Below are 59,787 nucleotides of genomic sequence, written 5' to 3' on the forward strand. Positions count from 1 at the left end.
ATGTTATGTCTCAACACATTTTTTGGTGAACAAAACCAGCAAAATATTCTTTTTTTCTTGTAGTTTTTCAATCGCAATATAAAACTAACTATACATATTAATATAGAAATGTTGTTCTTTTTTTGGTGCTCTTTCTATCGAAGATTGGAAATCATTAAGACTGACTTGACGTATAATCGTTAGTTTTTAAAGATATCATTAATTTGTGCTACAGTCAACTCTGTCAAATTTTGCATTCATGATGTTCTTTTATAGCTATGACTAGACTAGAGTATTACAGCTACGATTTATGTTTCCTTCGAGTTTGCTTTATATTTTCAAAGGTACGTATACGTCTAATATTTTTGTCCTCTCATAAAGTAGCCAAAAAAAATCCAGCTTTAATATTTAACATCCACTGCCATATTTAACACCTCATGTTATCTTTAGTATCCGACTATAGCATCACATCTCAAAATTAAATTTTTTGTTATTGTTCTGTTGCAAATGTTGAAAATGCAATATTTCCAATTTGAAAAGTAGCTCATAAATACTTTAAAGTACCAAAACGTATTAAAGTAAAGCAGTAAAATAAACTAAAGTAAAGCTGCAAAAGTACAAGGAATTATAGATAATTATTTACGCAATTCATTTCTTTGTGACAGAAGTAAAAGGAAATTATTGGAATAAATTAAATAAATAAAAATAAATTTTAAGAAGATAAACTAGGGATAAGAAAATTAAAAATCATCAATCGAAAGGATTTATTTTCTAAAGACAAGACAGTTTATGAATTAATGTGAAAAATGACAAGTAAACCAACACAAACTTCTCATCTATTTTTAATCTTATCTAAATAATAAGAAATATGTAATAATACTAAGACTTTAAAGCCGATAATAATATTGTGACCTTTTTAAAGCATATAATGACGAAGAGTGGTGGCTTGTAGTGGTCGAAAACGTAATATAAAGTTGTCAGCAGAGAGTGAGGCTTCTCTCAAAGGCACAAAAACATCAACCACATAATGCAGTAGGGAGAACTGATTGCTAATGTAAAAACATATTTTCAGAAGCAGGCTGAGACATCTACTATATATCGCGCAATTTGCGCAGCAGGTGACACAACTCCGCTTAAACTGCGAGAACAAGAAATACGCATAGACCACCTGTGTAAATAAGAAAAAATGCGTATTCGGGATCAGATTATTCCAAATAAAAATTACCTGAAAAGGTCCAAAACGACAAATGCCGATATAGATGTCAAGCCCAAAAAACTATCCAGCATCTTACCAGAGACTGCCAGGCATTTGCCACAGTTAATTATAAAGATCGTCATGACTAAGCTGAGAAGATTATCCAACAAGAACTAGCTAGCAAACTGGGACTTTTAAAAACGTCCAAACCTACCGTTTCTCTTATTACCAATACATCCCTGACAGAATGCTTGAAAACGACAACTATGCTGTGCTGTGACCGCACTGTGCCTATAGACCAACCAGTTGCAGCTTATACACCGGATCTGATACTAGTTAATAAACTTACTAGGCAAACAACACTAGTAGATGGGGGGATACCTAACAATACAAATAAGAAGACAATGGAGAATAAAAAGTACCCAGAGGATACCTATTATTATTTCTACTACTGGAGCAATTCCGAAGAGCCTTTTAGAGAAGATGAAACAGCTGGATCTTTATAAAAATCTCTATAAGACCACGCAGAAAGCGAGACTACTTTTAACATCCAGTTACGTAATAACATTTTTTGGAGATATCCTGACGTACCAAGTCACCTAGGGCTCGATAACATGAAAAGAGTTACATTATATCTTAATCCTTTTGATACTGTAGGTATCTGAAATTATCTTTGCAAAAATACGAACTTTAAGGAGAATATATAATACTAGTAAGAAATCTTGCTAAAACTCATAGCTAAGTTTATCAGCCTATATTGGAAATTATGCAAATGTAAAACTAAAGAGTATTCCAAGATCACTTTTTAAAAGGTATTTGGTAAACACTGGGGTAGTAATTTGCTAATACTGTTGCTCTGATTGATAAAATTTAGAAGGTTAGTAGGTGAGGTAGGTAGCCTACTAAACAAAAAAATAAGCTTATATATTCAACATCGAAAGCGAATTGATGACTTAATAAGGACAAGTCAAAACGATCAAAAATTCAAATAAGACTAGCCTAATGATAAATCAAAATTGTATTAATATATATCATTTGGTAATTTTATAGTATAAGGGTAAGCGAATATAAACCGAAACCTATAGGAGAATATTTCTATGTAGGACTGGAACAAGTGATTAAACAGGTTAGAGAAAATAGAAGAATATCAAAGTATTTTTCACTCGGAATTAAATACACAATACAAATAGACTAATGAGCAATACATTATGTGGAAGACGACAGATTAGACTTACAGATAGCTATAACAGACATAAAAATGTGCTCATCTAAAGTAATTAATTTAATAGGTCTTAAATTAGCGGATTTAGGAAGCTCGCAAGAATGAAAATTCTCAGAACAATTAACGAATAAAATATTCAGAAATTAAGCTATAAAAGCAGGCATAAGACAGATATGAAGTAGAAAACCATTATTGTTTAAAATAGAAAGAGTGTAGGGAAGCAACCATATAGATAGAATCACCGAGAACAGAGTAAAACCAGGAAAAGATCAGTCTCAGTGGAACAACGCTGGAAATAAAAAACTACCATGAAAAGATAATTCTGGTTCTTGGTGGTATTTAATGTTCTGAAATAGTTGTCAAAATATTCTTCAATCAGTTGAAATTTGATTTAGTGAACAAATTTTATAAAGTATCTATAATAATCATAGATAAGAATATAAGTACTGAAGTGCGAAATAATAAGAGATTTTATTACCAAGACAAACTTAACAAAGAAATTACAAAGATATAATAGAGGCAAAGTATATGTTACGGGTAGGTAGGCTTTTATAAACAATTCATTTGAAGAAGTATGGAGTTGAGAGTTGTGCAAAAGGTTTATGATAGATATATCTTTGTAAAACACCCATCATATATGGCTTTTTATTTTTATGATTGAGTCTAGAGTAGTCGAAACAAATATGCTTAAATGCCTTTTATGATAAAAAATGCAAATGAAAAAACAGAGAAATACCAAAAAAAATTTATATATTTAGATACTAACATTCTCGGTAAGATAGCCAATCGGGTCAGGGGGACGAATTGTATTCACTTTAATGGGAATGATTTAGTGTATCGATGGTTCAAACCCTCGCCAGAATACAAAAATGCTAATGTAGTAGTTTAGTCCAAATTTATCTGGTACTTACGCTAGAATACGCTATCTGGTGTATTTGATCGAAATATGGATTAGCAGGATTCAAGATAAAGGGGCTTAAAAGATATTAAATGTTTTATGTATATAATTACAGTCAAATACTAGAATTGCGTTTTAACAAAAAGAGAAACCAAAAGGTGAGAAAATACTTGAGTCAAATGAATTGTAGCTATTCAAAAAGGGAATAAGACAGTGGAAGAAAGAAAATTTAGGTAATTTTGTTAAAATACTATATTAAAGGTAAATTCATATTTTTCGCAGTGCTATAAGACCCTTAAATTAAATAAATTTATCACTACACTTATTTCACCTAGGTAATTTAGAATTTAAAGTTTAGAAAAAAATCGATGGATTTGATTTTTTGTTCTCCTTAGTTATATTTTTTGAAAAACAAAAACTCAAACAATTTGTTTTTTAGACGAGATATGGTATGACACACATGGTACCAGCATGGTACTAGCATGGTTGGACTGATGGTTCACTTATGTACCAGCTGAAAGGAGTACCTCTAAAGAAAGGTTCTTGAATGATTATTATGCACTATGGATTTGCAAAGGTTGAGTGCCAAATGGGTTAAAGCTTTGCGGAAAAAAAAAATTAAAAAATATAGTGTAGATTATCATCAGAATATGAATTTTAATATATTCGAAAAGTGGTTTAGGAATACATGACTTCCTAATATAACACCCAGTAGTTTGATCATTATGGACAGTGCCAGCTATCATTCAAGTCCTCTAAAAAATTCCGAAGTTCATCTTCAAAACAGGACCTACAAGATTTCCTTTCAGATAATAATTGTATTTTGAAGAGCACTATAATAAGAAACAATTACTTGAAGTGCTTCGTACTAAAACTTACTGGACACGATTGCAACTGCAACATGGCCGTACTGTTTTGAGGTTATCACCTTATTTTTTTATTTTTAATCACATAGAAGTTTCATAAAAAGCAGATTCGAAAGAAAAATATTTTTTCAAAATTTGACCCAAAAGTGATTGATTTAATTCGATATGAACTATCAAAGATCACAAGTGCTGACTGGAAAAAAGCAGTAAACTATATAGTTAATAAAGAAAATGAATACAGAATACTAGGAAAATTAACTTCAAATAATGGACAATGTATTATTAATCTGTTGGATAGTAATGATGCTGAGAACTCGTCTGCAGAAGATATATTTTAGAGAAGATTGAGTGACTATTTCAGTTAAAACATTTAGTTTTTTATTATAAATTATAGACTTTTGTTTAAAACAATATTATTTTCTTAAATGTAAAATACTTTTCCGCAGTTTAATTTATGTGACGTCATCGTTAAACGAAATGACGAAACAATATTTAGAAATAAAGCCAAAAATGCAGGCATAAGACAGATATAAAGTACAAGACCATTAATGTTTAAAAAGGAAGAGTGTAAGGGAGCAACGATATAGTCAGAATCACGGAAAACAGAGTAGTAAATACATCAAGATCGTGCCCAGTGAAACGACGCTTGAACTATTTTGGAAGTTTTGAAAGTATATGAAAAAAAAAAATATGGCTACGTGAACAAAGAAGACAAGGAAGATAAAAACACATGAAAAATATAAAAGACAGTTCTCGTTCTAAGTGGTATTGGATGCTCTCAAATATAATCTCAAAATAGTCTTAAAGCATTTGAAACTTAATGTAATGAACAAGTTTTAAGGAGTATGTATCATACTTATATGGTTAACAAAGAAATTATAAACATATGATAGAGGCAAACCATCACAGAGGGAAATTAACAATGTACAAAAATCAAGTTATAAATTAGGTAGGCTTTTACAAACAAATCATTAAGAGAAGTATTGAGTTCAGAATTGTACAATAGATTTATGATAATGTCTTTGTAAAACACCCGTCAGATATGGCTTTTTATTTTTAAGATTGAGTAGAAAGAATAGTCGAAAAAAATATTCTTAAAGGCATTTTATAAAAAGAATGCAAATGAAAAAAACTACCAAAAAAATTGAAAAATGTAGATACTCTACTGTAGAATACTGTAAGATTCTCAGTAAGATAGCCAAGCGGGCCAAGCGGACGAATTGCATTCACTTTTAATGGGAATGATTGAGTGTATTGATAAAATGACTAACGTACTAGTTTAAAATACATACACTAGAATAATATGCTGGTGTATCAGATCGACCTATGGATTAGCAGTACGTTAAGATACAGGGGCTTGAAAGATATTGACTGTTTTTTATCGATCTATGACTAGTGCGCCGCCATATGTATAAACTCACTAAAATACTTGCATTGCATTTAAACAAAAAGGGAATCCAAAGTGTGGACAATTACTTGAGTCAAATGAATTGTAACCATTGAAAAATAGAATAAGTTAGTAAAATAAAAAAAATTAGGTAAATTTGTTGAAAAACTATAACAAACGTAAATTGAACATCTTCTAGTCATATAAGATCAATCAAGGAATAAATAATTTATAACTAAGTATACTTATTTTACGTAATTTAAAATTAAGCATTTAGAAAAAATAGATGGATTTGATTTTTTGGCCTCCTGAGAACATATTTTTTGAAAAAACAGAAACTTGAAATTCTATATACAAAATTAAGTTACTCTACGATATTTGTTCAAGTCAATCACAATATATAAAATTGTTATCTTACTTTTTAATTCTTCTCCATCAGCGGTACATTTCTTAGTCCCTAAAAGGCAATCGATATAGTTCCTCAGCAGTCTATCACTTTTAATAACATCATCCAAATTCACGTTATCATATTTCGTAGTGTACTTGTCGTCGGGTCTTGCAGAAACGGCGACGAATACGAAGATTAGGCAAATTGCGATTGAGAGTTTCATTTTTATTTTAATACTTTACACTAGTTCTCAATTAACTGACTTCTACAAACACCTCGATGTATTTATATGCGAATCTACACTCTTTGACCCTATTTAAAATTTGTTATTATTATGGTAATTGCAGGTAGAGGGACATTTAGCAAAAATAATTGATCATGGTCCGAAAAGATCATACTTGGTAATTGTCATTAACTATTTCTTTATAAAATTTGTTTAGCCACGTCATAACCTAGACAAGAATAATTAATTATTGTCTCAATATACATGGGGAAACTATGTATCATCAAATATAAAATTTATGTAGTGTTTAAAAAATAACTTTTTCTATTTTTTGCATATAGTTTTGTGTTAGAGCTTCAACATACATGATATTTTCTGATGATTATTTTCAGTAAGAAGCCTTTGTTCAAGATAAGGATGCTTCGTTTAAAATTTTTTTCTATATATTTAAGTTTTGCTGCAATTGCTTTTCGTTCTCTATACTATATCGTCTGTAAAAACTCCTTCCACTCCCCTTCATACATTTCTGTATATATATATATATATATATATATATATATATATATATATATATATATATATTGATATGATTAGTGTTTAAAGAAAATAATTTATAAGTTATATACTAGATAATATTAGATATAACAAGTATTTGGTTATTTTAAGAAGTTATATACTAGAGAATTTAATAAAAATTATTTATGTGAGGGCATTTTTAAGAAATTAGCATATAATAATTGTAAAAAGTTGTATTTTAATGTTGTAAATATATTTAAGTGAGCCATGTGATTAGGCAACCAGATATACATACTCTCGAAGTGACAGACAGAAATTAAGAATTATTACGAATATAAAGTGGGGTTATAATAATAATGTTAGTTTAAAATGTTTAATTTATATATATTTACTGATTAGAGTGTTTATTCTGATCTGAAAAGCCTAAATGTCAACAAAATTGTTAATAGAAAAGTATGGAATTCTCTAGATCACCGGAGATGGCCTTGTTTGCGAAATGGTTTGTTCCAGAAAATTCAGACATGTATTTAATAGAACAAATGGAACATGATTTCTTACCAGATGGTTCTGGAACATCCAAAAAGATATAAATACCCGGTGATTTGGATTCAGAAAGTCAGTCAGTCAGAAAGTTTTAGTAAGAAAGTCCATTCAGTTCAATCAGTTAGAGGTCATTCAGTTAGTAAGAAGAATTCAAATCAGTTATAATTGTTCAATATAGTGAGTTAAATCAATATTAAGAAACAGTATAAAGAAAATAATATTGAAGATTAAAAATTATGTTATGTATAAATGATAATTGGATAATGGAAGAAGTATTAATTGAATATTAAAATTAAATAATATATTTGGTGATTGGATATTGGTATATAGAAAAGAAGAATAAATATAAATGCTGTTTGCTGGTTTGCTTGGTGGTTTATAAATGCTGTGAAGAAAAATATCTTAAATTGTTGGAAGCTGATAATTGGAAAAAGTAATTTCACAAAAACAAGGATAACCGAAGCTGAGAAGAAGACATTTGAGTGGTGATTATAATCTATATAGTGGAAAACAGTTCATTTAGGCATTCAGTGACAGAAAGGTACACAAATTTGTTAATATAATTTAGTTAGTGTCATAACAATTTCAATTTTGAAGATAGTTTGTTTAAATTTTACATTGTTTATAGAATTTAATTAGTTTCATAAGAATTTCAATTTAAAGATAGTTTATTTTAAATTTACATTGGCTAGGTTAGATATATATATGTGTGTTTCATAACAGATATAATAAAGATAATTTAAAAAAGTACTTACAAACTAATTCTTTGAGAACCGCGATAAAAACCCTATATATTATATTATTAAAAATACTCATTGCTCATCATTCAAACAAACAATACATCATAACAATATATATATATATATATATATATATATATATATTTATATATATATATATATATATATATATATATATAAATATATATTATAAACAATGTTAAAAAACTCATCTTTCTCTCAAATTTCTTTGGCTAAACATGTTTTGATCGTCTGTTCTGACTAATTACCTTCACCTCCTAAGTGTTCTCTGAGGTTGGCGATCAATATGGCAAATTTCTCTCTGTTCTGGGCTTAATGAATTAATTCATTTCCTTTTGTGTGGGTCCCATCTCTGATGTTTCGTAGCCAAGATTTTTTCTTTCGTTCTATACCCCTTTTACCTTCAATATTACCTGGAGCTGCTCAAATTTCCTATGGCGCATGATGTGTCCTAGATATGACGTCTTTCTAATTTTGATAGTATTGACCAGATGAGGGCGTGTGTTCATTGCACTCAGTACTTCTTCATTCGTAGTTCTGCTGGTCCATCTTATTCTTAGCATTCGACGGTACATCCACATTTCAAATGAATTTAATCTGTTGACGTCATACTGTTTTAATGTCCAGGTCTCACAGCCATATAGTAATAGAGACCACACATAACACTTTAGTGTTCTCAATCTTATTGACTCTGATAGCTTGGGGTTACAGATCATTTTACGCATATTCATTAAACCAGATCTTGCTATTTCAATGCATCTTCTAATTTCTTTTGAGTGGTCTAGTTGACTATTTAGTTCTCTGCCCAGGTATATGAAGCTTTGGGAACTCTGAAGGTTGATTTATTTATTTGTATATTTGGTGTAACTTGTTAATGGGGGTTTTTGTGGAATACCAGAATTTTGGTTTTGGAAAAGTTAATGTCTAAGCCCAGCCTGTGACTTTCTTCTGATAATATGTTCATCAATATTTTTAGTTGGTCTTCTGTTTCTGCTAATACTACGTGTCATCGGCATATCTTATATTGTTAATGATGATTCCATTGGCTCTGGCACTTTCAGGGCGATCTTCAAGAGAAGTTCTAATTATATGTTCGGCATATACATTAAATATTAGGGGGATAAAATACACCCTTGACACACTCCTCGTTCTGCAATGATGTACTCGGTGTTTCCGTTTTCTGTTCGAACGCATCCTGTGTGATTCCGGTATGTATTACTTATAATAGCTATGTCGTGTCCGTCCAACCCTACTTCTTTTAGCACCTCGATGAATTTTCCGTGTTTAATGCGATCAAAGGCCTTTCTATAATCAACAAAGCACACATACTGCCGTTTTTGAACCTCAAGATACCTTTCCGCCAACAGTGTCAATCCCATAATTGCTTCTTTATTGCCTGTAGCCTTTCTAAAGCCATATTGAGAACGACTCAGGTATTCTTCACACTTATTTTGAATTCGGTTATAAATTATTCGCATAAAAATCTTAGTGGTATGACTCATTAGGGATACAGTTCGATGATCTTCACATTTCCTTGCTTTTTGTTTTTTAAGAAGAGCTATATATGTGGATGTTAGTCAGTCATGCGGTATTATGCCATGTTCATATACAATGTTGTAGAGGAATGTTAATTTCCTGGCAGCATTATCACTTCGGTGTTTAAACTGTTCGGCTGTTATTAGGTCTTCACCGGGTGCCTTGTTGTTCTTTGCGTCTTTTATTGCCTGCAAAACTTCTTCGGTGAGAATGTTTAATTTTTCATCTGTATCTATTTGTGGGGGCTCTTCTGTTCTCTGATCACCAAACAAATCTTTAAGATATTGCTCCCATATTTCTTTCTGTTTTTCAGGGTCCAATTCCATTTGGTTTTTCTTGTTTGTTACAATCGTTAAGTGTTTGGCTTTCCATATTCCAGCTACTTCTTTAACCTTTCAGTGTAGTTCTCTATCTTTATGCTTCATATGCAGATCTTCTACCTCTTTACATTTTTCTTTCATCCACTCTTCCTTAGCTACATTTATTTTTTTCTCAATTTACCTGTTGAGTTCTTTGTATCTTGTTAGGTTTTTGTTTTTTACCATCCATCTCCTCTCTATAATTTGTAATATTTCGTTTGTCATCTATGGTTTTCTATGTTTATGACTATGACTGATTACACAAATGTGAATTTTGTTATATATATTTTCCATTATTCTTATCATTTTATTAATGATTTCTCTGTTCTTTAGTGTTATCCAGACCTTTTTTTTTAGACTTTATAAAAAGAAAAAGCTAGATCGATAAATGCTATGTATACAGGCTGCGGCAGATAAACGGCCAATTAGAAATATCTCGAGAACTAAAGGTAACTGAATCATGTAAATTGGATAGAAGGGGTTTTAAAGAGTGAACTCTTTAACGAAAATATTTTCATCTATTTGTTACTTCCGGTTATACCGGAATTAGCATGTTTTTAGTCTATTTTTTTTAATGGAACACTGTATGTGATTCATTATTTTACAAGAATACCTTTCTCACTATCTATCGAAAATTTATTAATCAAGTAGCCTATGGAATGTTCTGGTAAATGTCAGTTATTGTTAATGTTTAATAGTAACTTTTTTGTATGCCGTTGGGTGACAGTTATAATAACAATTTGTCTAATTTTCTTGACAAAACAATAATAGCTCATTTTAGATATACAAATGATCGTTTTTTAAATTTAATTATAATTATTACGGTGAGTGTAACAGAAAACGGCCAGCACTAGCAGTGTTTTTGCTGAGAGATCCTAAGAACTCTCGACCAAATCATAAAACTGTAAGACGTTTGTTGAACAACTGCTTCCAGTTTGGGCAGTTTATAAGTAAAAGGAGCAATTTTAAAACTCACGTTGATAACGAAGACTTACAAATAGATATTCTGGGATATTTGGCAGCTTATCCAAATTTCTTTTACCTTTTTAGTCAATACCCTAGGTATTGACTAGAACAGTTGACAGAATTAAAAAAAAACATCATTGGATCCCTTATTCGTATAAACCAGCTCAATATTTACATCCTGGAGATTATGTAAGACGTGTTGAATTTTGTGAATGGGTTTTAATGAAATGCCAAGGAGATTTTACAAAACAAAAAATTGGTGTGATGAATCGAAGTTTACAAAAAATGGTATATTTAACCGCCATGACAGTCACTTCTGGAGTAACGAAAATTCTCAGCTCCCTTGGGATGGTAAATTTCAAGAGTCCTTTTCGTTTAATCTTTTTTTGTGCTGTGAACAACTATAAGATATTTGCTATCATGATTTAAGACGAGAATTTAAACAGAAAACGTTACTACAACATTTTACGGCAAGTAATTATACCTGCACGCTTTACATAATAATGAGCCTAACGAGGCTTGATTTCAACAAGATGGGGCACCGGCTTACAATATTCGAGAAGTCGGCACATTGCTTGATGAAATATTTAGCGATAAATGGATAGCTAATAAAGGTCCGTTTCTCTAGCCACCAAGATCCCCACAATTGTCACCGTTAGATTACTAAGAGCTACTAATGAAAATCTGATTAAAAGAGTTCATAAATATTTGATAAAAGTTTATGGACAACATTTTGAACATTTATTACATTAATAAGCTAGTGCATATTTTCTTTGGTAGCATCTTTTTAATTGTTTAACTTACAATATAAAAGCTGTAATTTAACACAACATAGACTACGAAAAAAATAATTTTTTTGTTACAAAAGGGTATAAATTTAATATATTTGATAGATTTGAAGAGATAGGTATAGAGAATACCAATACAGATCGATAGTGAAAAAGGTATTTTTCCAAAAAAATAATGAATCACGTATAGGGTATCCCATTTGAAAAAAAAGGAATTAGGCAAAAATTTAGAATGCCGGTTTTATGCCAATTTTGACAGCACCCTGTATAATGAAAAAGGGATCTTTATACTGTAAGCGATAATGCTGTATGTGGTTAATAAGTTTCTAAGGAATTAAAACTTTTATTCAAATTAGATTAGAGGATATTGAACTTTATATACATGGTAGGAAAGTGTAATCCTACTAAAAAATGAACTTATCAGCAACTTCCAATAACCTTTAAAACTCTTTATAACTCTTTAAAACTCCTTCAATTTAATTTCATGATTTTATAATTCATTTACCTTTAGTTCTCGAGATATTTCTAATTGGCCGTTTATCTGCCGCACCCTGTATATTTTTTTCTTGTTTTTGGCCTTTCTCTCTTATTTCTTTAACTATAAATATTTGATTCAGTGTGCTTCATATTCAGTCACCTTCCTCTTTATTTGTTTTAAAAATTTCTTTTTCAGGTTTTCCCAGATCTGGAATTTCTTTTCTTGGTTGATTCTCCTTTTCCCGTCGGCTACTCCATGGGATATCCAGGTGCCTTTGTGTATATTTTTGTGAGAAAATAAGTTAAAGCTAATGACCATGTTTTAACTAGCTACAAAAGCAATAAGACATTGGCCGTTTTCATTCCTGATCAAAGATAACCACGTCTGTAAAAAATAAAAATAATGGTTCTAACCGATAAATGTTCACATGGCCTAAGAAAACAAATGACTTTAACGATAGCTTGAAGTACCAAAGTACTTACAAATAACTGCATATAGTATACGACGCAGCCAAGAAACTTAAAACGATTCATTCTATGAACAAATTAGGGAGAAATACATGAGCAAACACTTTAAATGTAATCGAATGAACTATCTTACAAGTAAAGTCGTCCCAAGAACGCAACTTAACAACATTGGCAATATCATTTTAAAGTCGTCTACTTTAAAATGTATAATGTATGTCTGAATTGTCAATATAAATGAGTCAGATAAAATTAAATTATTCGAAGAATTTTCCACCAAGTAACAAAAAAACAAAATTTGTTTAATTTACTAATGTTTGTATTTTGAGAACGATTTCCGAAGTGGAAATTGAAACGTCAATAAACATACTTTAACCTTTAATTGTGGCTTATTCCCATTTAAATAGTAATTACTATAACATGCCACAAGAAAATAGCTTCATAACAATAGTTTTTTGAAATAAGTGGAAGGAGAATTCCTGTATGCAAAGCATGTTTTGGTGCAACTCTAGATGAGAAACCAAGATTTATACGTACTGTTATAAGCAAAAAAAACTCAAGTGTATCAGGAATTCAAGCTCAGACGCAAGAGGACACAACCCACCACCACAAACAAAGACGCCAGAAGAGATGAAAGGTATTAAAAATCATAATACTTTCATTCCCATCGTATGAAAGTCATTACACTAGACGTACTAACGACAAGAATCTCATCTTGACCTACGAATTATGTACGACCTATACTGCTAAGACAAGGAAAATCCAGTTAGTCGAAAAATTTATGAGAAAACTTTCCGATCACTAAATTTATCATTTAAGAAACCTAAACAGGATACATGCTACACATGCGATTTATTGAACGTGAAAATAAAGACGGCAGTTAGTGATCATGACAAAGCTGCCCTTACAGTTCAACGAGAAGACCATCACTCCAGTGCAGATAAGGCATATAATATAAAAAAATTCGACAAAGAAGAATCAAAAACAAGTCACGAAAAAGCATATTATACGTTTGACCTACAGCAATGTTTACCAACACCTTTTCTTGGATTTTCCGTTGTGTTTTATAAAAGGCAGTTATGGACATACAATCTCACTATTCATGATGGAGCTTCAGGGAAATCCAAACATTACATGTGGCATGAATGCATAGCTCGTCGCGGAGGAAATAAAATAGCGTCATGCCTATATCACTTCTTAAAAAATTATCTATCACTCTCAGTAAAGTAGGGACAAATCAAGGGATAGATTTCCCGGTAAGTCTATCTAAGGATGTGACAGTTTTCCAGGCGGAAATAACTGCAATCCATCACTGCGTGGAAGAAATAGAAAGGCAGGAAAGAACGTTCTGTTCAGTTGCTATCTTCACAGATAGTCAGGCAGCTCTTAAGGCACTCAATTCTGTAGAGGTCAATTCTAAGCTAGTATGGGATTGCGTGTGTGCCCTAAATAAACTAGGAGACCGTAGCAAGGTTACGGTAGCCTGGGTACCGGGGCACGAGGGTCATAAGGGCAATGAAAAAGCAGATGAAATGGCCAAACAAGGCTCATCATTGCCATTCATTGGACCGGAACCCTTCTGCGGAGTTGCTAAATCAGTAACAAGAACGGCTACAAGGAGGTGGGTAGCTCGCAAATCTCTGGAATGGTGGAGGAATTCACCAGGACAAAGACAGGCGAAACAGTTCATTACAGAACATTCGCCAAAATTTACGGCAGACCTAATAAGCAAAGACAGGAAAACAGTCAAGGTCATAGTAGGTCTTCTAACAGGGCACTGTAAGCTGAATAGGCACTTGAAGCTGATGGGATTATCAGATGATGACCTGTGCAGATTCTGTCACCTCGAAGAAGAAACAGCAGAGTACATTTTATGTCAGTGTGACAGTCTGGCAAATGTGCGGTTCTTTGCATTAGGAGAAGAAAATCCACCGGCAAATAGCTACATGGAAGGTACAGTCTCGAAGCTACTAGACTTTATAAAAAGGGTCAGGCTAGAGAATGTTATCTAGGACTAGAGGACCACAATAGATCTGAAAAGGTCGCAGTGGAATAGGCCGAAAGGCCACCTCTCTTAATCTAATCTCAGTAAAGTTCGTAACGTTTTATTCCGATACCTGTGGTGGTCAGAACAAAAATTCTCATTTGTCAGCGATGTTTTTGAAATTTATAGAGGAATCCACCATTTTACAGATTATTAACCACAAGTTCTTAATTCCTGGGCACACACATATGGAGTGTGACATAGAACAAGCCCTAATAGAAAAACAAAAGAAAAAAAGTGAAATTCCAATATACCATCCACATGACTGGTTGCAGCTTGTTTGATTCACGGGGAGAAAGAAAAAATTTGAGGTGTGTGAAATGAAGCAAGAACTTTTATAACTTTTCCAAACTCTTCAATGACCAGCTAGTTATGAAGAAAAAGAATGAAAATGGTTTGGCATTCAAGTGGCATGATGTGAAGTGGTTGCAATATGATGTTAACGAGCCAAGGAAAATCAAATATAAAAAAAAAACCTAACTGATGATACCTTTGATGTGATTAACTATAGATGTCGTGGAAAATTTTCAACTCTCTCTGTATCTCACAGACATGATTCACAACTACTTATATCTAAAGAGAAAAAGGGAGATTTAATTTCAATTATTAATTTGATACCGCCTATTTTCCACGAATTTTATAATAATATATTGACATGTGACAATATTCCATATGAAGACCCTGATCTTCAAGATGAAACATATCCACTTTAGTGACATGTCCGTGTGTGTTTTAGTTTTTTAATGTAATTTAGTTTATCTACTTATTTCAACTATATGTAAGTACCTATAAATTTCAAATTTTTATAATGTTTTGCTTCTAAATGGTTTTTAATAAATATGTATTTCTTGACTGAGTGTTTTATTACCAAGCTATACAATACAACTTTGACCGGTAGAAAAGTCACAAGTCACAAAAATACCTACAATATTAAAATGTATCGAGATTACATACTAGAGTTTCGATTTAGGAAAAAATAAATAAACTGTAAAGGTCTCTCCTATAAAAGTTGCATTTTGGACTTGTGTCTATTGTACAGCCCTAAATAGATATATGAGTCAGATACACTTAAATTATTAGAAAAATTTTTCACCAGGTAACAAAAAACAAAATTTGTTTAATTTATTTTTGGTTGTATTTTGAGAAGGATTTTCGAAGTGGAAATTGAAACGTCAATAAATAAACTTTAATTGTAGCTTATCCCCATTAAAACAGTAATTAGTATATAGCCCAGTCTGGTTAAAAAAAAGGTGGAAAAATGTTTCGCAGATATTTGAAGCTTTTAAGACATAGGTGGGGGATACTAGATGATGAATAGATGAAAAGATACTCCTAGTTTTACCTTGTGTTTTTTTTAAGCAATAATTTATGGTTACAATTTTATTTTTTGTCTATAAATTTTTTCCCTTATATTTTAAATAAACAATATTTATGTCATTTTTTTATGTCAAGAATATCTTTATTTTCCCGTTGTTTTAATTAAAATTGATAAATAATTTACAGAGATATTTGCAAAAAAGCAGTTTTTTTGCACTAATTTATAAATTTTATTAATTTTTTTATTAACAAAATAAAATGGTATTAATACATTTAAACATCAAGGAAGTACCATCTTTTAGATTTGTGCGAAATTTCCCCCCGATCAGTCAAATATTTTATTAAGTTATTTAATTTGTTTATCCCTGAGGCTAATTATTTAAACTATTGAGCTTGCCCTATGCATGATGCTAGACACATTCAGCAAATTTCATAGGATTCTTTAAGACTTAGACTATCTCAGAAGTTAAATGTATATTGAGTTTTCATCGAAATTATTTACAAAATAAACTTTTGAAAAAGGGGTGTGTTTTTTACTTATAAACAATTGTAATAACTTCTACATTTTTCAAGCTACAGACTTGTGCGTACAACCATTGGATAGCTGGTAAAAAAGCTCCCACTAAAAAATAAAAAACCTTCTATGACCAATAGCAACGAAGTTAGTGACTATTTTTAAAAAAATCATATCTCCATTGTTTATAAACATTAAGAAGTAAAATTTGCACAAATTTTGAATGAAAATCTAAACTTTATATTGAAACTTATAGCTATAAAATTTATCTAATTTTTCTAAACGACGGTACTTTCGAAAGATCGACATAAGAAAGTGGAGAGGATATCTGTTTCAGCTCCGTTTTTTTTTTTTCGGCATCGGAACTTCAAATTGCAACACGCTTCCTTTACAGCTGCAAGCCTCTTTTTTCTGAATAACTACATAGTTTTCACTGGCCGGAAAATATGGGAAAACTCACCCTAAATACTTACTTTTTTTTAATTTGTTTGAATAGTCTGTCGCAGTATTAATAATGGTGACATAATTTTCACCCCCCATAAATCTCGGAAAATCCCGGAAAATCAACATATGTTTTTTCATTTTATATCAATGATGTAATAATACTTATATATTTTATAAATTAAATTTCAGGTAATTTTTTACACATTATATTATAATATTCCTTATATTAATTATAATTGTTTGTATTTTTATTATTAACAATATTGATTTTTATTCTATTTTTCTTACAAATATGATATACAATATTAATCTAATCTGCCTTACTGCTTTGATAAAATAAGTCGATTTTTTCATCACTTGCCTTATTAAATTTTGCAATGTTTATTGAACTTTACTTTTTTTATTTTCTTTACATACATTGGTTTAAAAGTTAAAATTTGGTTCATTTATTCGACTTCACTGTCAGGTCTGAACCTTTTTGTTGCAGGTTGTCTTCACTTATTAAGTCAGTCTTTTCATACATTAACATATTAATGGGCGATCTTAATGCCAAGGTGGGTCAAGGTAAGGTAGGAGAACAAGTAGGAAAATATGGGCTTGGAAACAGAAATGACAGAGGAGATCGATTGATTCAATTTTGCCAAAGTGAAGACTTCGTAATAACAAATACCTTTTTCAAATTACCTCCTCGACGGTTATATACATGGACATCTCCACAACATACCAAAGAAAAAATAGTGAGAAATCAAATAGACTACATTATGATAGCAAGGAGGTATCATAATGCTGTTAAATGTACTAAGACGTACCCAGGAGCTGATATAGGCTCAGATCATAACCCGGTAGTTACTGTAATAGAGGCGAGACCAAAAAAGATTGGAAGACCACACAGAAAGGCACTAGATTTAAATAAACTTGGAAACAAAAATATACGACAAGAAACAGGAGAATAAATAAATGAAAACCTTCGTTCAGTGCAGCAACAAATTAACGATACAAACAACGTTAACCAAAAATTAAAGTACATAAATACAGCTATACAAATAGCAGGAAAGAAACATCTTACAAAAACAACAACAAAGAATAAGGGGTGGATGACACAAGATATACTAGACTTGATGGAAATCTTATTGTAGATCTAGAGAATAAAATAAAAAGATGGACAGAATACCTGAATGAATTATTTGAAGACGATAGAAACAACTTAACTCAGATAATCAATGCAACTGGGCCAGACATATTGAAAGAAGAAGTAGAATACGCAATAAGAAACGCTAAAAATGGAAAAGCAAATGGACCTGATGAAATTCCTACAGAACTGTTGAAGCTTTTGAATGATAAATCCGTAACCATAATATTAAATTTTGCAGCGAGGAGCTAAAACTGTTTCCCCTCCACTTTCCTATGTCGATCTTTCGAAAGTAACTTCGTTTCGAAAGGTTTTAAGTTTCGAGAAATTGGATGAATTTTATAGCTATAAAATTCAATATAAAATTTAGATTTTCATTCAAAATTTGTGCAAATTTTACTTCTTAATGTTTATAAACAATGGAGATATAATTAACAAAAAAATTGTCGCTAACTTCGTTCCTATTGTTCATAGAAGGTTTATTTTTTTTGTTAAATGTGAGTTTTTTTACCAGCTATCTAATGGTTGTACGTACAAGTCAGTAGCTTGAAAAATATAGAAGTTATTACAATTGTTTATAAGTAAAAAACAAACCCCTTTTTCAAACGTTTATGTTGTAAATAATTTCGATGAAAACTCAATATTCATTTAACTTCTAAGATAGTATAAGTCTTAAAGAATCCTACGAAATTTGTTAAATTTGTCTAGCATAATTAATAGGGCAAGCTCAATGGTTTAAATAATTAGTCCCAGGGATAAACAAATTGAATAACTTTTAAACTATTTGACCGATCGGGGGTAAATTTCGCACAAATTTAAAGGACGGTAATTCCTCAATGTTGAAATGTATTAATACCATTTTATTTTGTTAATAAAAAAATTTATTAAATTTATAAATTAGTGCAAAAAAACTGCTTTTTTGCAAATATCTCCGTAAATTATTTATCAATTTTAACTGAAAAAACAGGAAAATAAAGATATTCTTGATATAAAAAAATGGTATAAATATTGTTTATTTAAATTATAAGGGAAAAAACTTATAGATAAAAAATCAAATTCTGACCATAAATTATTGTAAAAAAAAACGCAAGGTAAAAATCGGATCATCTTTTTATCTATTCGTCATCTAGTAACCCCACCTATGTCTTAAAAGCTTCAGATATCTGCGAAACATTTTGCCGTGAAATCGATGATTTTTGTATAACCAGACTGGGCTAATAAGATTCCACAAGAAAATAGCTTCAGAACAATATAAATTTAATTCATAATCTATTAACGGCAAAAAATTTTAATGTTGATAGATTATTAATAAATGTATAACAAATAACACAAAAAACCATTTTGAAAATGTCAAGACTGATCAACTTACTTTTTAGTTCCTTTCCATCTGCATTACACGGTCCTTCATCCATAAGACAATTAAAGTAATTTTTAAGTAAGCGTTCACTTTTTATAATTGCATCTATATCTACATTATCGTATTTGGTTGTATACTTTTGATTTGCAACACAAACTGCAATTATTATCGAAGCAAGACCCAATGCAAATAAAGACTTCATGGTGACGGTAGTGCTAATAATTTTTAACTAGAATTTCTCTTTTTTGCATTGTTGTATATATAGCCTGAGTTTAATTTTACATCATCAATAAATGCTAGGAAAAGCTATTACCGATGCATCAGTCACTGCAGTTCATTATTATTACATATTTTATGTCTTTATTTGCTTATTCAATTTACTAAAATATTAATTTTATTATAGCTATATCTATTTAACAACTCATTTAGTTGGTGGCATTTTAAAATCATAAGAACTTAGTGTTAAAAAGAAAACTGTAAACATTTAAATTATATATACAGAATAATATTAATAATATTTCATGTATGAGTTTTTGTCAGTTCTTCTTTCAGGCGAATCTCGCGGCTTTCTCGCGGCGAATGCAGGATACTTTATGGGCATTCGTAGCACCGATACCCAGAGGGTAGCAGAGATACTTGCTGTGGAACAAAAACTGACACCTGGCAGTAGGTATAAAATGCAAACCCATGAAAATAGTGAATTATAAATTATGTTTAGGGTCCCTGGGGATCGCCAGGGCACATCTGGAGTTGGCGCTGGACGTGACAGCATGCGGGACGTCGGTGACAGGGTGTTGAAGAGGCGGGCCCCTGTCATACAATTAGCTACAGCCTTACGACCAGAAGAACCACAAGTAAACCAAACAACAACAAGAGTTTCACTCGCTGAAGGTGCTGAGCTGGAACATCAGCCGGCGTTCACTCAAGCGGGACGACCGAGGAAGCCGATGAAATGGACTGTATCTATAAACGAAAACATTTTGCGCTTTTAATACAAGGTGATGAACCTTGGTCGAAAAACAATCGGCTGTCGTCAACATCTGTATGCCGAGTTTTGCAAGTAGTACCCAGAGATTCAGGTATCTGAACAGGGAATAGCAGATCAATACCGGGTAATTAAAAGAAATAATCTTATTCCAGATACTATACGCGATACCATCAGAAGCAAAATCGAACAGGAGATTTATAACACAGAGCTAGTTGCAGATCAAATACACAATGAAATTCCTAATGAGCAGACTCCTGAACCTTCATTACCTGAAACTCAACCTGGTAATACGCAGCAGGACAACAGCTAGTTGCACGATAGCCTGGTATGTAAAATGGCAAGTGTCGTACAAGAGTTTAATGGGACAAACTCACTTAGCAGACAACCGCTACCAAAAATAAACTCTTGTAAGAAATTAGGTGCGCTGTTACAAATTGTGAATACTGAATTTCTACCCAATTATATCGTAGAAGTCCATACATGAAAATATTTGCATATGCTGATTTACTGTCCAGCAACAGATATTGTTAATGTTATCATCACCATTAAGATTAGAGGACGATGAGGTAATAATATCGGAAGGACTAAAAACAGAATTGCACCCTGGGAAAAACGACTGCTGACAAAAATTGAAATATTGCCAAGGAATATTGGACAAATTAGTCCAATAGACCTGTAAGAAGTCAAAAAGTAATTAAAAGAGCTGAAGAAATAATTATGAATACTCCAAGATATTCACAACATGATCCAGAAACCAACAAAACTCAACACTGCCTGGATACATTAAAACAAAAACTCTCCATTTATTCACGTCGCCTAATTAGATACAAAGTTAGTAACAACCGGAAATGCGACAATATACTTTTTGAGCATGCAGAGAAGGATTTCTATAGGCAACTGAACTCCACTGTAGAAAATAAAAATAAATCCTACCCAAGCCAAGAAGAAATTCTTGACTTTGGAGAAACCAACTTTTGAAGCGAACCACTCCTAACAACAATGCTGGATGGATTAAAGACACGACGAACAACTATCAACACTACAATAATATTCCTTATAAACCATTCATCACTGAAGAAGTCTCGAACATTATCAGAGATTAATTTATAACTGGAAATATTTTAGACCAGACGGAGTTAAAAACTTTTGGCTTAAGTTCAGCTTTGGAGTATTCGTGAGCTTTTAAGAGTATTAATTATTCATGTTATTTTAAATCCGCAGGAAATACCACCATTTCTTACTCAGGGAACCATTTATCTAATACCGAAGGATCAAAATAACACATAAGAACTAGCCAAATACCGCCCAATTACTTGTCTTACAACTTTGTACAAATTGTTTACATCCTGTGTAGCCCAGCGTATCTACCAACACTGTTCTCTAAACAATATCATAGAACCTCAACAGAAAGGATGCGCTAAGGGTCCCATGGGCTGCAAAGAACAATTTAAAATCGACTGTCATTTCTAATCAGGCGTACATAAAAAAAATGAAACTTTTTACTGCCTTTATTGACTACAAGAAGGCCTTTGATTCAGTACCGCATGAATGGATATATTGAAAATATATAAAGTCAATGATAGTATGGCGACCTTTTTAAAGGTCTTCAACATCAACTTCAAATACACCAAGGGGACTCATTGAGTCCACTTTGGTTCTGGTTAGCGATAGCACTTTCAAGGTACGGAGAAATTTTGTATATTTTGTCTGAACTATCTATGTTTAGGTTATCGTTAAATTGAAGGAATCTTATAATGGTTTTAAATTGGTTACGACATTGGTTACGACGCATGTTACTTGAAATCAGTATGTTTTTAACGTCATCAGATTCTTCCCACTACATGCGTCTTCTTTGATTCGTGCTGTAGTAATTAACTAGTGAAATCTCTATAAAGGCTTTTAACTCGTTTACTTCAAATTCTAAAGTAGTACCGTTTTGAAGGACATAACGAACTGTCCCCTTAACAATATTTGTTAAAAGCTCTTCATTGAAAAAAAATCAAAGATCTGTAAATCAGTGAGTGGTCGTGAATCTCTTCTTCTTGAACTTGTGTCACACTTTGAAAAACTGCCTTTTTTTCATATAGATTTATATTTTCTTCGTCGATCCTTATTTCTTCTTCCTAATGAATTACAGCTTCTGATTAAGCATCCAGCATATTTTTGTTTAGGTTATTGAATGTTCCTCCACAGTCATCATCTCCACTTTATCAGTGGAGTCAGAAGGTGCTAGGAAAACATTTGCAATAGAAGCCGACTCCGGTTCGATTTTTCCAGCATGGACATAATAATTTTATGTGCCGAAACGACCGAAACTGGTTGAGCCAAGTTGATTTGACATCTTATTCCTACCTTCTAGAACAAAAATAATTTTATGTACTAATAATATGCCTTGTGTCTTCTGTTGCAAAACGCAAAACTGATAATTGGGCAGTTGTACCAACTACCACAGATAAAATGACCACAGAAATAAACCACTTACTTAATAGATATATCTTTTTTAATGATTTAACAATACGTTGATACCAAAAACCAAATTTTTATCCAGTTAATTTATACACAAACGCTTACTACTAACTAAAAACACGTGACACAGAAGTCAAAATTAATCTACAACTTTCAATATACCATCTGTTAATAGAAACCTTAAAATTACCAATAAAACATACAAAAAAATAAGGGACTGCATAAGTCATGTCATTTTCCAAAAGATGACACCATAGTGGGCTATGTCAACTGTTGCGAAAACGCAACGCTGGGCATTAAAGGGTTGAGGAGTCACACACCCTCATATATTTTTTATGATATCTAGATATAGTGTATTTTTCTTACTCTACCATTTAAGTCACGTATATATAAGACTGACAAAGCAACATCAACTATTGAACTTATGGAACACACGTAACCAATTAAAATAAACAAAACAGGAGATACGACACCACTTAAACTATTCACTCAACCGCTAAAAGATATATTCGATAAACTGCATTATGACAATTGGGGTATTAACATAGACGGGCAATATTTGAGTCACCTGCGATATGCTTATACTATTGTATTAATAACGAAGAACTAAATAGAGAATGGACAAAGGTAGAATCGAAAAAGTAGCAAAAACGAAAATATCCATAGGGAGACAAGTGCTAAACATCAAACTAATAGATGTGAAAAAGAAAATGAATAGATCCGGAACATGATTAAAGTAAGGGATATCTCAACGCAAGTAGCAAAACTTGTTGCGTAAGGTAAAAAGACGAGGGACGAAATAAGATACTGATACACAGGAGACCGTGGAAGCTCAAACGAAAAAAAAAAAAAAACAGTGAATGAACTGAAAAAAGACACTGCAGGAAAATTAATGCAAACTGTCTATGGCAGAGTGTCGCGGAAAAAAGAAAAGGAGCTTTATATCTAACAATGATTATATAGTACTGTTTAGATAGATATAAAAATATATAAGGTATATATTTTATCTATGGGTCAATTTGTTCAATTATTTTTCGTTCATGTTTTCCTTCTAATAAAACACGAGGAACCATATGTCCATGCTAAATAAATCTACTCTTTTTCCAGGACTACTCATAATTAGACTTAGGCAAATATTATGTAAATTGTATATTTTGCATATAATTCATAAAAAATGCAAAAATGTCAAATTTTGCATATTTTTATAAAAGTGGGCATAAAATTGGGTGTTAAGTATATATTTTTATATTCAAACTTACAGAGAGCATGAAAATGCCAATATTTAATTCTGTTTTATAATCACTTGGTATTCAAATTCTTGGTATAGTAACTAATAACAGACAGCGGCTTATATTTTTGTCACGTTTTGTCCAGGAATTAGGGGTTTGTGTTTGCCAGTTTATGTCTCTAGGTAAAAATTTTTATTTTGAAGGTCAGTTTTACTTTTTTTCACTTTTGTTGTAAAATTGGAGGCGTAAACAACGTGTATTTCTAATTGTGAATAATTATTGTGCTTTGAAAATGCCGAAAATAAGCAATGTTTCAACTTGGATAAAACCTTACAAAGAGCTATCTATGGATATGGATAAAGTTTATTGCTCATGTTGTGGCAAAACCGTAAGTACATACGTATTATTTTTTATTTTATTTTAAAAATTTACACGGTGGTACAAACAAAGATTTTAAAATTGGAGATTATGTCTAAGAAAAGTACCGACACAAGGCTAGTTCGCAATAAATCGATGTATTTTTTCTTTTTTCAAGCATATTTTAAACTCCTTGTGATAAAAAATAGGATACCTATTTAAAATTCAAATCATTTAATAGTCTACTGAAAGGTTGCTAACATTTTTTTCTATCAATAGCATAGTTTGCTTTAATTTTGCTAAAAACAAAAACATATTATATATTGGACTCAATTAATTATTGTAAGTGCTTTTAATTTATGCTCACAGTATTTTTTCTTCAAAAGCCCCCAAAATATTTACAAGAGCCTCTTGTAAATATTTGGGGGTTCTTCCTTCTTACAAAGTTATTTCTTGACATTTTCAAGATTACTACACCGATTTTTATTTGATTTAATTTAAATATTTTAGTTGCTATGCGAAAACGGTTCATTTTTAGTTTATTTCTACAATCTTAGATTTTAAAAATGGATATAACTATAGAATATATTCTTTTTTAGGTTTCATCTGAAAAAAATTTTCAAATAGATCAGCATGTCAGAGCCGCGAAACATTCAGGTAAAATAGTAAAAATCACATCCAGTGAAAAATATCAACCTTCAGTGTTTAAGCGCTTTCAGTCAAGTTCCAAAAAACAAACCGAACAAAAAACTTTTAACGAAGACTTGTGTCGTACATTAATATCTTCTAATATACCGCTTTCAAAATCATCTAAGTACTGAAAACTTTAGCTATTTTTAAAAAAAATATTTTAAACAAAACAATCCCAGTGAGCGAACTCTAAATAGAAATAATGTCAATTTGTTATACTCCTTAGTTATCCACAACATAAAAGCCGAAAAAGGTAATAATTACTTTTACATATGTGTGGACGAGACCGCTGACTCGTCAGGAAGATACATTGTGCACTTATTGATTGGTGTACTTAGCGATGAAACCTTTTCAAAATCGTATTTAATTTCCTGTAAGCGAGTGGAAAAAAACCAACGCTCTAAATATCACGGTTTCTACAAGAAGCATTAGGTAAACTTGTTCCTTCCTGCTGCTGTGCCTAATGATAAATTATTGCTTATTTTATCTGATGCCGCACCATATATGGTGAAAGCAGGACAAAATTTAAAAATATTTTATCCAAACTTAATACGTGTCACTTGTTTAGCGCATGGAATAAACAGAGTTGCGGAGGAAGTAAGAAAAAATTTTCCACTAGTTAGTGTTTAATATCGAGTGTAATAAAGGTATTCCTGAAATTACCTGTATGAATACAATGTTACACAGATATGCTTCCTGCTGTTCCAATATCACCGCAACCCAGTTTAACACGTTGGGGAACATGTTGAGAGCAGCTAATTTCTATGCTGATCATTTTGTTGATTTAAAAAAAAAATAATTAACCTTTTAACGGATGATAGTTGCCAATCTTTATTGGAAGCTAAGCAAACCTTCGAAAATAACATCCTCCAACAGCAGCTGTCATTCATAAAATCAAATTCTAGTTTTGTCCAGCAAACTATAACTCAATTAGAATCTTCCAAATTATCATTGTTAGAGAGTATAGTTTTAATAAAAGAATTTGAGACATTGTGTCAAAACGTTTAAGGTAAGTACTAGTAAAAAGGAAATTTTCCAAAAATTTAAAGTAACCATGGAAAAAAATAGTGGTCACCAGGTTCTTTCTGAAGTGGTTCAAGTACTAGCTGGGACATTTTCCGAACCACTTAATTTAGAACCATCTATTATAGTATATTTAAAAAATGCCCCAGTTACATCAGTTGATGTCGAAAGAAGTTTTTTTATTTACACATATAAATATATATTCAGATAGAAGCCATAAGTTTTTATTAGAAAATTTTGAACATCATTCGATAATTTATTGTTACATACCACAATTCAAAATAATATTTATATGGTAAAATAATTGTATATGTTATGTATTTGTAACATTGTAAGTATTTTTCTAAAAAAAAATTACTGTAAATATTTTTTATTACATGTATATTTTCTAGATATATGCATATTTTGCATAAAATACTGCATATTTTGCATAAAATACTGCATATTTTTGCATAAAATACTGCATATTTATGCGCATATTTCATACTTTTCTATTTGCATACTTGCCCAAGTCTACTCATAATATTGTTTAAGATTTTCTGATAAAATCTCAAGTTTAATCCTTACATTTATAATTTAAGCTTTGTTGACTCACCCTGTAAGTATTAAACCATTTTTGTAAAACTATGTACATCTTTATAAAAAGTATAAATTATACCCACTAAATATCTTACAAAAAAATGATCATTTTGTCGCTTCCTTGCGACAATCATACGTCAATACTTACAAAAAAAAATAATTATTGCCAAATTTTGTGTTAGCCTAAATACTTGATGACTTTAACATTGTCTAGATGTTTTTAAAATTGTTTATGTAATGGTAGGTTGACAAAAGTATCTTTTAATAGTTGTTATATTTAATCATTTGTAACCATTTTAGATTGCGTTAGAGAGTAAAATGTTTAAGCTCTTTAGTACCAAATGTGCTGTCAAGGTGTAGGTATGTCAACAGTGTGTTTAAATTGATGATAAATACGGTACATATTGTACTGAACCTATTTTCTTATGACATATTAATACAATTAACTATGTTTACTGGGAATAAGCCATAATTTTATTTTAAATTTCCGAAATAAAAATTGAAACGCCAAATAGATTTTAGTCAAATTGTAGCCTATTTCTAGTAAAAATAGAAAAATTTGCGGTACATTAAAATATCAAAGTATTTTCAATTGTCGAAGAGATATTTGAAAAACAGTTATATACTATTTCATATAAGACACATTTTATTTAACATAATCCTATTCTTTTACAATTTCTTTTTTAAATGCCGTTTCCCAATCGAAGGTAAGATATAATCATAATCATCTTTACTCTATATACTACTGTTCTGAAGAGTTCTATTCAACTACATCTAAACCAGTCCCTTAAATTTTTCAACCATGACACTCTCTTTCTTTTTATACTCCTTCTTCCTTGTATATTTCCCTTTATTATAAATTTTAGCATTTCATATCGCTGTCCCTTCATTACGTGTCTCAGATATTATAAATTTCTTATTTTTATTGTATTTTTTATTTCATATTCTTCACTCATTTCTCACAGAATTTCCGTGTTCGTTTTCTTTTGTGTCCATGCTATTTTAAGTATACTTCTGTAATACCACATTTCAAATGACTGTAACTTATTTATGTGCTCTTGCTTCAGTGTCCAGCTTTGTCCATATTGTGGTATCGAAAACACGTAACATCTCAGAGCTCTTACTCTCAATTCTAATGTAAGGTCTTTATTGTAGAGAACAATTTTTGTTTTTACATACGCATTTCTTGCTATATCTATTCTGGCCCTTATTTTGGTTGTTTGATCATTATTTTCTAAAATCCAGGTTCCCAGTTATTTGCATTTTTCTACCCTTTCTATCGATACCTCTTCCAAATGTATGTTTATTTGTATATCATCTAAAGACGATGTCATCTGCAAGTCGCAAATGACTGAGCTTCTCTCTATTTATCGTTGCTCGATGCAACGATAAATAGAGAGAAGCTCTATGCTCGTTCAGATGTCACTTCTTGCAAGTATGTTCTAAAATCGTCTTGAATAGCTTTGGAGAGACAGTGTCTCCTTGCCGTACTCCTCGCTGTATACAGAATTTATTTGTTTCTTGTTCAGGTTCAGATAGTATTACGCTAGCTGCTGCAGTTTGGTAGATATATTTAATTATGTTAGTGTAGCGATGGTCTAATCGTCATTCTGCCAATGCTTCTATCATTTTCTGATGGATTATGGTTTCGAATGCTTTCTCGTAGTAGACAAATATCAGAGCCAATGGTTTGTTGTATTCTCTATCAGGTTCTTTATCACTAATAAGTAGTTGTTAGTGCTGTATTCCGATCTAAATTCAGCTTTTTCTCTAGGCTCATAGAAGTCTAATGCGTCCAGCCTTTTTTTGATATATTTTGTGTAAAGTTTTTATATGCTGTTGTTCGTGTAATAAAATAATGACTGCATTGTTCCATTGAGAAGAAGTTTTTCCTTGATAGGTGCATTTGGTGAAAACTTTTTTTCAAAATCTGGATAATTCTATTTCCACCTAATTTGATCGCTTTGATCACTACTCCGTCATCGCCAGGGGATTTGTTATTTTTCATTTCTAAAAGTGGCGTTTTGATTTCGTATGAAGTTTTTTCTGCCATTAATTCTAATTCCTAGTTTGTGATTTTGGGCAGGGGCTCATCTTGCTTTTCGCCGGTGCTCTTATACATTTCGCGATAAAAGGTTTCGTCAACCTCGAGGATTTTGGTTCTATCAGTAGGAATGTTTTCGTCTGTGTTTTTTATTTAGTACATATTTTTGTTGCCTATGTTGTTCGTATTTAGCCTCAAAACTTTAAAACTTTTGTTTTCTTGAATTATTTTAGTTATTTCTCTTACCTCTTTTCGGATTAACCAGTGGTTATTTTTATTTCTTCATTGTTAAGTAGTTGGAGCCGTATTTTTGCATCAACTGTCTTACTTTACCTATTAGCTCGTTGGTATTTTGGCTTAGTTTTTCTGTGTGGATCAGAACGGTCGGGCAGCACTTTCTTTCCGTTTCTTTTAGAGCCTTTGTCAGGCTATCATTTGCTTGATCTACATCTTCTATTTTATTTCTTTTTTTTTTGTTTTTAGGATAATCTTTGTTCTTTTCAATTTGACATTTAAGCTTGACTCCTTCTTCTTCTTCTTCGGCTTTTCCCATTATGAGTTCGCCGTTTTCGTCCTCCATAGCACTCTATTCTCCCAGTCACCTTCTCTGAGATCTCTATCTATCATAGCATTTCCGACGTATGTTTTCCATCTTGTAGCAGGTCTTCCTCTCCGTCTTTTTCCCGGCGGGTCCCAGTTTAATATTCTTTTCGGCCACCTATGCTCTGACATTCTTTGTACATGCCCGTACCACTGCAGGGCTCTGTTTTCCAACTTTTTTGTAATTGAGCATTTTACTTCCATTCTGTTCCATATTTCCTCCGTTCTTATTCTATCCGCTCTTGTGATTTGTAGAAATCTTCTCATAAAGTCCAGTTTAACTGTTCTTATTTTATTTCGTATTGTTGTTGTCATTGGCCATACTTCCGCTCGATATAGGGTAATATACATCACTATGCTTTGAAAGATCCTCTTTTTGTTTTCTTTGGTTAGAGTGTTGTTCCATATCACTCCATGAAGTGCTCTTGTGGCTTGTTTTTCCCGTGCTATTTTCATTTCTATATCTTTCATACAAGTACCATCTCGGCTAATCATTGACCCTAAATACTTAAAAGCCTTATATCTCTTAATAGTGCCTGCTTCTAAACTTAAGTCCAAATCTGCAACCTCGGGTCCAATACATAAGTATTCGGTCTTGCACATATTTATCTTGAGTCCCCAAAGTTCATATTCTTCCTTTATTTTCCTTATTATATATTCCATATCCTCCCTGTCTTGTGCAAAAATGACTTGATCATCTGCGAAAAGTAGTGAATGTAATATATTCTCTTGTACTGGTATGCCCATTATTCCGCATTTTCTATACCATCTTTTCAAAGCCTGATCTATATATATATGTTAAAAAGTGTAGATGAGAGACCACATCCCTGTTTGAGGCCTTTTGTTGCGGTGATTGTTTTTGTTATTTCATTACCTAACTTTATTTGCACTTGTGTTTCTTTATACAGTCTTTGTGTTATATTCACCCATTTCTCTCTAACGCGCATTCTTCTCATTGCTTCCCATAGTTGTTTCCTGGGCACCTTTGACTTGACTTCAGCTCGGATTAATCTGTGGTCGCTTCCTATTAAAAATTTGTTGAATACTTCGATATTGACTACTTTGATTGAGTACTTTGATTATTTATTTTCTGTTTGTTATGATATTATCTATTTCTTTTTTGACACTGACCACATTTTTGATTCCAAATAAAGTAAAGGTTTGTTATTATTCTTTGTGCTATTACATTAAAAGCAAATAACGCTTCTCTGGTTTCTAGTCTGTTTCTGAATCCAAACAGACTATTATTTATTATTTCTTCTTTCAGTTGTTTATTTATATGACCATGACTGTATTATTTCCATATATAATTTCAGAGCATTCGAGACTTATTAATGATATTGTTCTGTATTCACTGCAGTCTTTAGCGTTTGTATTTTTTAGGTACAGCGTAAAAGGTGGACAGTACCCATTGTTTAGGTATATGTCCTGTTTTATATATTGTGTTAAAGAAGTCTACCATAATGTCTAAGGTTTTCTAAGTTTTGGGGTTTTATCTGTCATTCATCAGTATTGATCAGCATTTATCTTCTAATATTATTGACGCAGATTCTTGAGTCATAAGGATATTCTACCTCGTCCATGTTTGCTTCAGATTATTAACAGGAGCAGGTTATATGTAGTATTTTACGTAACGGTGCAAAATGTACTAGTTTTATTTTCTTCATGGTATTAACATTTCATTCGTTTATGTATATGGCCAATATATACATTCGTTTTTCTGGCAGTCCACTAAATGTTTAGCATACTTCTGTATTTCCCACGCTTTTAATCTTGTGCACATGTCATCTAATCAAATATACGCTTTAGTATCCTACAAAAAACCCCATATCACGTCTTCTTAATATTTTCTAGATTTCAGAAATGCCTGTCTCGCCTGCTTTATTCTAGATCTGACTTTTGGGTGTTGTCGCACTGTTCGTCGATTCTATCGTGATTGCTATTAGGCTCCCAATGCTTGCTCACTACCATATATTTTGTCTTTTTAACTAATTTATTTTAAATTAAATTTTAAGCCAAATTTGTTTACTTTTGATTGCCACCAAAGTTTGACATTATTGTATTATAGTTTCACCAACCAACAACAATTGTAATATCTTTTTTTCTCTTTCTATAGTAGTTAAGTAACTGGTTAACGTTTGGACCTAAGGATGCGCTGAAATCGGTTGTCTTAGTCATAGTAATAATCCAAATGTTGGTACGCTTTTTTATTTTTCTTTTCAACTTTTGAAAATGGACGTTTTTAATCAATTCATAATTTTAACTTTCTGTACTATCTCATACTCTATAGGTCTATATAGGTTTATTTATTTCAACAAGTTTGAGCATTATTACAGTTATTAAGGCCAAAATATTTCGAGGATTTCTTAATGAAATTGTTTGTTTATTGTTTGTAAATTGTAAATTTTAATATTTGTTACCTAGTCAGATTCTAAAAGGACTTGTTATATTTTCGGCCGTTTTCTCTACATTTTCACAGAATATGCATATTGCTTTGTTCACTTTGTCCATTTTGTTGATATGATATCTCAGTGAACAGTGTCCTGTGATTACACAGTTTTTTGAAACTCAAACAATATATAATAATTTTGAGACCTATTGTTCTGTAATTACTGCTTTTTTTGCCCATTGTTAACTTGGCAGTACTGACTTTTCTATTTTTATAATTTTGTAGTAGTCTTCTTATTTGTCTGGTGCTTCTTAGTTAAAAACCATAACTATTTTTAATAATTGTAATCCCAATAAGGTGTCAAGTATCACCAGAAGTCATTATCAACGAAAATTCCTCTGATTTCCGCTAATGTTTTTTTAAAGTGTCGCTGATGCTCCGCTGATATATTGCATTTAAATTATCAAAGTGTCTTTAGAAGGTAATTTTTAGACACCATTGTAAAATCTTATTTTTTTTTTGTTTTCTACATATTATGATTTTACTTTCATAATTTTTCTCAATATATGTTTGAGATCCGTCGTCCTTTGATTTTTTCAAAACCCATGTTTAGCTGCATTGGACACTGTTGATTTTAACAGTTTTATATGGACTTATTTTTGCTTATTATACATATTTTGATATTATCTAGCGCTGTTAGATTTCTTTCTTTTCTGTTTCCTTCGTCGACCTTGTGTCCTTTATTATTAGTTTGTGCAATCAAATATACAAAACATGTCACTTTTTTATATCCCCTCATTGTTTATGATATAAATTTACTACAGAAAAGTTAATGATTCAAAAACTATGAAATAAAAATAACCGGACATCATTAAGAAGAATGCAACCAGAATATAGCCGCAAATGTCAACCTGAACCTGGAATCAAATATTTAGGTTTGGCAGTGTTGCCGTGTTCTTATAACCAATCAGGAAAGAAGCATGCGATATATATTAATTAATTAAACATACAGACGAGAGTAGAACTAAACAAACTTATTAAACGAGAACGATACCCAACCACCGATGTCCTATTTCAAAAACAAACGGAATACCAAAAAGAGCTAAGCACAAGACTAAAATCAGTAGAGACACTGAGACAAATGGATATAAACGGACTAGCCAATAAAATAAAAGTAACTGTAACAACATCGGTTAAGAAAATATGCTCAAACACGAAAACAGCCAAAACATCTAAACTTCAACCTAATACAATTAAATTACTAAAAGAAAGACGAAACAGAACAGATCGAACTTCGGACAGCTTCAAAAGTTTAAACAAAAACGCGAAGAAAGAAATTAGGAACGATCATAGAAACTATACTAACAATCTAATAAAAAATATAATACAAGATAACTGCAATATGAAATTACTCAAAGCAAAAAACTCAAACGGCACAAGAAAAATCATAGAAATAAAAAATGAGAAAAACGTCACCGTCCGAGACAGAAAGGAAAAAAAAACCGCGAGGCCATTGAAAAATTCTACACTAAATTATACTCGGCAAATACACAACCACAACAACGACGTACTGAACGAACAATAATTAACACCGGCTCAGAAGAAATACCGGACATAACCGACTATGAAATAAAAATGGCCCTAAATCAACTAAAAACGAATAAATGTCCGGGAGAGGATAAAATTACAGTCGAAATGTTGAAAATCGGTGGAAGAAAAATAGAACAGGTATTAAATATTTTATTTAATAAAGTAATTGATGAAGGAAAGATTCCTCAAGAATGGTACAACTCCGAAGTCATTTTACTATTCAAGAAAGGAGACAAAGCAAACATCGAGAATTACCGACCAATATCCTTGCTCTCACATCTGTATAAATTACTAACTAAAATCATAACCAACCGCCTAACACATAAGCTCGATTTCTATCAACCTATCGAGCAGGCTGGATTCAGAAAACATTTTAGTACCATAGACCACTTGCACACCGTAAGAACACTGATAGAAAAATGCACCGAGTATAATGTTCCAATTCATATGGCGTTCGTCGATTTCCATAAAGCATTCGATTCCATCGAATTATGGGCAGTGCTTGAATCTCTAGAAAATGCACGTATATATTCAAGATACACTAACATAATTAAAAACATATATGAAAATGCCACCATGCAGATAAAGCTGGACGAAAGCACAAAAACTAATCCCATAAGACTACAACGGAGAGTAAGACAAGGAGACACCATCTCTCCCAAACTATTTACCCTTGCTCTAGAAGACATTTTTAAGAAACTAGAATGGAACAATAAGGGTATCAACGTCGACGGATCATACTTAAACCACTTGCGATTCGCAGATGACATAGTTTTAATAGCCGATAATATCCAAGAACTAAATGATATGTTACAACGATTAAATGCAGTTTCAGGAGCGGTAGGCTTAAAAATGAACTACAGCAAAACAAAAATACTGAGCCGAGACCAGACAAATATAACAATACAAAATCATACCATAGAAAATGTTGAACATTATGTATATCTAGGTCATGTTATCAAACTAGGAAAAGCAAATCAAGATGCTGAAATTAAAAGCAGAACACAACTGGCATGGGGCGCTTTCGGCAAATTAGCATATATCTTGAAAAACACCTCCATTCCTGTAAACTTAAAGAAAAAGGTGCATAACACATGCATACTACCAGTTTGTACTTACGGCTTGGAGACAGTAGCCCTTACCAAAAAATCTGCTAAAAAATTAGAAACAACGCAAAGAGCAATGGAACGAATCATGCTTGGAATATCACTAAGAGACAAGATTAGAAACACCGAGATAAGACGTAGAACGAAGATTAGGGATATTGTGGAAGAAATTGCAAAAATGAAATGGCGCTGGGCAGGTCACGTAGCCCGATATAATGACAACAGGTGGACACGGAGAATTCTAGAATGGAGACCAAGGACGACAACAAGAAGCACGGGAAGACCTCAAAAAAGATGGGTAGATGACATAAGAACAGTGGCAGGCAAACAGTGGATTAGATTGGCGCAAGATAGAAAAAGATGGCAGCAATTGGGAGAGACCTACATTCAGGAGTGGATGGAAAATGGTTGACAAAGAAGAGAAGAAGAAATAAACATAAAAAAGAAACATAAAGTGGTAAAATAATGAGAGTGGACAAACACATTGTACAATTCCAAGTAAGTAACAGTAAGAAAACAGTACAATTTAGGTAAATTCCAAAATGATAAAGGAATGGTCTTCATATTTACATACATTTAGTAAACATCTGTGGCAATCTGTCAACTGGTTGTTTGATAATTGCAAAATCTATCCGCTAATATATCGAAAAGCAATTGCTAAAAAATTTCTATTAATTAACTGTAATTAATCTCGAAAGAAACAAATATGTACTTACCTGTTCTTGTTTAATCTAAATTAAAAAATGAAATCATAAAATAATAATTTAATCAAATTGTACATTTTTGAAAGCTCTTATTTAAATCATACAACATATTATATATTGTAAAAACATGGCCACAATGTCAAACCCAAATGTTTTGTTCCATGGTCGATATTTGAGGCTATATTCTGGTTGCCTTCTTCCTCGAAAAAAAAAAAATGTATTATACTAAATAAAGTTTTTAAATTATTTTAATGGTAATCCAAACAAAACAAAATTATAACAAATAAAAGTTTATTAGATTCACATTTATATCACAAAATTTATTTACGTATGTGTAAAATGATTACAATTTTAGTGCCTACTCTAATCTGTTATTAGTCTGATTTAATTTCCTGTTCATACTTCTTTTTGTATGTTCCATCTTTGTCATATTTAGCTTCTAATTCGGTGTACCAGTCAGGTTTATTGTCAATAAGATGTCGGATTATTTTCTTGCTTCCTTTTTTCTGAGCGTCACTGCATTTTGAACAATCGGTCAACAGGGCATCCGGCAAAACCTCTAAAAATATTGTATTTATTAATATATTGCCTTTTATATTATATAAACTTTATATTCTGCTTAAAAGAATCAATAAAAGAGATTTAAAAATATGGAGAATATAAAAACGTAAACCATTGACAACCAGAACATTAAATAGAAATTTATTAAAAAGTAATATTACAAAAATAATATAACCAGAATTTTATAAAATTAAAAATGCTAAAATTGCATAGATTTTTAGTATACCACGGAAGAAAGAAAGTTGGCTCATGGACGGGTGCTTTGGATTAATATATACTGAAGATAAGTTCTTCATCTTCAAAAAAGATCTACTTCTACTTGAGTAGAAAGATATTAAGCTTGAAGAATTCTCCAAATTCAAATATGCGTGTATATTGGAGAGACTACAAATGGAGGTCTAAAGATGACATTAGGCCATCCAGATAAACGAATTTGAAAATAATTTGAGGTACAATTGAACAGGCTGCACAATCTGCTTCATTACTAAGTCCATTGTAAATTGGCTCGAAGAAATCTTGCACAGGCTGTGGATACTAATAAACCATAGCTTAGAACAACCTATCTATGGAATAGTCACAAGGGAATTCTTACAGAGAAAATAACGTCACAGATACAAAAAGTGGAATAACCAAAAGATTAGTGGACTAAATTTTAGAAGATAAGAGCTAATTATGAACATAACAGATACTAAAATTTATAACTTTTACCTTTTGTAGATCTTACTTGTGTAGCCAGAACAAATCTATCAACTTCACATACGAAAATGGCGGACTTTTGTCTAGTGCTCAGAACATCTTGCTAGATCTTAATCAAAAGATACAGTTTGGTACAAATTCTTACTACCAAGTTCCAGGGATAAATTTTGTCTTGCATGAATAAAAGAAAAGAAACATTTGAGTAAGAAACTTCGAAGAAATTAGTAATTTACTTTTATTTTTAAATACCACCTTTTGTCAAAATAAGTCTCTTAAGAAATTTCAGTAAAAGCATTTTCTTGATAAGTAAATGCTTTTATTTACTACGCCCATGGTTTATTAATAATAAAAATAGCAATTGAAGTGTCCTTTGTGACAAAAAAAGTGGTTTCTTGAAGAAAGTTAAGTAGAGAATGCCACGTACTTATTTTAAATAGGAAATAGTACATTAGTTTGCGATTGATTTGACCAATCTTTGTTGTTAAAATATCATTTATTGCTTTATACATAAATTAACCATGGTATATTCCACGGCAGAAAGGGTTGAAATTATTGAAATATTTTTCGGAAATAATCAGTGCGCTAATAGAACAGCACAAATTTTTAATGAGCGACATGAGAACAATAATGTGCACCGAAAATATGTTCTAGAACTTGTAGCTAAATTTCGGGAAACTGGATCAGTCGCCAATAAAAAACGTAATATTGAAAATCCTATAAGGAACGAAGCAACAGAAGTGGGGGTTTTAGGGCAAGTTATTGTAGATCCTACATTAAGTACCCGCAAATTGCAAACTTCGTGTGGTGTTAGTCGACGTACTATCCAACGGATTCTAAAGGCCCATAATTTTCATCCGTATAAAATTCACCTTGTACAAGAACTTAATGAAGACGATTTTGATAAGCGATTAGAATTTTGTGAAGTTATGAGTGAACGAATTACAAACGATGAACAATTTTTATTTAACATTTGCTTTTCCGACGAATGTTCCTTTTTTTTTTAAATGGCGAAGTAAATCGTCATAATTGTCGATATTGGTCGGACTCTAATCCCATGAGGTACACACACAGCAGCCACAAAAATTAAATGTTTGGGCTGACAATTTTGGCGATCATTTGGTTGGTCCTTTTTTCTTACCTGGAAATTTGACTGGTGAAATGTATTTGGAATTACTGCAAAATGCCATAGATCCTGCGCTAACAGATATAATTGACAATCAGAATGATGGTCGATACGTTGAGAATATGTTGATGTTCCAACAGGATGGTGCCCCACATTACGCATTAAGAGTTCGGCATTATTTAGATCAGACCTTTCCAGGTCAATGGATTGGTAGAAGAGGTGCCGTTGAATGGCCCCCAAGATCGCCAGATTTATCACCTTTGGATTTCTTTTTGTGGGGTTACTTAAAAAGCAAAATCTATGCTACTCAGCCAACATCCTTAGAAGATTTACGACAAAGAATTGTGAATGAGTGCCATCAAATTACTCCTCAAATATTGCAAAATGTCCGGCAACGTTTTCAGCAAAATCTTTAATATTGCATGGAAAGTAATGGTGGTCATTTTCAACATTTACTCGGCTGACAGGTCAGTTCATTCTTTATTTTTTAACAACTTTGCTGCTATGTATTGATCTCCTCTTACGATGATGTATTTAAACTTTAAATCAATAAATCTCCAAAACTACTGAATTGAAGTACATGAATTTTACATCATTGTAAAGGGAGTTGAAAGACCTTTTAAATGATGGATCATTCGACCCCCTTTCCATTTAAGATTTTAGGGATGGTGCCACCCCCGCTTAGGGGGCTGCAAATGTTAATGTGATTTTATGCCAATTTTGTTTCCCCCTCGATAACAAAATCGACGGGTCCAAGCGTTTTTTTTTTAAAGGAATCATCTGCCAGTAAATGCATCTGTTTCGTTTTCGGTGCGCCACCCTGTATAGACAAGGCGAAAAACTCGGGTTCGTTCAGAAAAATATTCTCATGAGATTTTTTGAATATTCACTTTCATGAAATACCCCAAAATAATGTTCAAGAGGCCGCCCAGGCGAAAAGTTGTTTAGATTTTTTTAAACAAATTGTAGTGATCAGTTATTTCTCGGATAAAGTTACTTTAATATTTTGGATCGTTCTGAACAAAAGAAGTAGTAGAGGTAGTTGTTCTTTGAACCTAATCGTTTTCGAGGTATAAATAATTTAAAACAGAAAAAAACGTAAAATTTCGATTTTCAAGACTTAAAAACACAAGTAAATAACATTATTTTTAAATTCACCAAGGACCTAAATTCAAGTTAAAAATTTTAAAACATTGTTTTTAATCGTTAATAAAGCGCTTATAACAGGACGGGCGCTCGGGCTGCGGCGTGTATAAGAGAGAGAAACAAGATCTAGGGCACAAATTTTTGCTGGTTTAAATTCTCATTGTACAAATAAGCGCCAGCCCTGCCGTACGCGCTTCATTATCAATTAAAAAAAATGGTTTAATAGTTATTTATGCACCAAGGGTGTTACTAAGATTATTACGTCCGGAGAGCAACATCATACAGTCGAATGATCTCTGGCTCGAGAAATAGATGTTGCTCGATGAGCATAATCACCATTGCAAAGGCTTCGCGATCTTCTGCCATTTGGAATAATTGTCCTGCATTTGATATCTGAGTCCATTTCCGAATGTTTTTAAGAAAGAAACCTGTTTCCTTTCTTCAACTCTACGGTTGTCTATTTCGCCTTTAAATATCAGTTAATTGCCCTATACTATATGTTCCAGATAAGACATTTTTCGGTGTTTAACCATGACTAACGCATATATAACAATATAACGCTTAAATTCTATTTATGCGTGTTACTTTTATTATCAACATATCTGCTTCTTACACAAGTACACTGTCCTTTTAAGCTGAAATGTCGTAACTGACAAAATCGCAGTTTTAGTCCTAACGGTACTGGGTGGTAGCGAAAACATTATTTTTCTTCATTTTAAATCTGAGCTGTCCTACCTATCATTTAAGGGCTGTTATTCTTATTATCCCGTAAGTTGTATATACAAAAATCAAGTTCATTCAAAATTACAGTTTGATGTTATTAATGTTACAGATGGCGCAGTAAACTAAAGTTATTGCATTTTTCTCAAAATAGCACAATTGGTAAATAGAACCTTGCAGCTTAGCAGGGCAGTAAAGAAGAAATATAGCACTTAAATATGGAATTTTGTGAACTTTTTCAACTTGGATTCCATCCAGTATCTGGATGTGTGCTAGGTCTAATGACTAAAAATTTGGTTTTGTTTGAATTTATTTTATTGCCAGCTTCTCTCCAACTTTGTGAATACGATTGAGCAGAATTTGGAGACCTTCAATATTTTTTGACAGTATTTCTGTATCATCAGCGAGTACTGTACATTAAGTAGTTCCCCGATGATTTTTATTTCATCTGGCTGTTTCTTAAGTGCCTTTTTAAATAATTGATCCGAGTAAACATCGAACAATGTTGGGGGCAAAATGCAACCTTCTCTTAGGTTGCATTTTGCCAAATATTGCAACCAAATATTTTGCGAAGTATCTTCTCGAATATATCCAGAAGTCTTTCATCCTTCTGCGTTAGAGTCCATGTTTCCACCCCGTATATAAGGACCCGTCTCAGCAGTATTTTGCATATAATAATTTTAGTTTTTCTTTGGATATATCTTGAGTGAAATTATTTTTGAAGTCCATAGTATGCACTATTTGTAAGGTTTATTCGACTTTTAATGTGCTTGTTTTATTGGTAGTAGTCACTTACAAGCCAAGGTATGTGAAGCTGTCAACACGTTCGAAGATATGACTTCCAAATGCTGTTTCCTGTTTCTCATTTGCTATAGGATCCTTATCTAGTCTTCGTTGATGACTACACCGATCTGTTTCACCACCGTTTTCAATTCTAGGAAATAAGATTTCTAGTTTCTATAATATTTTTAAAACAAAAAAATTGGGTAACTTCAAGACCTTCTTCGCATTTGTGTTTAATCTGTTGTAAAGTATTCTTATAAAAATCTTAAGAGTGGGTTCCATTAAACTTCTTCTTGTAATGCCTATCCGTTTTGAATGTTGGCGACCATCATGGCGACCATCTTTATTTTGCAAACTGATGCTCTGAAAAGATTTGTGGTTGTTGTGTTGAACCATGTACGTAAATTTTTCAGCCAGGAAATCCTTCACCTTCCTGGTCCTCGTTTTCCTTCTACTTTTGCTTGTACATATAATTAATTGCAGCAACCCATGTCTGTCGCTGTTCATCATGATGTTCCATTAGACTAATTAATTGATATTCTAAGTATTTTCTAGCACTGTATTTTTTAGGTATGGAAATTATATGAAATACATATATGGAAAGGAAATTAGAGGAAGACTGTCAGACATAATTATAGACTCAAGTTATATATGTGTAAAACCGAATACTTGTGTATCCGATTCTTGTATTGGAGACTATTAAGAGTTGTAAGACCTTTAAGAATGTAGGATCAATGATATGCTGGGATGATACTTGTAAGAAAGATATAGAAATAAAAATAGCACGGTGAAAACAGTCCACAAAAACACTCCATGGAGTGATATGGAACAAAACTCTAATCAAAGAAAACAAAAAAGGATCTGTCAGAGTATAGTGCTAAATATTATTCTATATGGAACTGAAGTATGCTGTATACTGAAGTAATTACCAGAGATGATATAATAGAGACTGAGAGAATAAAGTGCTGTAGAGGACAAAGACAGCGAAGTCATTTTTTTTAAAACGCCGAAGAAGAAGAATTGGATGAAGAAGAATTCATTAATTTCTTAAAAGAAATAAGCCAAATCCTACTATTTTAGTTTAAAATAGCAATACTATAACATGTATAAATTCTAAATTATATTATTTAATAATCTAATAAATTAATAAAGGTTGAACCACAATAAAGTGTTTTATTAATCCCAGATCAAAAAGAACATTACAACAGAAATTTTATGACTACGCGAGGCCGTTTTACCAAGGTCTCACTGTATTTTCTAACAATAGAAAAAGAAAAATAATGGTAGCCCTTAATAAGATGTAAAACTTGGACATATTTAGATATACACAAATAAAACTGGGATAATTTTAACACAAAATTACATTTTTTGTTAATACCTAAACCGAACAAATCTAAACAGAAATTATTAGATTATAATATAAAAAGAATTAAACTATATATTTAATTTACATACAAAAAGTTACTGCAAACGAAGCAAAATACATTTGACTTACTTTTAAGTTCCAATCCATCAGCAGTACATTTTCCTTTCTCCAAGAGACAATTAACATAATTTAAGAGCAACCGGTCACTTTTGATTATAGTGTCAAGATCAACATTATCATATTTAGTTGTGTATTTTTGTGCATTAACGAAGGCCAATGCAGCCACTGTGACAATAAGGACAATTGTTTTCATTTTGTGTCGACTCTGATATTATGATAAGGGGTAGGGTATTTATATCTGCAATTAACATTCGCATTGGGAAGGAGAAAATTGTTACAGTTTTTTCTAGTCCATCACGAGAAATAATTACACTTAATCTGCATAAAATTTATTCCCTTTGTAGTCAGATTTTTATTACATTTTAATTGATTTCTTTGAAATATAATTTAATTCCAAAAGAGATTATAATAGAAAACAGTGATTATGCCTATAAAAATAATACGATAATTTCATAATAGTATTTTGTATGAATTATCCATATTTTTATTAAATTAATAAAAGTTAATGATTTGCGGTTATTATAAGGAAAATGTATTGAAATAAAAAAATGGGAATTTTGAGCTAGGGAACGAATAAGCATAAAAACAAAAATAATTCTGTGATAACATATGAGGAATATAGAATCAAAAATCGCTTTCTCCAAAATTTTTGTTTGTCACAAATCGCTAAAAAATTATAAAAAACCAGCCATTACAGTTATCACACGGATTTAAGTTTCATATTATAGAATTTAACCATAGGAATAGATACTACATAATGAGTGAAATCTCACTTTCGTCAATCATTAAATAATTGGCATTTTTGTTTGGAGAAAGTGAGTTATGGAGCAAACTTTTGAAGAAAGCAAGTTTTGAAACAAACTCGTTAGGAAAAAGCAAGTTTTGAAACAATTCCCTTTTTGGAGATGAAATTTTACTTTTGTATTTTGGCGATTTCAATAGAATAAATTTAATTAATAGTAATATAATACATTTTATCGGTTCCAATGACGAGAACCCGCACAAGACGCAGTTGTTAAATGGGAAGAAATAAAAAGAGCTGTTAAAATGAGAAACAAGACACTTCTGTTACAGGAGCGCGTAAAGAAGAAAGAATGGATGACGGATGAAATCCTTGATATGATGGAAGAAAGAGGACAACACAAATGCAAAAATCAAGTGAAGTATCAAGAAACAAGTCACAATATAAAAACAAAGATAAAGGAAGCGAAGGAACGCTGGCTGAAGGAGAAATGCGATGAAATCGAAGAGTGCGACGGAAGATATGACTACCACAACATGCACAAAAAGATCAAAGAATTAACAACTAAAAAGATAACCAATAATCCCCACCCGACACTAATAGACGCAGACGGTAACCTTATATCAGACGACTTGAAGCTCATTGACACATGGAAAGATTACGTAGAACGACTTTTTAACGATAAACGCAGAGCGACAGTGGACCAAGATGACGACATGACTGGACCCGAAATATTAAGGTCTGAAGTCGAAAAAGCCATTTCATCGCTAAAAAACAACAAAACACCAGGTCCCGACAACATACAGGGCGAGATCATAAAACTCCTATGCGAAACGGATAACCACTTCCTCGATTTTCTGACAGGCCTTTTTACGAGATTCCGGAGGAATGACTTCGATCGACCTTTGTAGCCATACCTAAAACACCAAGTGCAAAACACTGTGATCAATACCGCTTAATAAGCTTGTTAAATCACATTACCAAAGTTTTCTCCAAAATCATACACAATAGAATATATAACAAATGCGAAGCAAATATATCGGACTCACAGTTCGGATTCCGAAGCGCATTGGGCACAAGAGAGGCGATCTTCAGTCTGCAAGTTTTAATTCAAAGATGCAGAGACATGCACAAGGACGTCCACTTGTGCTTCATCGACTTCTCCAAGGCGTTTGACAAGGTCAAACATGATAGACTCATGGAAATGCTCAGGAAGATGCATATTGATGGCAAGGATCTGCGCATAATAACCAGTCTCTATTGTAACCAAAGTGCTGAGATAGAGATGGGCAACTTACACAGTGGGAAGATAGATATTAAAAAGGGTGTACGACAGGGATGCGTCCTCTCGCCGCTCCTATTTAATATATAATCTGAACAAATCTTCAGAGAAGCACTGGGAGAAGTTTCGGAGGGTATCAAAGTAAACGGAGAGGTAATCAATAATATTAGATATGCTGACGGCACATTTATTATCGCAAATGACTGCAACGAGCTTCAAAGACTCATGCAAAGCATACACACAGCAAGTAAAGAATATGGTTTAGAACTCAATAGAACCAAAACTAAATGCATGCTCATCAGCAGAACATAACAAACCTCCGATGCAATTGACATTAAACAACCGAAAAATAGAACAAGTGGAGATATACACATACCTTGGAACCACAGTCAACACAAAATGGGATCAGTCAACAGAAATAAGATCACGAATTGAAAAAGCGCGAAACGCGTTCAACAATATGAAAAAGTGGTTCACAAGCAAAATCTCAATGGAACTAAAATTAAGACTGGTCAAGTGTTATGTCTTCCCGGTCTTGTTTTATGGAGCAGAGGCATGGACCACAACGGAAGCCACCCTGAAGAAACTAGAATTCTTTGAGCTGTGGATATATCGCCGTATTCTTCGGATATCCTGGACAGACCACATCACTAACGTCGAAGTAATGCAGAGAATAGGTAAAAGCAAAGAAATAATCTTCACCGTAAAGAAACGGAAGCTTGAGTACTTCGGACATGTCATGAGGCATAATAAGTACCGGCTGCTACAGTTAATAGTCCAAGGAAGAATCGACAGTAGGAGGAGACCGGGAAGAAGACGACACTCATGGATACATAACCTGCGACAATGGTTCGGACTAACATCGACCGAACTGTTCAGAGGTGCCGTAAACAAAGTCAAAATAGCCTTGTTAATAGCCAACGTCCGAAACGGACAGGGGAAAGGAAGAAGAAATGACGATATAGTTCTTGGAAGATCATGCCTTTAATTCGTTATTAGTTTGGTACAAAAAATGCATACATTTTTTTTTAAATATTTTTTATTTTAATAAAACAATAAGACGTATTAGTATAAAAAATATTGTTGAACAATTAAAAAACCTTAACTTTGTTAAAAAGTACATTTGTAATTAAATTCTAAATGGGTTTACTTCTTCTGAGAGTTTACAGACTTCAGTATCCTCGGCTCCTCGGCATGGAGCATACTTCAGTATGCTCCATGTCCATTGTCAATAATATGAAGATAAAACTGCAGTTCTTTAATACTTCTCCAGTTATTTCCATAATGTTTTTTTCGGTGAAGTGTGTCCACATTGTCTTTTTTTCATACTTTACTAAATTTGATGCAGGAATAATTACTAGTTCGGAATTGAAAGAATTTAGAGATTTTGTTCGTTTCATAATGGATTTCGGTACATACATTTTACTTCTGTAGGTGTTTTCACTTTTTACCAACACCGATATTTTATTTAAATTTTTTTTTGAGGTAGACTCGTTTACAAGATTTAATGCCAAAATGCCATGATGAAGATTTGATAATTTGGTCAGCTGCTGCTTTCCAGTCGAAGATTTCTAAGTTCTCGCCAATTCTTTATTGTGGCAAACTGTGCTATTAGGTCTATGTATTCATTGGGTGATATTAGAGTCTTTCGCTTTTTTATTAATTTTTCTATATTTCCAAACGCTATATCTCTTTCTATCAGCAGGTAAACAACTGTGCCCTGTCACTGGACTAGCTAAACTTCCTTGATGTTATTGCAGTCTAACTTACAGAACCATTATGCGACCATACTAATTAAAATAGAATTCTTGTTCTATCCACAACAATCATCACACATCAGCCTTATAGTGGTGTACTTGGAAGAGACCAAATCTAGTGAATTTAAATAATGGAAAACACAAGACGAAATTTCATTCGCACCTTTGCGATACTCATTTTCTGTCTAAGTATAAGCAGTTACATTATTTTTAGTTAAGGTGAATTTCGAGTGCCCTGCAACTATAGTGAAATTGTTTAGATATATCTGGCGACTGTAATATGTAGCCTGATCTGGTAACTTCGGCAAAGGCTGATTTTTCTGGCAATTAAATGATAATATAAGAATATCTTCGTTTTTCTCTTTCAGTAAGTCATAAAAAACGCAAGACCGCAACTTGTGAGCCCTTTTCTGAGTCATGAGTGTAGCTTTCTCTTGTTGGTCTTTGCACATCTTCATTTTTTCTTCAAATTCTAGGCACGTTGAATATACGTCAACTCTAGGTGTACCGAAACGAAAATTATAGTTATGATTGAACAAATTTCTGAAATTCCACTCTGTTACATGCAAGTCTTTATCTTCCGTTTTCGACAAGTACATTCTCCATAAGTATTTTATATTAAGTCCAGATGGAAAATATTTCCTACCACCTGGATTGGAGCAATAGTGTGATTCACTTGCGTTAAGTTTGTTTATGAATTGCATTACATTCTCTTTCTTTGATAGAAGTTTATCACGTTTTTTTAAATCCACCCCTTCTTTGGGGCATGGGGTAAAAGGGGCATAGGACGAAAGAAAAAAATCTTGGCTGCGAAACATCAGAGATTGGACCCACACAAAAGGAAATGAATTAATTCATCAAGCCCAGAATAGAGAGAAATTTGCCATATTGATCGCCATCCTCAACAGAGAAGGCACTTAGGAGGAGGAGGAGTATTTTACTTTATTAACAAAACAAGCTACAAATCAATATCTATATCACTAACTACGAGTGAAATTGAAACTTAATTTTCTCAACTTACAGGTTATTTTTCTTCTTTGTTCTTGCCCATTCATTTTGCATCGGTGTTCTTTTTCTTGCCTTTTTACCAGATCCTACAGGAGTCACTTGAACATTAATTACGAATAAAAGAAAAATATTAGTATAATACTACTTATTTTAAAAGAAAAAAACTATGCAGTTAGTATTAATAAACTATGCACTTTCCGTTAAATATCGCTGCTCGGTTGGACCTAACCGCTCCAAAGTTTTTTTTACTATGGTCTTTCTTCAGTCTCCTTGGACTGGAGCATATGTCTAACGAACGCATGAGTTCTTGTCCACGTGTCTTCATTCTCACACGTCGTCGCAATCATATCACTCACAGAATCGAAACGGAACATTATTCCTTCTCTTCCATTCTAGTCTCTCCATCTTGCAGATTCCAACAGTGTATGTGACACAGTGTCCACCAAACCACAGTAAGGGTATTTGTTTGTAGCCACTAAACCTGAAGAGGTATAAGCGGAAACACCCGTGGTCCAAGAGAACCTACGACAGGAAATAATCTAATCTAAACGCCTGTGTTCACATTCGAACCATGTCTTTACGTCCGGTATAAGTGACTTGGTCCACTGTGTAACATCCACAGTCGCCACGTATTCGGCTTGCCATATCCGTAAAGATGTATCTTGTTCTTCACTCTTCACGTTTTACACTCTTAGTCACACCGTTATTACGCGTACAATGAAATAAACGGGTTTTCTCGCATGCCCAGATGTGAGAGAGCATGCAGCCCAAAACGATAGATTGCACCACATCGTACAAAACCCTTCTTCTTTTAGGCTCGCCCTTGTTGAGCATTATCCCCCCCCCCCTCCAGCGCAGCCGCTCTCTGCCTGACTGTGCGCGTCATCACCCGCAGATGCTCGCTCCAACTCCCATGGGTCTGGAGAGTTACTCTCAAATCCTTAACGCACTTTTTTTGGAGTGATCTACCGCACCACCGCACTCGAATATCACATTCGGTTTTACGTGGTCCCTTAAGGACTACGGCCTCGGTCTTCTCCTCAACGAGTTTTAGACCATGCTCACCGATCCAATCTTTCGCAAGGTCACAGGCACTCCGTGCTTTGTACAGCATTTCTTCCGTGCCCCGTGCTACTACCAGCAACGCAAGGTCATCCGTGAATGCGAAGAGGAAGACCCCGTCACTGTATTCAAGGCCCATTATATGCCAGGTTCCATAGTGTTGGGCCAAAAACGGGCCCCTGTGAAAGTAAAATCCCCGTAACATTCACAATCGCACCCCTCTCAACCAAGATCCTTCTTCTTCTTCTTCTGGAATAGGTTTAAACTTAGTAAACAGTTGCCAAAGCTAGTAAACAGTTCAGTTGAAAAATTCATATTTAAAGTATAAAAAGTTGTTACAAATATGCTGTAATTATACAACAATATTACCAGCTTTTATGAGACAAGTGGATACTATTTATTTTAACAGATACATTTAACGTTTTTTTGTTTTAAGGTATACTTTATACGCTCGCAGAACGTCGGTATTGACATTAAAAAGTTATTTAACTGATTTTTCTCGAAAATACAATTTAACTTAGATAAATTTAGTAAAGCAAAGCGATTATAAATTCATTTATTTGCTCAAAAATGCTAAGGTATATTTTAAAATTGGTTATTGATTTATTTAATAATTAATGTATGGATGTTGATTACATTTATTAGTATGTAAATATAATTTTGTAACATGATGAGGCCTGTGAGTGATGAATTTCACTTATTTTTACTAGAATAAGTTTTTTTAATGTTTGATATTTTTATTTGTGTTTATAAAATTAGATTATATTTTTATAATTTTTGTTTGTTATATTTCAAGGAAGCAAGCAATGGTTTAACCCAGCCTAAAGGACTTGTAGACCCCTTAAGTATGACTTTATAATGACTAAAATGACTAGATTGATTAGAATGACATTAATAGGACTTCCTGATTTTTATGGAATTTAAAACTTTGCATTATTTTTCTAGTTGTTCGAGAACTTGTGCATTTGCTTTGCAATATATCCATGATATTTAAGAATACGTTGTACTGTCGTCTCGGGGGGTAACTTGACGGTAAAACCGTCTCCCACACCGTACGCTCTGCTCTAGGATATTCGTGAATTAGTGTACGAAATATGCTAGGCACTTATCCCTCTTCAGGTCGGCATGCTGAATTGTATCGAAGAATAAATGAGTGAATAAAACGACAATTGCAGAATACAAAAGCAAAGCCACAGAGTCTAAGGCAGGTAGGTGGAACATAGCCCCGCTGATCGGCTCCCTAGAGTTTGGGCTCTAAGAGAGACACAGGTTGACTGTCTTTTGCTTTTGGAAATCAACTAATATAATATTTATACATAATATTTTACAAGATTCCAAGCCAAAATACCAATGACAAAATTGGAAAAGGATGGAAGACGGGGCGATGCACGCCAAATGTGCTCATTGGTCACTATGACCGAGCACTTGGCGACATCCCCCTCCTTTGAAGACTCTGATGCTGTGAAGATTTATTAAAAAATTTAAAATACGAAAAATAAGTAGAATAATAAATACAGTAATTTAAACAAAGTCCAAGAATACATTCAAAAAGTTCGTAACTTACACACAACACTTATCTTAAACCTGGGGGCCGGATGTTACTGCATCTCCAGCTGCGGCAGGCTCCATCCACGATCGGTGTGCCATTCCTCCCAGCGGGTTTGTCTTCTCTGCTATCAGGATCCCATCCGCTTATCCAAAGCTCGATAGCGGAGTATTAGAGTATAGCTTTTTAACACTCCGCGGCTCTCCCCACTGTTCACTTAAATTCAACTCAGGTTGAAGTCAATGACGTGTTGCCTTCTGTGGATCAGGAACTGGGTCGCAGGTTTGGATTTAAATCCATTTGTTGGGCGACATATCGCCTCCCGAGGGGAGGGGAGGGGTAAGTCTAGGAGGCATTTATTCCTCTTCAGGGTCGGAATGCTGAATTGTATCGAAGAATGAAATAAAACGATAATTGTAGAATACAAAAGCAAAGCCGCAGAGTCTAAGTAAGGTAGGTAGAGCAGAGCCCCGCTGATCGGCTCGCTAGAGTTTAGGGCTCTAGGAGAGAGCGAAATAGACTGTCTTTTACTTGGAAATCAACTAATATTTATTCATAATATTTTACAAGATTTCAAGGGAAAAGACCAATGACAAAATTGGAAAAAAATAAAAAAATTTATTAAAATCCTTTGTAAAAGGTATTATTTTTTTTTTTTTTTTTTTTTTTTTTTTTATTAAAATTGGAAAAGGAGGGAAGGTGGGGCGATGCGCGCCAAGAGTGCTCATGGGTCACTCTGACCGAAGTCAGTACCACATTTATAATGGTACGACAGTACCACATTTATAATGCTTCCAGGTTTTTAATGTTAGATTGTTTTATTGTCCAGGCTTTAAGCCCATACAAAAGGGTAAAAAAAAAGTAAAATCGAAGCAATTTTATCCGCTGCGTTATATTGATATTTCGATTACAGAAAAGTTCTCATTCTGTTTTAAAAGTTGGCCGTACGATTTCAATGCTTCATCTTATTTTTTGAAGTTATACTTCTATACGCGCGTAATAAAATATTTATTAATATTATTATTTATGTGATATGTTTTGTATTATTTATTAAATGTTCATAATTATATTAGTCTTTTGTATTTCAAAATAATAATCTCAATAAATCACTGTATGATCCAGAACTGTCAATTTTGAAATACGTTTGTGTCATGCCCTCGGTAGTATAGTAGTCAGTATCTCCGCCTGTCACGCGGGAGACCGGGGTTCGATTCCCAGTCGGGGAGGAATTTTTTATTAATATTATTACATTATTGTTATTTTTAAATACTTATGGATATTGCATTTTAATTTGTATTGTATTATTATATGGACTTATGTTGCACTGTATTGTAGTGTATTTTTTTATGTATTTTATTGTTATTTTTAAATACTTAAGAATATTGCAGTTTAATTTGTATTATATTATTATATTAATAACAAAATAAACAATGAATTTTACTGCAGAGTATGTGTAAAAAAATTTTTGCATTCAACTCCTTTCATACATATAAGAAAATAAAAATATACATTTTCATCAAAATATTGATTCAATCCTTCATTGTTAGTAAGTTGTTCTCTTTCTGCTATGTCTTACCTATAGAATTACATATGTAATGATTGTGCAGATTGACTCCCAAATAAATTTGTAACGGCGAATGCGTGTATAGAAGTGTAACTTCCACCGGCAGTCCCACTGGACCGCCACACCCGTTTTTTTTGTGTGATCAGTATCTTTTTTATTCATGCTTTAAGGTATTTGTACGAAGATATTTGTTCAATTGATGTTTTTTGCTTTTATAAATACCATGAACTTGTTTTTCTTCAAATTTATTTTTAATCCATAATCGTTGCACTGTATATTTAGTTGTTGAGAAAGGTGTTGCAGTTCTTCTAGAAGGACGGTATCATTGACATATCTTATGTTTTTAGTCAGTTTTTATAAAGCTGTTAAATAAATAAACGTTGCGCGATTTTTGCAATTTTTTACGATTCTCATGAGATCAATAAAATTTATTATTTGCACTGACCGGTCACTACAGAATTTCCATTGCTAGAGCTTAATATTTTACCTACAGTATAAAATTCCGATTTTGAGTTTTTGCAACAGATATGAGGCATTTGAAACATGCCTAAAAAAGCTGAATTTAAATTTTCACATTACGATTAAAAATATGGAAAACTCCTTTTTAATTGCACAAGTAAGTTTTTCAAAATTACACAATCTCAGCAACAAATTTCACCCATTTCTGTCTTCGTGGTAATTTTTTTGTGACGTAAGATCGTTTGTTATGTAAAAGTTTAAAATCAACATTTTTTAGGCATATTTCAAACGCCACATATTTGTTACCAAAACTCAAAATCGAAATTTCATATCGTAAGTTTTTAAGATTGTGTTCTAATAATAGAAATTAGAGAGCAATCAATCAGTGGAAGTGATACATTTTATTGACCTCATGAGAATCATAAAACAAGGCAAAAATCGCGTAACTTTTATTTATTTAATAGCTTTATAGAAACTGCGTTTATTTGCGTAAAAATGGAAAAATTGTAAATTTAGTTTCTATAATTTCTAATAATAGAAATTAGAGAGCAATCGATCAATGGAAGTGATAAATTTTATTGATCTCATGAGAATCGTAAAACAAGGCAAAAATCGCGCAACTTTTATTTATTTTATAGCTTTATAGAAACTGCCTTGATTTGCGTAAAAATGGAAAAATTGTATACGTAAGCTGCACTATCCACCTTTGAATCCCATTTTAATTGTTATCGATGGGATAATCTGATCAAAAGATATCGAATTTTTACCGTCAAATTGATATAAATTTTATTTTAAAAATTTTCACGCGCATAACTGACATTTAAAATCGCCGATGGTTTCCAGCATTGTTTTCGAGAACACGATTCATTTTACAGAAAAAATGATAATAAACATTTTTGGTCAAAATTAACTGAGCGAAATTCTTGTTTAATATTTTATTTTCTGCAGCGTATAGATTCTTGTTACCTCGATGTTTTGGGGGTAGGTAGTTTTTCTTTTCTGTTTTTTTTTGTGGTTGCAAAATTGTCATTCTTAGATAAATCAGCTTATTATATTATATCAACAAATCCTGCAAATTTCTGCTAAAAATGCATATAGCGGACGAACAAACAAAGGTTTTAGAAAAGTACGACTTACATTAATTTGATTTCTTTGAAAATAAATGAAAAACAATGTGTAAGGAATCAATCACACTTGTATACCCTAACTACAAGGTTTAATAAATCTGTATGACAGACACATAATTTTGTTTTTTCTGGTATAATGTCTATAAATTCGGGCTAGATCGGAAATCTGAATAATATTAATTAATTTGAAACGATTTTCTTCTACTTCCAAATTTGTTACATGTTTATTACTTGTGACATGTTAAATTTTAAGTCATCCACTTTTTATGCACCCGAGTGTATATAAACTACATTTCAAGAAGTCATTCATATCTTGATTAAAATAAAGTTATTATACGTATTAATGATACATCCTTTTTAGTAAACAGCATTGAAGTCTGACATATCCTCTTAACAAGAAATTAAAGCAAGTGCATAATACATTTTACCTTCTAGAAGTTCAAGGAAATACATAAATATATACCGCAACCATTGTAAACTGCAATCTGATGTGTAAAGGTAAATATATTGACCCGCTAAGTCATTATTCTAGGCCACGTACCTAATTATTTCTTGATTGTAACTAAATAAAGAAATCATTGCATCTCACATTTTGCATATATTTAAATAATTGTAATTTTAATTATCAATTACACATTTTTATTGCGATATTTTGATGCACAAATAGTTTATTACGAAGAGGTTATTGTTTAGCTTATCTAGAAAAACGAGAAGAGAAAAGTTGTATTTTGTAAGCAATTGAAGATCACAGGAAAATAACTTGATAAGTCTCATATTTGTTTTTGTTCAGGAAAACATTTTTAAAGTTTAAAACTCTGTGATTAAGGGGTTGAAAATTGGGGACCGAAGTTACTGGAAGTGAAGATAGGGCAAGTAAAATAAACGGAACTTATGCGAACGGCACTCCGGGTTTATTTGGAGTAGCTGGGGTGGTGAATAAGTAAATGACAAGGGGGTTGGATTGGGGCAACTACAAAAATGAAACAAAGCGGTACTTACATAAATCTCCTGAAACAAATGGGGAAACAAAACAACAGGAAGGACCTCTAGCTATTTAAAATAAGGATACTGCTTCGAGGTGACAAATTGTAACGACATTTGTGAGAAACAAATTGGTTTTGGCAAAAATTATAACGAAAATAAATTAGAAATGGTTTAAGAAAAAAAATTAAACATTTATTGTTGTCTCGCCACAAACAGTTACAAAAATCGACACTACAAAAATACTATATTAATAGTTACAAAAATTTATACCAAAATAACAAAGAAACACTTATTGTGTATGTCCTATCCGTTTACAAATGGGAATTGCTACAAAACTTGTTACTGGGCTATAAATTGTGGCAGAAATAAATTATTACAAATAAAAATTTATCTTCACAAACTCCCATGAAAGCAATTACTTATAAAAATGTTTATTTTTACTTTTCCTTTAAACACAAAAGTTACCTGGATTGCACTGGGGTTTTACACAAAAATACTGGGGGTGGAAACTAGACTTCTCTGGAATTTCTGGGGGTAGAACTAGGCTTAAACTCTCTGCCACACAAACCCAGTCTAATAAGAACAAAAATTGCATATCACACTGTGAATGATTGAGATTGGAAGTTGGGGCACTGGAATACAAACTTTGGAAACTTTTCTCCTTAAAAAACTGGAACAGGTAGAACTTAACACAATGGCAAAATGTGGTTATCTTTCAAAATCTCACTTAGACTGCAACTACACATTGAACTGCTACTATTAACTGCCACAAAACTACTTATTTTCCATAAAAAGGGACAAAAAACGGGAAAACATTTCAAATTTGACGGAAAATTTGGACAAAAGCTGAAGCCAACGGCCTCTAACAGTGACCTCCACGAGAGTAAGTAAACTATTTTAACTATAACTATTAACTTCACACTGCTACACATTTTTACATGAAAAAAGGACGAAAAACGAAGATATTACAAATTTGAAGAAAACTGACGAACACCGTAAGCAACTGCAACTGACAGCGGCTTAAATCAAAGAAAAATATCAAAGAATATGCGTCCGTGATATAAACAAACTCTAAAAATGTGTTTTCATATCAACTTGCTACACAAAGAGGATTGAAAATAATTTTTGGTATTTTAATAGATTTCAATATATACCAAGGAATTTACAAATGCTACAATTTTAAAAGCTTACAATTTATTCAAGCAATATTTATTAAGATTCTATGATTCTGCACAGTACACAAGAACCAAAAAGACATAACACTAACAGAATTCGTACTCAGATGTAGGTAGTAATAAAAAGTAGACAATAAACAGGTGAATCAGGTCAGAACTAAGGTAACCAAAAAAATCGACAAGTTAACTGATAAGAGCTAAAACAGACAGCAAATTCTTGGCCGATTCACCTGAAACGTTCTCATTGTGAGCGTAATTTCCCAGGCACCAATACTTCGTAGGTGGCGTTAGTTCGTACCCAACGTACCAAAATCTGATACCAGCGGAAGTAGTCTGATACAGTATCAACCTCAAGGTATACCTGTATTAGCAATATAACATTCACAACCTGATACTTATGTGCAATCGCCAATATATATACACAATATACATCAGAATCATCTAATATGCAAAATTATCAAGAATATTGGACAGCAATACAAGATTACAAAATTTTAAAAGAGTACTGGCTGAATCAACCAATCACTACCAGTAATTGTTTCCAAGCTCTGGAAAATACTACAGAAAAAAATCAGATGTCGGTGACAATTCTGTTTACATATGTATATATATACCTCTCAATGAACTTCTAAATGAAACAGCATCCAAAGACTAAACTGTAAAAAGCTTACACGACAACCAAGTTAAAATGCAAGTGACTACGTCAGACAACTACTTTTTAACCATCAAAGCTCTAAAGGACGAATAACTCAATTTCGCTCATACCAACTAAAATACAATTGTAATTTTTGGCTAGTTTAAAAAATATTCATGCATCGATATAACGAGATGAACTAAAAAAGCCCTTGAAGAACTTAGAGACAAAGTCCTGAACATTTTTAACATTCGGCAAAGAGGTACTAAAAAGTGCCTCTCTTTATTTAATATAGAATTAGTCACAAGCAATAGTAACAAAGACATCTTATAAGTTACCAAATTAACGAACTCAATAGTTAAAATTGAAACTCTATATCCAAAACGTGATATACCTCAGCTTGAAAGATATCAAAACTATAGTCATACCAAAAAATATTGCAATAGAAACCCACGTTGTGTCAAGTATTCAACAGAACATTTCACTAGCCAGTGTCCAAAGAAACGTCGAAATAATGAAGTAAAGTGCGTCAACTGTTTTGAAAATCATCCTGTCAATTACCAAGACTGTTAAGCATACTACAAAAATGTTCCCAACTCTACGAGAAAAATCTTTACCAAAGCCAAAAACAGAAAACCCAACAAACACAAAATCAGGAACTGGAAAAACAAGAAATCAGCCCGCCCAGCCCATAAACCAACAAAACATCAAAAAAGCCACCATGTTGCAACTTTAGTTTAAACCACCTCTACAACTAACTCAATTTAACGATAGCAACTTTAAGAAACTAATTCAAAAAATGATGGAGCGTATGAGTAAAATGTTAAAATGAAATGAAATCCTGATGTCCCTAATCTCTAAAAACCCAAGATGTAAAAACATTTATTTCTTAACTTAACATTGACATCATGCTCATATTTCTGAGGCACATATGACAAATGAAAGTTATTTTTAGTTTCAAAATTATTAAACCCAATCCACTGATTACTATTTAAATATAAAACCATCATTTAATTTGTCTTCTGATGAGTCTCCCTTCTTTATGTTTGAACACAAAGGTGTGCCACATCAACAGACGGTCAACATTAACCAACAGAATGAAAAACTAGAACATATTTAATGAATTGATCTTTGAGTCAACCAACTTGATCCTGCCACCTTTAAAATCCACAAAAGATGTCGACAATGCAATACCACACCTAACTGCGACAATCCAAAAAGCTGCCTGGGCCACTACTACAGAAAGCTGTTATAAAGAATAACAGGCTCATATCCGGACTATATAAGCATGTAATTCGTAAAAAAGGAAACTAAGAAATAAATTAATAATGGCAAAGCATTCGAGCCCGAACTGCCAAAAAAAAAAATATAAACAGAGCTACACAACAAGTCAATGAAGCACTAAACGAATACAAAGATACTGGTATTAAACATTTTTTTTAAAAACCTTTCTATAAGTGAAAATAAAAAATAAAAGAAACTATAGAAAACTGAAATCTCAAGAACAAACTAAGAGTGTTATTAGAAAAGACGATGCTACCTAGGCTCTGAAGGGGAAAAATATCTTGTCTGTATTCCAAACTTATTATAAAGGAGCTCATGCAGACGACGAACAACCCATTTTAGATATACTGGATGCCCAAAACAGATGAGTCCAATGAAATCACAGAAGTTATTGCAAAATTAAACAAAAAAAATGCACCAATTTATAATCTTATCAAAGGTCTAATACTAAAAACTTTACCTGAAGAGGGAACAAGCTAATACTGTATATTTTCAACGCTGTTATAAAAATCGGTTACTTTTCTGTCATGTAGAAAGTAGCTAAAATAATTATGGTGCCAAAACCTGGCAAAGATCCAAATCAGGTCTCATCATATTAGGTATCCGATAAGTATTCTACCAACTATCACAACGCGTTTTGAAACGATCCTTGTATTTGGAATCAAACCTGTTATCTTGTTATCTTGGAAAATAGTCTAAAAGCAAGGGGGAGGTTGAGTATACACTTTTGTATCTCCTCGGTACCTAGTCTTTTTTTATGCGTATAATCGATTTTTTGAGAGTACCAGGCTGAAAAAACGTCAGTTAATTTGTTATTAACAATGTAGGTGTTTGAATAACTCTATCTCCTAAACTATTAGAAATATTTAATTTTACCAAAATGATTTAATTTTACCAAAATGAAAATTGTTTCTTATAAATAAATAAACAAAATAGAGTTTTGTAAACTTAGATTAAAATGAATTGGAAAATAGGCATTCAAAGGAGATTTTCCAAGTATAACTTAGCTTCCATACGTGCGATTAACTTTTAAAAACCTCTCATTTTAAAGATAATTGTTTTAACATAAAAACATTGCAAAATTACTTTACCATTATTAATAAAAAAGTTATAATAATTTTACTAAAAAGTTACGAATTAGTTTGTTTATAAGCGATTTAAACAAAATTATGCTATAAGCCTTGAAAATCTGGCTAATGGAAGTTATAGAACAACTTAAAATGAATAGTTTAAGGTTTGGTAAATGTTTCTATTGTAACGAAATAGCCCATCTCCGATGCGTAGTACTTGTCACAATTCTAAGAAGGATAAATCTAGAATATTCAAGTGTTGGATCTTCACTAGCGCCAACAACCAAATGAGAGAATCATTCTCGCTCCTGACGCCAACCATAATGTAGCTTCGCAATTTTTAAAAATTTTAAACTGTTTGTCCTTGTGTAGTGTAGTGTAATGTACAATTTTATGTTTGTGACATTCTCAACAGTTTTTTGGATAGACCAAAATTGACGAAATGCCCCTGAAGATGCTCTAGGAAGCGAAAGTACTTGGGCAAGATTTAATTAATAAACTGTGCACGATATCTGCCTTTCACTTGATCAAAGTTCATTAACAAAGTCGACAGAAGAAGGCAAAGAATATACATGTAGCGAAGAGATTAAAAAGCTTTCTAACAATTACAAATGGCTCTGATCAGTCCACCGATTTTAAGCTACCATAGACAGGCAGAAAAATTTGTGTTGAACACCGATGCCAGCAACAGTGTAATAGAAGGTGTTCTCTCCCAAATCCATGATGGTCAGGAGAAAGTCATCGCTTACTTTAGCAAAATCTTGTCGAAACCCGAAAGAAACTATTGCGTTACCAGAAGAGAATTGCTAGGCATAGTGAAGGCTTGCGAGCATTTCCATAATAACTTATAATGCAGAAAGTTTCTTCGTCGCACGGGTAACGCCGTTCTAAAATGGCTGCTACGTAAATACAATAAATGACGTAATATACCGAATTAAGAAGTTGCAGAAAGGTAAACCAAAAGCAGTTCAAATTAATCGTCTTGCACCTTATGCTGGCTCCAATGAAACAGAAGAAGCACGAACCCTTCAACATGAGATCATAGATGACCGGCGACCAAGCTTTAATGAATGAATGTCAAATTACGCAGAGAGAAAGAGTGCTAGATTTGGCGTGACCACAGAAGTTCAGCAGGATCTTTTTAGTGTTCCGCATAACGTCTCTCTAGCCCACTGTGTTACCCAAGATCTTGAGATGACTAAAGGAATCTCATCCGTATTTTATAAGAAGTTCGGTCGTTTGGACGAGTTAAAATATCAGCAGCCTAAAATTGGAAGAGTACTGAGATTAGAAGATGCTTCTCGATCTTTGCTATATATGGTGACCAGGAAGTCGTATACAGACAGGGCAAGTTACGCGGATATATGACGTGCTCTATTTAATTTGAAGAAAATCGTGTATAATTATGACATCAAGAATCTGACCTTACCCAAGATAGGCCATGCACTAGATAATCTGGATTGAAAGATTGTCAGAAGCATGCTTGAAGTAATCTTCCGAGAAACCGGCATACGAATTACTGTGTGTTCCATTAACTCGATGAGATCGTGTCCTTCAAAGTCAGTAGACTGTTATTTCTTCTATTGGGTTCCTGCAGAGCTGGAGAGCTCTGTAGATTCTGCCATTCTGGGCCTACATCTAGAGTTGCTGATCGGGACTCTCAGATCTAAGACGGGAGCAGTGTAACGAAATAGCTTTTCATATATTCTGGTCTCAAGTAATAAGTACAATATTATTTTAAACATTTTGAAACATGATATAGACTACTTTTTTATAACGATAATACACTGTTTTTTTTTCTATTCGATTAGTTATAGATAAGAGATATAATATATAATTAACCATCAACGAACACTGTCTTATATAACCTTACAGAATAATTATAATTACATAGGAAAATATATCTAGGCATTAAACTGCAATACAAAGTCCATTTGTTGCTGCGCTGACAAATTGATTTGTTTTACTATTTAATAAATCAATAACATAATTGCTTTTATACAACCAACGGGCAACTAAGGTAGATATTATATTTATAATTATAATTTTTTATATTAAAGCCGTTACAAATTAACAAAAAAAAGTAACTGCACAATAATATATTTTTCAGAGCTCTATATTATAATATAGAAGGTGCGCAGACAAAATGTCCATCTCACATTTTGTCCATTTTTGGTCCAAGATATCTTACATAGAACTATTTTTATCACCTCATCACATTTCATTTGCGAAAAGCGGTAACGTTGTGTCGATACAACGATTTGGAATGCAAAATGTCTTGTCTAAAGTCTATTCTAATTTACGTGAAGTGGTTGTGAATATTGTGCTGACTATTTTTGTGTAAGCACTATAAATTGTAACCTATTATACTAGAAAAAGGTATGTGTTAATTTTTAAGGACTGTAGGTTTTCACGATATTACTCGCACTCCTAGTATAT

At 32.5% G+C, this 59,787-nt stretch overlaps 3 protein-coding genes across 3 annotated transcripts in view; all 3 read right to left on the reverse strand.

The window, feature by feature from the left end:
- Positions 1 to 6,209, reverse strand: part of LOC140443384 (ejaculatory bulb-specific protein 3-like) — an 11,971-nt gene extending 5,762 nt beyond the window's left edge. The window contains exon 1 of the mRNA XM_072534622.1: positions 5,966 to 6,209. Within this exon, the coding sequence (XP_072390723.1) occupies positions 5,966 to 6,158 (193 nt within the window). The 5' untranslated portion in view covers positions 6,159 to 6,209. The remainder of the gene's footprint in view (positions 1 to 5,965) is intronic.
- Positions 6,210 to 12,240: 6,031 nt separating this feature from the next.
- On the reverse strand, positions 12,241 to 19,625 carry LOC140444291 (ejaculatory bulb-specific protein 3-like). The gene is made up of 2 exons (XM_072536041.1): positions 19,387 to 19,625; positions 12,241 to 12,377 (listed from the first exon to the last, which is right to left on the reverse strand). Exons 1-2 carry the CDS (start codon positions 19,574 to 19,576, stop codon positions 12,241 to 12,243), a joined length of 327 nt encoding a protein of 108 aa, XP_072392142.1. The 5' UTR covers positions 19,577 to 19,625.
- Positions 19,626 to 35,413: 15,788 nt separating this feature from the next.
- On the reverse strand, positions 35,414 to 41,855 carry LOC140443385 (ejaculatory bulb-specific protein 3-like). Its single transcript, XM_072534623.1, has 2 exons — positions 41,664 to 41,855; positions 35,414 to 35,698 (listed from the first exon to the last, which is right to left on the reverse strand). Exons 1-2 carry the CDS (start codon positions 41,845 to 41,847, stop codon positions 35,514 to 35,516), a joined length of 369 nt encoding a protein of 122 aa, XP_072390724.1. The 5' UTR covers positions 41,848 to 41,855; the 3' UTR covers positions 35,414 to 35,513.
- Positions 41,856 to 59,787: the final 17,932 nt, after the last annotated feature.

This window comes from Diabrotica undecimpunctata, chromosome 6 (assembly GCF_040954645.1).
Source record: "Diabrotica undecimpunctata isolate CICGRU chromosome 6, icDiaUnde3, whole genome shotgun sequence".
Classification (NCBI taxonomy): domain Eukaryota; kingdom Metazoa; phylum Arthropoda; class Insecta; order Coleoptera; family Chrysomelidae; genus Diabrotica; species Diabrotica undecimpunctata.

What these genes read in the sequence shown, in the direction of transcription:
- LOC140444291 (XM_072536041.1), bottom strand. Translation starts at nt 19,576, where the DNA reads ATGAAGTCTTTATTTGCATTGGGTCTTGCTTCGATAATAATTGCAGTT. An exon ending in AGATGGAAAGGAACTAAAAA is followed by an intron (nt 12,378 to 19,386) that starts GTAAGTTGATCA and finishes ATATACACAAAG; the next exon opens with GCACCTGGATATCCCATGGA.
- LOC140443385 (XM_072534623.1), bottom strand. Translation starts at nt 41,847, where the DNA reads ATGAAAACAATTGTCCTTATTGTCACAGTGGCTGCATTGGCCTTCGTT. An exon ending in TGATGGATTGGAACTTAAAA is followed by an intron (nt 35,699 to 41,663) that starts GTAAGTCAAATG and finishes CAATATTTTTAG; the next exon opens with AGGTTTTGCCGGATGCCCTG.